At 42.4% G+C, this 71707-nt stretch overlaps 2 protein-coding genes across 3 annotated transcripts in view; both read left to right on the forward strand.

Annotated features, from left to right (window-relative positions):
• Positions 1–4593: 4593 nt before the first annotated feature.
• Stil (STIL centriolar assembly protein) lies at positions 4594–45148 on the forward strand. Its single transcript, XM_051188474.1, has 16 exons — positions 4594–4668; positions 6856–6963; positions 10951–11063; positions 11365–11552; positions 13882–14129; positions 16391–16474; positions 18036–18122; positions 20836–20986; positions 22591–22700; positions 24537–24651; positions 26562–27479; positions 31119–31284; positions 33543–33771; positions 38859–39048; positions 41008–41258; positions 44289–45148. The coding sequence occupies exons 1-16, from the start codon at positions 4658–4660 to the stop codon at positions 45073–45075; spliced, it is 3756 nt and encodes a 1251-aa protein (XP_051044431.1). The 5' UTR covers positions 4594–4657; the 3' UTR covers positions 45076–45148.
• Positions 45149–59995: 14847 nt separating this feature from the next.
• Positions 59996–71707, forward strand: part of Tal1 (TAL bHLH transcription factor 1, erythroid differentiation factor) — a 12513-nt gene continuing 801 nt past the window's right edge. The window contains exons 1-5 of one of the 2 annotated variants that reach the window (XM_051188481.1): positions 59996–60068; positions 61974–62122; positions 65376–65822; positions 66924–67018; positions 69027–71707. The exon at positions 69027–71707 is cut by the window's right edge and continues 801 nt beyond it. In XM_051188481.1, the coding sequence (XP_051044438.1) occupies positions 65377–65822; positions 66924–67018; positions 69027–69475 (990 nt within the window). In that variant the 5' untranslated portion in view covers positions 59996–60068; positions 61974–62122; position 65376 and the 3' untranslated portion in view covers positions 69476–71707. Of the gene's footprint in view, positions 60069–60292; positions 60391–61973; positions 62123–65375; positions 65823–66923; positions 67019–69026 lie in introns of those variants that run through there. The other variant, XM_051188482.1, reaches the window with a different exon arrangement.

Here is a 71707-nt window from a genome sequence, read left to right on the forward strand (position 1 = left end):
TTTCTTTGTGTGGCCTTGACTAGAACTAGTTTTGACTGGCCTTGACTCACAGAGATCCACCTGACTTTGCCTCCTGAGTGCTGGGATTAAAGGCTTGTGCCACCAACACCCAGCTTTTCTTTTTTTAAAGATCTATTCATGTACACGTGTGTGTGGCAGCCAGCGGTGGGGTGCCCACGGAGACCAGAAGAGGGCATTGGTCCACCTGGAGGTAAAGACAACTGTGATCCAACCAGCCAAGCTCAGGTCCTTTGCAAGAGCAGCAAGTGCGTTTAGCCACTGACCATCTCATAACCCCAGATTTACTTTTTTTTTTTTTTTTTTTAAAGATTTATTTATTACACATTTAGCATTCTACTTGCATGTATGCCTGCAGGCCAGAAGAGGGCATTAGATCTTACTACAGATGGTCATGAGCCACAATGCGAATTAAATTCAGGACCTCAGGAAGAGAATCCAGTGCTCTTAACCACTGAGCTATCTCTACAGCCCCAGATTTTACTTTTTAAAGTCTTTATTGTGTGGTGCTAGTGACTCGACCAAGGGACCCTGCATATGCTGAGCAGGTGCACTACTCAGATTTACAGGGGAAAAAAATGAGGACACAGCACCTCCCACCCACTTTCCCTTATTTTTAGCATCCTATATTAGTATGTACATTTGTTTCAATTAATCCAATATTGACACATTATTACCTACAGTCTTTGATGCATTTAGTTTTCACCTGCCTTTTAAAAAAATACACAAATCTAAGGTTTAACGTAACACGAACTAATCCTAAGCACAGGTTTGTTGCCTTCTCCTAAAATTATAGATGTACTTCCTTCCTTTTGATTTTATAAGTTTTATTACAATGCCTAATAATCTCTTAAAGGTACCCAGCACGGACTTGTAGCTTTCACGTCGAATGCAAAGGTATGCTCCCACAAATCACACGCCACAACTGTCTCCAATATTTGCTCTGGAAATAAGTATAAATGCCACAGGTTTTCTTGTTCAACGAAACTCCCAAAATTGCTAAGATCCTACTTAGGAAACAGATTGGAACAAACATAGCCTTCTGTATCTCTGTCCATTAAGCTAAAGGTTTTGAAAATATTTTTTTCCCCCTGAGACAACATCTTAAGTAAACCAGGTTTTTCTTGGATTTTCTACGTAGTTTAGAGGACTTAAACTGCAGATACTTCTGCCTCCACCCACTTCTTGAAGGCTGGGATAAAGGCGGTGCACTACTACACCCGACCCTAGTCTTTTTGAGACAGGGTCTCTAAACAACCCCAGTTTGTCTGGAACTCGTGGCGATCCTCCTGTCTCAGCATCTGCCTCGGGAGAGTACAAGGATTACAGGAGAGAACTACCAAATTTGGCTGGGAAGATCCTAGCTCAATCACTCCGTGCGGGGAGTACTTCCGACTAGCCAGCTGGGATTTTTTCTTTTTCTTCTTCTGCGCATGCGTTTGGCCAACCCATCCCGGAACTTAACCGTTGATAAAATGATGGTTTAAATCCTCCGAGTCGTGATCGGGAGCTTTCGTGGCGCCCTGGGTTCTCGAATAACCTTGGGATTGGGCGAGCTAATTCCAGGCCGGGATTCGATTGGTTGTCCCTGCAGTACGCCGCGGAGACGTTGCGTGACGCTTTAGGACCGCCCCCGTCGCGGGACTGGCCGGGCTTTTGGCCAATCAGCAGTCGCGGCGCGCCCTTCATTTTCCTCCTGACGGCATTTGCCGCCTGGGTTCCCGCGACCCCCAACGTCCTAGGGGCGGGGCCACAGTCATCCGGGACGCTTCTTGGAGCTGGCCTTTGGGTGCCCAACAAACAAACTCCAGCTTGGCGGCGGCCGTGAAGACAGCGACGGTGGGTCTTCGTGATTCTGGTTCCCCGAGGCTCCCTCTGGGCCCGGGAAGCTCAGTGAGTAACAAGCGGTCTGGGAGGGTCCGAGTTAGCGCCCTGGGACTGGTGACCACAGGGCCTCCAGGAGAGAAAGAAAGCGGACCCAAGAGCCTTGTCTGTTGCCTACTAAAGAGTTGTACTTTTGTGACGTGCCTCAGATTGCTTTTACTGTAAAAATTTCTTAGGGATAAAACCCTGATCCTCGCTCTTGCATTCTTTACGCTATCTGGCCCAGACTGTGTAAGGGATCAATCAGTGTTTATAGTCGATGGTCTACAGGAAGTAGACCTATGTCAAAAGCGAGATGTGAGATACTGTGTCTGAACACAGAATCAGTGATGTCACCACAAGAAATATAACAGTCGAGTTGGAGGTTGGATGATCGGGTTTAGTAGGAAATTCGAAGTAAATGGGAAGGACAATCTATGCAGTCCTGTCGGAAACTGCTGATGGAGGATGAATGACTAGGAGTTAAGGTTGCGATTGGGTAGGGCCTTAATTATGGTTTTTGGGTTTTGTTTTTTAAATTCTGTATACGAAGAAAAGCCATCAGCTTTCTAAGCAGGAGAAAAACTTGTTCCTAGACACATTTGTATCTGCACTGGAGGAACTTGTCAGTCAGTCCGGCAGGCTGATGTGCTCAGCTAAGGTGGGAGGATGGAAAGAATTTTCTATGGGCAAGAGGGAGAATTGAGGATGTGGGTCTCATTTGCTACACGATGATAACATTACCTGAGCGGAGTATATTTGCTAGATCTACATTTTGCACAGTTTTGGCCATTAGCTTTATGTAATGCTGTCAAGGTAAGCTAGTTTATCAAATCTCATTTAGTTGTTTTCAAGTGAGAAAGACCTAATGTATGAAAGAAGAGACAGATAAGGCATTTAAAAACATATCCATTTGTAAAGAAAAGTGGCACTTTATATACTTTGTGGAGGTAGAGTTATCAGTGTGATTACTGTTACCATGACAACCAAGTGCTAAAGAAAGGCATTTTTTTTAAGCCTGTATTTCAAGAAGTTCAGATATCTCCATGGGGGACTTTTAGTTGATCTTTAAAGGTCATATTCTTTAGAATTTTGTTTTCTCAGATATTTTCAGCCTTGAAAATTTTGGAAAAGGTCACTTCTGAATGACTTACACCTGTGTTAGTAATCTTTAGCAATTAAGTCAGATAATTCCTTTAAAAAATTTATTAGAGTTTTGATGGGTGATGGTGATGAACACCTTCAATCCCAGCACTTGGGAGGCAGAGGCAGTCAGAACTCTGAGTTCGGGGCCAGCCTGATCTACAAAAGCTAGTTCTAGGACATCTTCCAAAGCCACAGAGAAACCCTGTCTTGAAAAACCAAAACCAAAAACAACAACAAAAAATTATTAGAGTTTAAAATTTACTTGTGTGTGCACGTGCGTGTGCATACTACAATGCATATGTGGAGGTCTGAGGATGACTTGCAGGAGTTGTTTGTCTTCTTCCACTGTATCCACTGTATGTCCTAGGAATCAAACTCAAGTTGCTAGTTGTTTTTGGCAGCAAGCATCTTTATCCTCTGAGCCATCCTATTGGCCCTAGATTTTTATCTGTTATCATTACTGTTGTTCTGTGTGTATGATACATGTATGTGAGCGCATGTGGAGTACAGAGCACAACTTCCCTTAGTCTGTTCTTTGTTTCCATCTTGCATTCTGGGAATTGATCTCAGGTCATTAGCCTTGCACAGCAAGTGCTAAGCTGCCTCATTTGCCTCAGACAATATCTTTTTGCTAAAATTGAAACAATGCACAAAAGGTTAAAAAGTAAGGCTTTAAAAAATAAGTAAATGCCGGCAGCTTGGTGGTACATACCTGAACACCAGAACTTGAGAGGCAAGACTCATAATCCTCAGAAAACCATACACAAAAATATCAAACAGGAAAACCTAGGAATAAATTTTATAAGCAACTATAATGAACTCATCACAAACTTACTTCTGTGGTGATAAACAGGAATTCTCTACCCCCTCAAACTGACTTGTGAAATAATCTGTGTTAATGGTTTGAATCCATATTCACACTTGCTGGGTAGTCTCACTAATATTTTGTGCCCACTCATCCACACAGCACACCTTTAGTTTCCACCTCTCTTGAGTTTAAAATCCATATATCTAATTTCCCACTGGATTGTTTTATTCGATGCTAATGAAGCAAAATACAGACTGTATAGTCCTGTATAGGTCAACATTTACTATTTTTGTTTTTTTGAATAGCTTCGCTCTGCAGAACCCTCACTGTCCTGGAACTCACTATGTAGACCAGGATGGGTTCAACCTCACAGAGATCCATCTATGTCTGCCTCCTGAGTTCTGAGATTAAAGTCCTATGTCATGAGACCTTGTCTTAAAAAAAAGAAAGAAAAAGATTTTGGGGCAAAATATGTGTATCCTTTAATGAATGGGTATACTAAATTAAATTTTAAAGTTTATAGGCTGAATGACTCAAGTATGAAAGCAATCAAACCCTATTACTAACATTTAATCTTTTATTTTTCTGTGTATTGGACAATGAACATAGGACCTTGGCACTTGTAGGCAAGTACACTACAAATATTTAGATTTATTAATCTATGGTTACTTTTCATATAAGCTGTATAATTTTGTTATTGTGTGGTTAAATAATGTTTCTTCTATGTTTACAATATTCTTTTATTACTGTAGGGTACTGAGGACCAGAAATTGAGTAAATCACCAACTATAGAGCCTGTAGTTCCTCTAGAAAAAGTCCCAAATGAATACCAGGTACAGAGACTTTATTTTATTGATTATATATTTAAATATTCCTTTTTATTTATGTGTATGAGTGTTTTGTCTGTGTGTATGCATTTGCACCATATACATTCCTGGTACCCAAGGAGGCCAGAAGAAAGTATCTGATCCCTTGGAATTGGAGCTACAGAAAGGTGTAAGCTGCCATATGTGTGCTGAGAATAAATCTAGGTCCTCTACTGGAGAAGTACTCTTATCACTAAGCCATCTCTCCAGTTCCTATTTTTTTTTTTGATTCAAGGTCTAGTTATGTAGCCCCAACTGTCCTCACACTCACCCAGTTCTTTTCCCTCATCCTCACAGATACTAGGATTACAGGCATGTTCCACTGTGCCTGGCTGTTTAGTTATTTGAGATGGAAGTCTTGCTGTGTTGCTGAGGCTGATCTTGAAACACTGAACTCATTTAAATATTCTTTCCTTGGCCTTAAGCTTTGGGACCTCAAGCACATGCCACGAAGCCTGGTTTCAAAATATTTTTCAGTGTATTTTTGCAGCTGCCCACATTAACTTGAGACAGAATACTGGAAGAGAAAAAAAGAACAGTTTTAGGAATCAGGAATATCTGGCTCCCCATTTAATTGGGTGTATCCTTTGATCTAGTTATTCATTGTAAGATGAGGATTGTGATTGATTTTTAATCGATTACCAGGAAGGCATTAAATATGCTTATTAAACTTGAACAGGTATATAATAGGTACTTAGTAAATATTAGCTCCCTTTTCTCTCTCATCTATTAACATAGATGTCTTATTGATGAGAAATTACCTGAAATTACTTAGTTCCAATCTAGAGGAATGGAAAAATATTGGTGTTCTTTCTTTCTAAGCACTAGTCATCTCACCTTGCCTGTAATCATCTCACACTGGTCATCCCAAGACTTTCATATTTCCCTAAGCCATTCCTTTTATGTGGAGTTGGAAGGAGGAGCTGGCCATCTGTCCCTGCTTTTCTAAGTCTGTTATTACATGGAGGATCTGGCAAACTTAACTTGGGTGATTTAGTCCTTTGGATCATTTTATTGCCCCCTAGAGGAACAATTAATGCTGGCATATGGGTTTTCTTTCTCTTCTAAACTACAGATATGCCTATGGGAAGCTTTTATATTCTCTGTTGCTTACTTTGTGCCAGATGTTCTTGCTAAAGACAATAGGAAACATGACCTGGGACGCTATCGTAATCCTTTTACTTTAATCTTGACCCTTCTGTTGCATCACACTACTACAGTATTTTTTATTTTACCTATCCATCTATCCATCCATCCATCCATCCATCCATCCATCCATCCATCCATCCATCCATTTTGAGACAGGGTCTCCCTACATAGCCCTGGCTGTCCTGGAACTCACTATGTAGACAAAGTTGGCCTATTTTTTTTCTACCTCCCAAGTGCTGGGATTAAAGGTGGGTACCACCATGCCTGGCCTCATGCAGTATTATTTTTATATTTTTATTTATATATATATACATATACATGTATGTGTGTGTGTGTGTGTGTGTGTGTGTGTGTGTGTGTGTGTATAATAAAGTATAGCATAGAGGTATTGATTAATCTATTGTCATATAGTTAATAAGTGTTATAGTTAGGGTTTCAGTTGATATGACCCTTTATAGTGCTTGGAAAAGTGTTGTGTTAGATTGATTTTTAAAGGTACTATAGATTGGAAAATGAAAGAAGAAAAGACAACATTGAACACTTGACAATGAATTAGAAATTATTTTAAAGTATTTTACATATGTGTTCACCATTCATTATAACTCTTCAGGGAAGTACTGCTATTATTTTTGTTTGTTTACTCAAATCCTTAACATGGCTTCCCTCAACTGTTTTTTAGTCTGGCCTGGAAATCCTAGTCTTGGTTGCCTAAGGACTTGGACTGCCTGGTGACAAAGAGAACTGTTTCTAAAAAAATTTATACTGGGGGGGGGGCTAGAGAGATAACTGAGCAGTTAAGAGCACTGGCTGTTCTTCTAGAGGTCCTGAATTCAATTCCCAGAAACCACATGGTGGCTTCCAACCATTTGTAATAGTATCCATTGCCCTCCTCTGGTGAGCAAAGAAGCATATAGACAGAACACTCATATTAATAAATTTTTTAAAAAATCTTAAAATTTATACTGTTTGCTTTTCCTCATACTTTAATATTTTTTTTTTTTAAAGGTTTTCTTCAAGCAAGATGGTACCTTTCCACTTTCCCCCATCAAAATTGGCACTTTGGAACCCAATGCCAATTGGAGGTTTCATCTACTTGCATCTTAGTTACCACAGGTATGTTTCTCTTTTCAAATCAAACCAGTATAAGCATGAATTATAAAAGAATATGTAAGACAGACTTAATTGTTATTACTAATACAAATTGGACTGCCTAAATCCCAAAGTCCATTTTTTTTCCCTTTTGATTTGTGTGTATATGTGTGTCCATGTGTGGTAGCCAGGAGTTGATGTCCATTGTCTTCCTGTATTGCTCTCTACTTTATCCTTAGAAACAGGATTTCACTGAATCTGGAGCTTGCCTTTTCAGCCGGCATGCTGACCAGCTAGCTAACCCCCAACCCCACTCCACCAGACACTGGGGTTATACAGATGATGTCACTTTTCCCATCTTTTATGTGGATATTGAAAATCCAAACTCAGGTCCTTGTGCTTGCCTGGTAGGAACCATTTCTCTAGATTCTAAAATCTGAAGCTTGGACTGCCAAGGTAGCTGAGCAGGTAAAGGTCCTTTTCCTCAAAATGTGATCTTACGTACATACAAAGTACAGTTATATAAAAATTACCTTCAAGCTATAGGTGTTTGTAAATATAAATGAATTTCATATTTAGATTTGAGTTCTATCTCCAAGATTTTGTATTGCAAGTGTTTCCAAACTGGAGTTCTTGTGGTCTCAAGTATTTCAGGTAAACTATGCTCAATCTGTATTCATTTTTCTTTACTTTTTCACTAAAAGTTCCTGTCAAACAAAATCCCATCTGTTGGTTAAATCTTCCTTATGCTTTTGAGAAATAATCCTAATTTCATAGTTAAAATATTCTGCACATCTATAGTTCTGAATATTATAGGAATGTTTCTCATGCTTCAGCATGGCATCTGTGTGGAACTCTGAGAAGATAGAGCTGAGATGGAATGGATCAAGTTAGAAGGCATAAATGTAGTTCTCTATAGGACCTTTTGAAAGAAATTTAGACATAAAGTAATAGTAATCAATTGAACTGTTGTGTCTGAGGACATACTTGCTAAAAGTGTTCCACAGAGGATAGGTTATAGTCAGTCTAATTGTAGGTACTTGTCAGTAATCATAGATTTGTTTTGTTTAATTTTTTTTTCCCCCCCAAGACAGGGTTTTTCTGTGTCCAGGCTGTCCTGGAACTTGATAGGGAGATCAGGCTGGCCTCTGCCTCCAAAGTGCTGGGATTAAAGGCATGTGCCACCACCACTCAACTTAGATTTTTGCCTTGGTGAGTTAAGGTACTTTTAACTGGAGTCAGGCTGTCTAGACCCTCAATTCCTAATCCTACCAATTCTTTTTTTAAATTTATTTATTTAATTTATTATTTTACATGTCGATCCCAGTTCCCTCTCCCTCCCTCCCTTTTACCCTCTGCCCCCTCACATGCACCCTGACCACCCTCCCCTCTCATCCCCCCACCCCAATTCCACATGTAGGGCAATGCCGTCCAGGTAGGGTCATGTAGATCTGACAGGTCATTTGAAGTAGGGACTAGGACTTCTCTCCTGTCTCTAGGTTAAGGCAGTATCCCTCCATGGGGGATGTGTTCGCAAGGTCCTTTTGTGCACCAGGGATACATCCTGGTTCCACTGTCTGAGGTCCCTTAGACTGCTCAGTCCTTCTGGCTGAGACCCATATTCAGGGGGGCCTGAGTCAGTCCCATGCTGGCTTCCCAGCTATCAGTCTGGGGGCCTGTTAGCTCCTCCTTGTTAGGTCAGCTGTCTCTATATGTTTCTGCAACTTGGTCTTGTCCTCTCCGTCTGCATCTGGGTTCTAGTTCGACTCAGTGTTTAGGTATGGGTGTTGGCTTCTGTTTCCAACAGGTATTAGATGAGGGCTCCAAGGATATGTTAGTTGTTGATCTCACTATCCGGGAAGGGCATTTATGGTAGCCTTTTCACGGAAGCTCAAATTGTTAGTTGGCGGCAGTCTTGTAGGTCTCTAGACCTTTCTTTAGGTTCAATTTTCTCTTCAAACCAATATTGGCTCCCTTTTATGTTCTCGATCTCTCTCTCTCCCTCCCTCTCTCTCTCTCTTTGTCTTCTGTCTTCTATTCCTACCCTGACTCAATCTTCCTTGTCGCACATGTTTTCCTCTCTGCCCAATTCTTTTTTGTTTGTTTGTTTTTTCACGACAGGGTTGATCCTAACCAATTCTTATTTAAATGACTTCAATAAAGTAGTCAAAGGTCAGTTTATTTATTTATAAAATAAATTTAGAAGTACCAGGAAAGGATCATGTGTAGCCTCAGGAGTGTTTCATGTACTTGATCATGTTAAACACTCTACTATAGGGCAATACATGATCCTTTCCTGGTATTTCTAAATGTTTTCCAGACAAGATCTTACTACATAGCTCCAGGTGGCCTGGAACTCACTATGTGGACCAGGCTAGCCTTAATTATTAATTAAACTCACAGAGATCTGCCTGTCTCTGGGTGTGTGTCACCATCCTGTTTTTTGTTTGTTTTTATAAGACAGTATCTCACTGTTTAAGCTAGAGCTGAACTTTCTATGTAGCCCAGGCTGACCTTAAACTTTCCATCCTCTTGCCTTGGCCTCTTGAATGCTTGTATTATAACTTGCACCACCATTCTTAGCCTCACAGACTTTTTACAAAGATTAAATGAGAAAGGCTTTGTAAAATAGCATAGTACCTGGTGTTACAGGCAGTTTCCCACCAGCCTGGTCCCACAGCAGCGTCAGCCCCAAATAACACACAGAGATGCTGTATTAGATACAAAGCTTTGGCCTGTCAGTAGCATTTCTTACTGGCTAGCTGTCTTAAATATTAACCCATTTCTATCAATCTAAGTGTCTTATCTTACCAGAGAGAGGGTCAGACCTCTTCTCTCATGTCTTGACTCCTCTCTACATCTCCCAGAATACTCCTTGTCACCTAGTCCCACCTATCTTGCCTTTCTATTTGCCAACAGTGCTTTTTGTTGTTTTTTTTCAAGATAGGATTTCTCTGTGTAACAGCTCTGGCTGTCCTGGAACTCACTTTGTGTACCAGGCTGGCCTTGAAATGATAGAGATCCACCTGCATCTGCCCAGCAACCCTACCCCACGCCTCCCAATTTCTTAAACTTTTTTTGGTCAGCTTTCTTTGCTCATACATTTTGAATTTGTTTTTTAGTTCTACTGATTTTTCTCCTTAGCTGTGCTTATACATTTAGGGGTTTTGTCTTTTACTTTCTGTTTTGTTTTTGTTGGCATCTTGAGTATCCAACGCAGAGCCTGTGCAGGCTAAGCAAGTGTTCCACCATTTAGTTATGCCTGCCATCCATTTAGGTTGCTTTTTAAATATGGAAATAGATATGTATATATGAAAGAATGTTAATATAGATGTATAGTTTTCAGATAATATACCAGTTTGTCCTTTGAATTTTTAATTGATTTAATCTTTTTTTTTTCTGTAAGTTCTGAATGACTCTTTTTCAAGAGATGTATGAGCTCTTAACTACTGAGCCAACCTGCTACCTTTTTTTTTTTTTTTTTTTTTTTTTTTTTTTTTTAAGATAGGGAGGGACTCACTGTGTAGCTCTGGCTGTCCTGAACTCAAACTCACTATGTAGACCAGGTTGGCCTCAAATTCACAGAGATGTGCCTGCACTCCTGAACTCTGAGATTAAAGGTGCATGATATCATGACCAGCTTTTCGTTCTAATATATTTATGTTTTATAGTCAGGAATGTAGTCAGAAATGGACATAAATGATATATAAACAAGTGAATGTGACTATTTCTATTAGACTTTATTTACAGAATCATGTTGGCCTTCTAGTTTGTCAGTTTGTGCTCTGGTCCAGGTTAGAATCTGGGACATTTGTGCCTTTCCTGTCAGTATATGGCCACTATGATGTCCTGGTAGCCTTACAGGGTTACTTTTCAATAACTAGGAATCTCTTGATGTTAATCTTTGTGTACAGTTTTTATAAATTCTGTTATTTTAGTCAGTACGTTATAGAATTTTTTTCTTTTTAGGACATAAGGTATACCACATTCATAAAAGACTTTATTTTTCAGAAAGCCAAAGCTTGTGGTAACTGAAAAGGCTATCCGACTTGCTTATCGTCATGCTAAGCAGAATAAAAAAAATGTGCCGTGCTTCTTACTTGGTTCTCTCAGAGTGGATGAAGGTAATATGTTCTAAAAACATATAGTATGGCTATTATAGAATATATATGTTTCAGCCAGCTATTGTATGTGCTTTTGCTAATTTCTTTGCTTTACACCATGGATATGAAAATGCGTAAAACTACCCACTACAGAATTCATGGTGTAGTTATCTGTAGACTATAAACAAATCATTTTTTAAAATGTATTATTTTAGTATACTATCAGTATGATCAAAATACTTTGCTAAAATATACATTTTTTTGGTGGTTTTATCTTTTTTAATTATCATACTACATAATAGTTGATTTTTTTGTTCTGCAGATGAAGAAGGTGTGACATTGACAGTAGATCGATTTGATCCTGGTCGAGAAGTACCAGAATGCTTAGAAAGAACCCCTACTGCGTCTCTTCCTGGAGATTTTTTGATCCCCTGCAAAGTTCATATTCAAGGACTTTGTTCAAGAGATATGACAGTTCATAATGCAGATGACTTCACTTCAACTTTAAAGGTGAAATTCATTAATAATATTCTTTTTTATAATAATTTTTGTTTCTTGAAATTATAATGGCATCATCTCCCCTTTCCTCTGTCCCATGTAACCCCCTCTTGCTCTATCAAATTTATAGCTTTTTAAAAAATAATTGTTACAGATATACACACACACACCTATCTTCAACATGCTCTGTCTGCATGTTATCTCAGGGTCAACCACTTAATATTGGATAACCAATTAGTGTGCTATTCCCTAGAGAAGACTTTCTCCCACTCTTAACACTTTTCAGTTGCTTATGGTCTTTGTTTAAGGTTGAGGCCTCACTAGAGTTCCTCCCTTACATGCTAGCATGTTCATTGGTGGTGTTGTCATTCTTTGGGGCTTATTTAGGCAGCCATATTGATGAGACTTCATTTGTGTAGCCTCTGACATTCTTAATAGAGACAATCTCATAGCAAATGTCCTGTTTTCTGCTTCTTACAGTCCTCTTTAGCAAAGATACCAGGGCCTTAATTACAGGAGTTGTGTTACAGGTGTGCAAGTTGGAACTTAGTCTCTGCATTTTGATTGGTTGTGGTTTTCTGTAATGATCTTCTGTTACAAAGAGGAGTTCCTTTGATGAGGGGTGAGAACTACAACTTACCTGTGTGTACAAGGATAAATACTTGGATAGCACTTAGAAATTATGCAGTTCAGTAACCTTGCAGTTTAAGGTTTTTCCAGATCCAAGACTTTTCTAGCCCTGGGTAGCTGGCCAGGTTTCCAGTACCATACCAGACATGATTTCCCTCTTGGGTGAGTCTGAAGTCTAATTATAGCTGTTGGTTACCACCAAGGTATGTTTCCACTATTGCTCCCTGAGGGTTATTGTGCCATGTTGGTCCTTGTTGTAGTGCATAGGTGTCATGCCTGGGTAGGACTAACTGCTTGCCTCCCTTGGAAGTTTGCATGACACTTTCAAGAAGTGTGAAAGCTAGTCCTCAGGGAGGAGGCTTTGGGTCAGAGTTAATTCAGCTCCTAAGTCCTGTCTAAAGTACAGGTGACAATTTAAATTACGGATAAGAATCATACTGTGTGGTTTGTAATATTAGAATAAGCCGATATTTGAGACTTATTTGTAATGATCTATGAATAATTGTAGATGTAAAAATCCAAGGTAATGAGGTTTCTGATCTGAGGCTAGAGATTATAGGTGAGGACTATGGTAATATTCCAGAAGAGGAAGCAGTATGACCAAGACGAGAAAGTTCAGGAAGTGCTCAAGGTTGCTAGTGTTATATAAACTTTTGTTAAGAGCGGTTAGACTGGAATGTTAGTTTAGTCACATTATAGACAGCTTTATTAGGTAAAGAAATTTTTTTTGTGTGTTTAGTTATTAGAGGTTTTCTCAAATCTGATCAAGCAGACTGACTGAAGTCAGAGAGAATGGAGAATGGTCCACTAGGTTGGATGTGTATTAGGTGTGTGTGTGTGTGTGTGTGTGTGTATGGTAGCAGTAAGAATAGAAAGGGCATAGTAGAGCTTAGGGTAAATATGGAAGAAGAGTTACTCTTAACAATTTGGATAATGAAAAGGGAACCAAAAAGGAATGATTGAGATTCTCTAAGGCTGAGTCATAATTAATTTACATACTCCACCACCACCCATCCCAGTATAGTAAAGTTTTTAGGTGTGATAATTGCCCAGCAAGGATTTGAAGAGTATCAGGGCAGTGTTGATGCATGCCTTTCGTCTCAGAACTCGAGGTAGGGGCAGGTGGATCTCTGTGTGTTTGAGGCCAGCCTGGTCTACATAGTGAATTGCAGGACAGCTAGGACTACCAAAAGACAAAAACGAAACAACAAAAAAAAAACTCAACCAGTGTCTTGAAAATGCAAATAAAGGTAAAATGATTCTATTTTCTACTTATCAGATTGGTTCTAGTATTTTAAAAAACAGCAATGGCAGCCTGGTGTTGGTGGCACACATACTTAATCCCAGCACTTGGGAGGCAGATGCAGGCGGAGCTTTGTGAGTTCAAAGCCTGCCTGGTCTACAGGGCTAGTTCCAGGACATCCAGGGCTGTACAAGAAACCCTGTCTCAAAAACCAAAAAACGAAAAAGAATTTGAAGAGCTTCTAGGACATCCAAATTAGAAACTTATAGTGGAGTTTAGGACTGTTGATTAAATTATTCACATAATCTTTTGATCATTATGGAAGAAATGAGAACTGAAATGTTGTATATTAGAACTAATTCACTTTTATCATTGTAAGACACTATGGAGGTATCTGTAACAGTGTTAATTGAACTTTAAGCTGTAGATGCATTTCAAAGTTATAATTTTATAATATTGGTTTCTCAGGCTTTACAGTACCATGTGTGTTGCAAAGATTTCTTGGACTTCGGAAAGCTGCTTTCCCTACGAGTTCAAATCACCCCCAGGGAGAGTGTGGATGGTCTGGATTTTGACTTTCATTGGGCAGCAATAACTCTAGCAAATTCTTTCAAATGTGTACCTGTGAAGCCTATCCCTATTATTCCCACAGCTCTGGCAAGAAACTTAAGTAGTAATCTGAATATTTCTCAAGTTCAAGGAACCTATAAACATGGGTAAGTAAAAGATCCATTAGTCTAAACTCATAAGTATTGGTTGAATTAAAATATTTTTTCAAGATACCCATGTAGTACTAAATACTGTAGTCAGTTTCATGTCAAAGATCCAGCCATTTGATCGGTAATCAGGAGAGGTAAGGTGACTTATTTCTAAGGATTTGTTGCTGGGGTTTGAACCCATGGTCTTGCACATGCTAAGCATACATTCATCTGTTGCAGTATAACACAGCCTATTAATTTTTGTTGCAAAGTTGTGCTGATTCACCCTACGAAAGAGTTGGTGGTAAAAAATTAAATTAAAATAGATTTCAGGGCATGATGTCAGACACCTTTAATCTCAGCACTTAGGAGGCAGCAGCAGGCAGATTTCTGTGTTTGAGCTACATAGTGAGTTCCAGAAATAGCCAGGGCTGCATAGTGACCCCAATTAAGGATTTGCAATGCTCTGAATGGACTTTGGGAGCCCATTCCCTATAGAGGGATACTATCTCAGACTAGATACACAGGGGAGGGCCTAGGCCCTGCCCCAAATGATGTGACAGACTTTGATGATCCCCATGGGAGGCCTCACATTCCCTGGGGAGTAGATGAGAGGAGTGAGATGGGGAGTGGTAGGGCATGGGAGGGCAGGAGGGAGAGGGAACTGGGATGTAAAATGAGATTTTTTTTAAATTTAAATAAAAATTTATAATAAAAAATGCAAAGTAAAAAAAAAAAAAGATTTGCTGTGCTCTTGCTCATAAGGTTAACTGCTTAAGGGTGGACTTCCTTACAAAGCAGAAGCAGACTCCTCCCCAGCTCACTGTCCCTGAGTTTGTCGGGTGGAGATGCATGCTTTATGATCCTCAGCAGTACTGCTTCCCTGATTTGTCACTTTAAATCTACTGACAGGCTTCCACAGTGGAACTACCTGTGCTTGAAGGTTTGAGAAGTGGCTGTAAGCATTACGTCTGTGGCTTCTGATTCCACCCTAGTGCTTGTTAGGTCTCAAAAACGTTGGCCCTGGTAGGCTTTGCTCTAACGGAAGAAGAAAAAGGACATTTTTCCTTGGAGTAGCAAGAAGTCCCATTTTGAATTTCACAGTCTGACCAGAGTGTATATTAATTATGTTACAAATGATCAAAATCCACAGTGAAGAGAAACAACTATATGAATGAAGCCTTTATATCTTTTGGAATAATAAAGTGGTTTTTTTGTTTTGTTTTTCGAGACAGGGTTTCTCTGTGGTTTTGGAGGCTGTCCTGGAACTAGCTCTTGTAGACCAGGCTGGTTTTGAAGTCACAGAGATCCTCCTGCTTCTGCCTCTGCCTCCTGAGTGCTGGAATTAAAGGCCTGCACCACCACTGCCTGGCTTAATAAAGTGCTTCTTAATGTGAGATTTTTTTCTTTTAAAATTAATCAACAAGTGATTTTCTTTTTATTTGTGCTAATGCCCATGTGCTCACACAGAATGAATTGTCTTTGCATTATTTATCTGTGATCGCTTGGTTTCCTGGTGGCAAACAGGACACGGGGATATTTAGTTTTGGTTTGTTCACTTTTTTAAGATTGTGTATGTATGTGTATCTAAGAGTAGGTTTGTAAGTAAGTCAGTGTGGGTGCTTGAGGAAGGCAAAAGACACTGGATCCTCTGGAATTAGAGGTGGTTGTGAGCTGCCCTACATGGGTGCTGGGAACCAAACTTGGGATGTCTGCCAGAGAAGTATGGGCTTTTAGTCACTGAGCCATCTCATCAGCTCTTTGATTAGTGTTATATCCAGCACTGAGCCATCTCACAGCTCTTCGATTATTGTTATATCCAGCCCAGGGCTTTATAATATGCTTTTAGAGAAAGTGAGTTTTGAGTTTTGTTATCACACTCTTTGGTAGAGGTTGGAGGAATGTCTGTGGGGGATTAATTATACCTCCCTTAATGCAGTCTCTTTCAGTGAGAAGTCACATTTTTTTGATCTAGTTGCTTGGATACTTGCATACTTTCACTAACAGGAATTTCACTTTTCCCAGTAACTTAATTGGTTCTGAAATTGTCCTTTTTAATATTAACACTGTTTAAAAGTAGCATGTAAGTAAAGTTGAGGAGCAAATTATTTGAAGTATGTAATAATAAATGATTGTTTTAATAGATGAAATGTTTAACATATTGTCTCTGAAGTTTCCTTTTCATCCACTTACCTAAAATCTGTTTCAAGACTCATTTGCCTTTTTTGGATTAAAAGCACATACTTAAAATTATTCTTACCTAAGTCTCTTCTATTTAGATATATTACCATGGATGAAACACGAAAATTGTTACTTTTGTTGGAATCTGACCCCAAGGTTTATTCTCTGCCATTAGTGGGAATGTAAGTATTATTCTACTTAAGACATCCTTTCAGGCTACTGTATATCCACGTTATCTTAAGTGCATTGTGAGTATTGAGCTCAGCTTTTGTGTAGTTGTTTTTGTGTTTATTTGTTTGGGGTTTTCTTGTTGTTTTTTGTTTTGTTTTTTGAGGCAGGACCTTTCTATGTAGCTCTGGATGGCCTGGAACTCACAGTGATCTTCCTGCTTCTGCTTCCAGAGTGCTGTGACTAAAGGAATATGCCTCCATGCCTGGCTTGAGCTTATTTTATGAAACCACAAAAACTGGTGATTCTTTAGCTTCTGTATTTTACTGTTAGAATCAGCTAAAATACAGTATTATGAATCCTTGAATTTGAAGGTCTCCAACCTTTTCTCAGTACCTTTGGCTTTGTGATATCTTGAAGAATTCAGGGCTCAACATAATGGAATTTAAAATCTCTTGACATGCAGTTGTACAGAAGTTCCCTTTAGTGTTAATGGTTTTTTCTTTGCAGTAAGTGGGTCAATGACATTGAGAAAGTTGATTCAGAAACTCAATATTTCTATTATGTGCTTTCTAGGTGCATAGCTTGTTTAGTTCTGTGTTAGGGCTTAAAATCCCTTTTCAAGGAATTTACACTTAAACTGAAGTTCTAAGATATTTACAAATAGAAAAAAATAGCCAATAATGAAGTATACAATTTACCTATGAAATGAACACTATAAAAAATAAGCACAGTGTAAAAAAGTAATTGTAGCTGAATGATGGTGGCATATATCATTAATCCAATCAACTGAGAGACAGAAACAGGTGGATCTCTGTGAGTTCAAGGACAACCAAGGATACAAAGAAAAACCCTGCCTTTAATAATAATAATTATTATTATTATTATTTGTTTGTTTCTCAAGATAAGCTTTCTCTCTGTAATTCTGGCTGTTCTGGAACTGGTTCTGTAGATCAAGCTGGCCTTGAACTCAGAGGTCCATCTGCCTCTGCCTCTGTAGTGTTGAAATTAGAGGTGTGTGCCACCACCACCTGACAAATGTGGGGATTCTCTTACAAAGTATTTATATTTTGGGCTACCTCTATGTATATATTAGCAGTTGATATTCTTCACAATTCTAGTTTTAAGTCACAAACTTTAGTTTCCTCTAATTTATTTTCAGTCCAGGCTAATTTATTCTGACATCTTACTTTTACCTGCACAAACCAGTTTTCTGTCCTACATCCAAGTGAAAGAGAACAAAGAACATGTACTTACCCTCTTTCTTTATGTAGATGTGATAGATTTATGTTGCCATATATTTTGATGTAGTCTGCCTCTGAATTATCAAAGTGATTTCTTTTTTGTGAAGCTTTTAATGTACTGCTGTTGAGCACCAAGAATCAGTCTTGGAAAGGATGTGATCCAAAGCTTGATAATTTAAAAATAACCTGTATGGGTTTTTCCTTTTATTTTTTTTTTTATTTTGGGGTAAGATCTCCCTATGTGGTCCATGCTATCTGAGAATTTGCCACAGTTTCCAGGTATGTGCTACCATATTTGGCTGATTATTTACTTTCTGTCTTTTTCTTCTAGTTGGCTCTCTGGAATTATACATATCTATAGCCCTCAAGTATGGGCTTGCTGCTTGAGATACATATTCAGTTCTTCTATTCAGGAAAGGCAAGTGATATTTTATTCTGTAGTAATTTAGTGTGGTTGTTTTCCTGTCTATAGTATATTGGTTTATATTATAGAGAATTGTATAATACATATACTTTTTAAATCTTTTATAATACTTAATAAGTACATACTTTAAGAAGAATAATCCTTGGGCTGGAGAGATGGCTCAGAGGTTAAGAGCATTAACTGCTCTAAAGACCAGAAGTCCTGAGTTCGATTCCCAGCAGGCAAACATGGGGACAGAACACTGTATACATAATCAATACATAGATCTTTAAAAAAAAAAAGAAAAGTAAAAGAGTGCTTATATTAAATGAGACTAAAGTGTAAGCAGGTAAGCTATGAAGCTGTCACAGACTGTGTTAACTTCAGAGGCTCTGAGTGAAAGATCACACAGAAAGGATGCTAGTATGGCTATACTGAAAGGCTGAGAATAGGATGTGAGCTCAAAACAGGTGAGTGGAAAGCCTTTGTTTGCTTACCCTTCGGTCTTTTGAGACAGGGTCTTTATCTCTAACCAAAATGGCCTTGAACTCGCTGTGTATCCCAGAATGAATTTGAACCTGGGCAGTCTTGCTGCCCCAGCCTCTGAGTGTTAGAACTAGAGGTGTGAGCTGCTGTTTCTGGTTACAAAAGCCTTTGATAAACTTTGCTAATCTAATAGAAGCAGCATGGTCTTTTCCAGCATCTATGACCTCTTCTGAGTGCTGTCTTTGGCTATTTCTCTTGGACTGTGCTTCTTTCTCATATTTGTGAGACCATGCACTTCTCTCCTTTTTCTCTTTCCCTATTTCTCTCAGCACATACAATACATAATTACTTAGAACAAAACTTTCTTCCCTCAGATTGTTACTTCATTTAATTTTAGTTACAACATTTTTTCCACACTTCATTCTTCTTTGTGGTGCTGGGTCTCCAAGCCAAAGCTTTGTACATCTCTGACTTATACCCAGGTTAAAAAGTTATTTTGTTGTGTTGTATTGTTTGTTTTGTTCTAAGTGTGTTTTACCTGTATGCATGTCTATGTACTATTTGCATGCTTATTGCATGCAGAGGCCAGAAGAGAGCCTTGTAGCCCCGGAACTGGAGTTACAGGCGGCTGTAATCTACCCACTGGGTACTGAGAATCAAGCCCAAGTCCAGCGGGTGCCTCTTAGTATCTGAGCCATCTTTCGAGCCCCAAGATTTTTTAAAGTCAAATTTATCATTTTTGTTTCTTGCTTAGGCTTTTCCCACTCTGGGAGTATTACTAAAATAAAAGAATCCCTGTAATTTTTTTTTCAGATGCTTTTATAGTTAAATGTTTTGTTTACCTTTCCAAGTAGGTTTTTTTTTTTTTTTTTTTTTTTTTTAATACAAGCCAGATATAATGAGGCCTACCTTACCTGTAATACTAGCATTGGGAAGCCAAGGCAAGAGGATCAGTTTGAGGCCTGCCTGGGCTACATAGCAAGTTCCAAGCCAGCCTACATTATGTGAGTTCTTGTGCCAGACAAACAAACAAAAAGAGAGGAAGGGTGCTAAATGTTTTCTTTCTTTTTACAATTTTTATTATTATTTATGTGTATAGGTGTTTCATCTCCGTGTATGTCTATGCATTGCATGCATTCTGGTGTTTATGGCGACTAGAAGAGGACATCCAGTCCCATAGGACTGGAGTTAACAGTTGGTTGTGAGGCACCATGTGGGTGCTAGGAATTGGACCTGGTCCTCCAGAAGAGGCGTGAGGGCTCTTAATCACTGAGCCATCTCTTTAGTCCAGGGTACTAAATGTTCATTGTTGGTTCTTTTCTATGATTTAGTACAGTTAAGCTTTATTATCAGTTATTTGGTTCCCCCCACCCCCTCCGTGTTTTCAAGACAGGGTTTCTCTATGTAGCCCTGACTGTCCTGGAACTTACTCTGTAGATCAGGCTGGCCTGGAACTCAGAGATCTGACTGCCTCTGCCTCCCAAGTGCTGGGATTAAAGGTGTGTGCCACCACTGCTCAGCTATCAATTATTCGTCTTGTTTTAAGTTTCTGTAGACAGTGAATGAACATTCACTAAAAGCTCAGGTGGGTGTTGAACTCCTGGATTCAATGATCCTTTTTCATTCTTCCATGTAGCTACAGGTGTATACTATTGTTGAAATGGAAGTTTTCATTTTCCATTTTATACATTCCTGTTTTGATGTTTTATAAGGAGATTTTAAATATATTATTATAAAATGTATTTTTTTTATTGAAAATTAAGAACTTTGGGGACTGGAGAGATAGCTCAGTGGTTGAGCACTGACTGCACTGTTTGGTTTGATTCCCAGCACCCATATACTGACTCAGTGCTTCCAAGGGCACCAGGCATGCACGTCGTGCAAGTACATATGTGTAGACAAGCACTTATACACATATAAACAAAATTGAATCATTGGAGGCTGAAGAGATGGCTCATTGGTTAAAAGCACCAGCTGTCCTTCCAGAGAACTCAGGTTCAATTCCCAGCACTCACATGGAAGCTCATACCTGTCTGTCTCACAACTCCAGTTCCAGGGATCTGTCACCCTCATACCAATGTGCATAAAATTAAATAAATTATTAAATTAAAATGAACAGATCTTTAAAAAAGCATGTGTACTTTAAACAGTCTATTGACTAGATTGGGAAACTTCTCTGGGAGATCTTTCAGTTTAATCTTATTAGCATCAAATTTTAATTCAGTGCCATCTTTTTGTTCAGGGTTTTTTCAGAATCTGGAAATTTCATCATAGTTCTTTATTCAATGACACATAAGGAACCTGAATTTTATGAGTGCCTTCCTTGTGACAGTAGGACTCCTGGACTCCAGTTTCAGTTACTAACCAACAAGGAGACTTTACATCTTTTCAATGTAAGTGCTTAGACTCACCTGCATGCTTGTTACTTTGCTCATCACTCCTAACAAAGTATCTTGAGATAAACAAAGGAGAAATTTCTTAGGGCTCACAGTTCCATGGTAGGTTGGCCTCATGTACTAGAGCAGAACATGATGGTAGTAGGAGTGTGTGGGAGGAGAGAGTTACTTACTTCATGGCTAACCCCGGAAACAGAGCAGCAGGAATACAGACACTCCACTGTATTTTTACACCCCTTGCTTCATTCGGGGCTTCAGCACATGGGATGGTACCACCCACATTCTGGGTGTGTCTTCATCAGTTAGTTCTCTCTGGAAACACCTTCACCAATAATATGCAGAAATGCTTCATCCATGTAGGTGAATGAAAATCTAGTCAAGTTGATAGCCAAGATTTTTTTTGTTGTTGTTTTTCTAGTCATTTTGTCAGTAGCTTATACATTGTATTATTTTGTACTGTTGAAGATTAACTTTTGTTAGTGTTTTTCTTGTTACAACTTATTTTTAAAATATGTGGGTATAATTAATAATATATAAAAGATTTTCATGGGAGCTGGAGACATGACTTAGTGGTTATGAGCACTGGCTGCTTTTCCAGAGGACCTGTTCAGTTCCCAGCATCCCCATGGTGACTCACAACCATTTTTAACTCCAGTCCTAGGAGATCCAACAAAGTACATGAAAATGCATCTAGGAGCCAGGCCTAGTGGCACAAGCTTTTAATCTCAGTACTCAGTAGGCAGAAGTAAGTGGTTATCTGTGAGTTCAGAGGCTAGCCTGGCCTACACAGTGAGTTCCAGGAGAGCTGGGACTGCATTTTAAGACCTTGTCTCTAAACATAAATGATGCACCTAGGTGATCATTACCGACAAAATTGATCTTTGAAACTATTATGTCAGAGCTAAATTTAAAGGATAAGCCAAGTATGATGGCACATGCCTTCAGTCCCAGCACTTGGGAGGCAAAAGCAGAAGAATCTCTGTGAGTTAGAGACCAGCCTGATCTACATTGTGAGTTCAAGGGTATCTGGGGCTATGTAGAGGGTAGAGGGGCCCTGACTTTAAAAATAAACAAACAAACAAACAAACAAACAAATAAATAAATAAAAAGTAAAGGACACCCTCTCCTTTTTGCCCAGGCTGGCTTCAAACTCTTTGTCTTGAATAGTCTTCCTATCTCAGCCTCTTTGAGTTACCTAGGACTACATTTGTCTACCATTGTTTCTGGTTTAAACACTATTTTATTAATTTTTTTATTTTAGATAAGTAATAAAAATATATTTATTATTTTATTATAAGAATACAGAATAACTCCAAATAACCATGTTTTCTTTGAATTATTTATGGATTGTATCATTTCATAAATTTTTTTAATGTTTTTATGATTCTCATATACATTGAATCCCTAGTTACCTAGGGAGTTTCATAATACAGGGTTAGATTTTCATTTTCACATACAAAGCAGGAAACCAGGCATTCTACAGAAGCAGGTTATAGAAGTGGGAAGTGCTCCTTCCGGCAGTGATCCAGAGCTACTGTTCGGATAAATATGATTCTTGGTATTGTAAGTCAGATCTCAAAATATGACCTCCTTCATTTCAGAATGTTGAACCTTCTGACAAAAAGCCAATCCATTTCGAGCTAAGTGCTGAAAGTCAAGATGCAGAAGCAGAGTTTTTGAGCAAGATTTCCAAGAATCTGTCAGTTAAGAGGTAAAAGATAATCTTTATTACCATGTATATCTTTTTTATTCATTACTACCTTTTATTGAATAATTTAAATATTTTCAGGGCTAGTAATATTTACGCAGTGAATAAAGTCACTTGCTGTTGACCTGAGTTTGCTCTTTGGAACCCAAGTGTCTGTGGAAGGAGAGAAGCAAGGCCTCTACATGTGGAGCATACATCCCTCCCACCCCAAAGCCAATAGCATTTTTTTTTTTAAGACCTCCAATTATTTCTGGCAAACTTATTTGATAAAGCTGTCTTTGAATGCTTGGGGTTGGTTGGTTTTTTTGTTGCAATCTTGATTTGCCCATTGACTTGTTAGAAACTACTTTTATTTTTAAATCATCCTAGCAGCTGTCTTGTCTGTTTCTTGGGGATTTTTTTTTTTTATTCATTTGTTTAGTAGGAGTACAAGATAATGAGATTCACAATATTTCTCACACATGAATGTTGTACTTTGCTCATATTTATATTTCACTTTCTTCCTCCATGCCCTTTCCCTTAGTAGTTCCCACTTGGTTTTCAGGCACATACATATATAGCTAAATCTATATCCTAATATTAGAGAAAACATGTAACACTAAAGATTATTTAACTTTTTTCATTTATTTTACATACCAACCATAGTTTCCCCTCTCTTGTCTCCTCCGCCCCCCCCATGCCCCTCCCCATCCACTCCTCCATCTCCATTTAAGAAAGGGGCAGGCCTCCCTGGGCTTGAATAAAGTGTGGCACATCAAATTGAGATAGGACCGAACTCCTCCCTCTGCATCAAGGCTGGGAGAGGTAATCCAGTATGGGGAACAGGTTCCTCCACCTAAGTGCCAAGTTCTGATCTCACTGCTAACTTCTAACTATTGATCCAGAGTCTGTGAGCTCCCATGATCTCAGTTAGGCTGTATCTGTGGGTTTCCCCTGGCTTGTACAATCCCTCCTCCCTTTCTTCAGCTGGACTCCCAGAGCTCAGCCCAGTGCTTGGCTGTGGATCTCAGTACCTTCATCAGTTACTGGATAAAGGCTCTCTGATGACAATTAGGGTAGTCACCAATCTGATTACAGTAGGTGGAAAGTTTAGGCACCCTCTCCACTATTGCTAGGTGTCTTAGCTGGGGTCATCCTTGTGGATTCCTGGGAGTTTCTCTGGCACCAGTTTTCTCCCTAACCCTGAAATGCTGTTCTCCCCTCCCCTGCCCCCATCAAGACGACTCTTCTGTTATTCTCCCACTCTATCCAGTCCCAACCCACCTCCTGGGCCAAGTGCACATAACCTTCTCTCTCAAGTTCCCATCCTCCCCAATCCACCTCACCCCACACACCCCCAGTTTACCCAGGAGATCTCTTCTATTTCCCCTTCCCAGGGAAATCCATGCATCCCTCTTTGGGCCCTCTTTGTTATTTAGCCTCTCTGGGGCTGTGGATTGTAGATTGGTCATCCTATACTTTATTCCTAATATCCGCTTACGAGTGAACACATACCATATTTGTCTTTCTGGGTCTGGGTTACCTTACTCATAATCTTTTTTTTTTCTAGTTCCATTCATTAACCTGCAAATTTCATGAAGTCATTGTTTCTTACCACTGAGTAGTACTCCAATGTATAAATATACCACAATGTTCTTATTCATTCTTCTATTGAAGGACAAGCTTTAATAAATAATAAATAATATATCACCACAGAACACCTTTGCTGGTAAACTAACACTGACCTAAGAAAATCATCTGTAGCTGTTAGGTACTAAATTATATGTTTGAGCATTTACTAAATGAAAAAACAGTCCTGGTTTGCTGAAGGTTTTTCTCATCGTCTCTTCTACTCTTTAGATCCCCCCAAAAAGTATCTCCTGGGAAAATACCAATAAATAAGCATGATGCTGACTTTGAAGATGAGGATTTTTCTCCAAGACCGATTCCCAGTCCTCACCCAGTGAGTGAAAAGGTAGTGCTCTTAAACTGAACTCACCTTCAGCTAGAAATCTTACATAGTAAAGCACAAATACCAACTCATCTTTGTGTAAGGATCCTTCTAGCTGGTATAGCTCTATGTAGGAATATATGTATGTATCTCACAGGTGCATATAATTGATAGTATAAACATATGTTCACATATAGGTAAGAAAGTATACATAAGTTTAAGGAAACTGAGGTTTCAGTTGTTTATCTGTTCACAGTCACACAATTAGTAAGCAGTACAACTGGAATTCCAGTTCTGGGGCTTTAGCTTCAGAATTCGGTGCTTCCCGAATATACTCAGAGAAACATTGTGCTTGTATTTAGAGGTTAGTTGCCAATTACCCTTGCTTGTCATACTTTTTAATTGTTACCAGCTAGTGAGCTATTTTAGAAATGTTTACCTTAAGTAGACTTAATTTAATGGAAAAGATTTTTAAAAATTAATATGGTTGGTGACCCTCCCTTGAGAAGTCCACCACCCATACTGCTGGCTGTTTTAAATTTCTTCCAGAGCATCTCTTTCTCTCTTTTTAAAAAAAAAAGATTTATTTATTTAATATGCACTGGTATTTTGGCAGTTGTGAACTGCCATGTGACTGATGGGGATTGAACCCGTGTCCTCTGGAAGAGCAGCCAATGCTCTTTACCACTGAGCCATCTCTCCAGCCCTTCATCTCTTTCTCTTAACCCTCCAGCTTAAAATTTGTATTGAAATATCTAGCACTGCTTTAAAAAAATTGTAAGTATGAAAGATTTTATGTTCTTTCCCATTTCTTTTATTTAATAAAAGTAAAAGAAATAGCTGAGTAACTTTAGTGGAGAAATATCCTGAAGTATTTGTTAGAGTAGTCATTTGTTTGATTGGTTTTGGTTTTTCAATATGTATCCTGGCTTTCCTGGAACTTGCTTTGTAGACCATGTTGGCCTCGAACTCAGATCCACCTGCCTCTGCCTCCCAAGTGTTGGGATTAAAGGCATGTGCCACCACTGCCTGGCAGAGTGTTATTTCTTTAACAAACATAAACATGGGTTGCTGTATTTGTTGAAACATTCTACCTGGTAAACTTTTTGGCACAGTGAAGGTAAGAAACTATACACTTCTCTTTTTATTGTTGTTTTGTAATCTAGACAATGTCAATCAGTGTCAAAAGGAGTTCATTTTAAATAAGTCTTGGAGCTTAGGGTGAAGTGGCGGAGGTGGTAATGCCTTTAATTCCAGTGGGAGGCAGAAACAGGCAGATCTCTGAGTTAGAGGCCAGCCTGGTCTACAGAGTGTGTGCCAGGACAGCCAAGACTATGTAAAGAGATCTAGTTTCTTACTTAGGGTTTTTATTGCTGTGAAGAGACACCACGACCAAGGTAACTCTTATAAGGAAAACATTTAATTGGGGTGTCCCACTTATAGTTTTAGAGGTTCAGTTCATTATCACCATAGCAGGGGAGCATGCATGCAGGCTGGCTACATCTTGGCTCGCAGAGAACAGGAAGTCAACTATGACACTGAGTGATGTATCTTGAGCATAGGAAACCTCAAAGCTTACCTCCACAGTGACACACTTCCTCCAACAAGGCCATACATACTCCAACACAGCCACATCTCCTAATAGTGCCACTCCCTGTGACATTATGGGGGCCAAGTACATTCAAACTACCTTATCTAGTCTCAAAAAGATAATAAGTTAGAGGAATATTTACCTGTATTTGAAGGCAACATCTTTGTTTACTGTGCTCACAGTTGTATATCTACTGCCTGCCATGTACCCAGAAAATATTTGTTGATGGTCCAAATGATGAACCAATCTTAATATGTAATTGGATATTATTTGGGAAATACTTGTCTAAGGAAAACAGAGTAAATAAATTTGCTAAGAATTTCCACTTTACTTCCACTTTTAGATTTCTAAGATCCAGCCATCTGTCCCTGAACTTTCACTGGTGTTGGACAGCAACTTCACAGATTCAAGTAATCCATCTAACCTGTTGGAAATGGAGAATCCTATGTTGATGAAGCCATCAAAGCCTGATCTTTATGATGACAAACACAATGCAGAAGCTGATGTTGAGGAGCCTTCCGTGAAGGGGATACCAAATCAGTTAAGCCAGGACACTGCTTTGAGACAGTACAGAGGGAAGCAGTCACCTACCCATAAAAAAGAAAGGCCCCATTTCAGGAACACTAATGCTAAACTACTTCCTAACGCACCTTCTCCTGATGTGTCTGAGAAACTGCAAGCAGTTTCTACTGGGAGCATGCAAAAGGAAGACTACCCCATGAGACCTTCCGCATTGAATTCTAGGCAGCCCTCACTTGCTCCACAAGCACACCCACACAATTTTGTTTTTTCCCCCCATAATTCATCAAGACCAATGGAGTTTCAAGTACCTACTCCTTCACTACCACCTTACTATTCCACAAACATCTGCAACTGTTGTCAACATCATGGCAATATTCAGTATGGTACGATAAATTCTTGGCAGGGAAATACTGTAGGGTCCATTCAAGACCTCCGAAATGAAGCCCTTCCAAAACATGCATTATTTCACTCAAGTGGCTGTCCATCTCTGTGTCATAATGACTTCTACTCTTCAAGTAGTCCTGTGGCCATGAAACCTCAGGGAGGCAGGAGTGGCTACTCTCCCCGCAATAGTGGAGAGTTGTCCCCTTCACATATGGACTCATGTGTACCACAGACTTGTGCCATGTGCATGCACACACCCAGCACGATACCTGACAATGGCATGATGGGACTATCTCCTGATGCATATCGCTTTGTCACAGAGCAAGACAAGCAGCTGAGACTACTTCAGGCACAGGTTTGTGTGGAACTTTCTTGGTGCTCTTAAATTCTTAATGTATTTCCTTAATATCTGACAACTTTACAATGATTATGCTTTATAGCACTGTAGAATGCTAGAACCAGAAAGGGCTTAGAAGCTGAATTCTAGGGGCCCTTGTTTTACAGAAAAAGTGAGGATTAGAGAGAATAATTTTAACTCCACTCCGCTTTGCTGGGAGCAAGCCTGTGGATCCTAACCTATAACACAATTGCATTTCCTTGCAGTTTTCTCTAAACCTTTACATGTAGCCAAATACAAAGGCTGACATGTCTCTAGTCTTTATGTATACTCACCCTTAACCAGTGGGGTGTGTTTTGTTTTGTTTTATTTTTAAATTTTTCAAGTCAGGATTTCTCTGTATAGCTTTGGAGCCTATCCTGGAACTCACTCTGTAGACCAGGCTGGCCTTGAACTCACAGTGATCTGCCTGCCTCATGAGTGCTGGGACTAAAGGCATACACCACCACCACCCAGTTAAAAATAAATATTGTAAAATCTTTAATAAAATTGCTTTTTACAAAAAAGACGGGTTTTCAAATTGTGCTTTAAATTCTTTGGATAGGAACATGTGAGAAAACCTACTTTATTTTTAAATGACTTGTTAAGTGTATGTGTGTACATCTGCGTTAGTTTATGTGCACCATGTGCATGCCTGGGCCAGAGGCGGCAGAGGGCATGTGTCTCCTGGAACTAGAGTTATAGGTGTTTGTGTGCCACCTGATGCAGGTACTGGGAGCCATCTCCCCAGCCCCAGCTCTTCTGTTTTTTAAATAGAGGTAAATCATTTGAGATTTACATAAGTTTGGATTTTAACAAATCATTAAATACTAAACCAAAAATGTTAATATAGTTAAATAATTAATCATAGAAAAGAATCATTATTTTTCAGAGATACCCAGCCTTGGGCTAGGGCTGTAGCTCAGAGGTGGGGCACCTGTCTAGTATACAAAACAATATCCAAACTTTCTCCTCTTCTAGTATTCACAGTATTTTTTGGTATAATACTTAATGGAGTGGGAAAATGTATTGGACAGACAGATTCCTTAGATTGTAATTCAATTTCCAGCCAATATAGGTTGTGTAAGCATGGATATTGATAATTATATTAGTTCACTAAAATTTATTAGACTGGCTAATCATACTAGTACCATTTACAGGGAAATAGAAATCAAAATATTTAGGGAAAAAATAACAACAAAACAAATATATGGGGATGTTCCTCACTCTGTTATATATTCCAGAAAAATTAAAATCCCTGTACATATTCCACTGTGGTGGCACAGCCAGGAGATGCAGGGAGAGGAGAATCAAGCTGGGAGCCAGCCTGAGCATTATAGAGAGGCTTAGGTCAGCTGGGACTACTTGGCAAGACACCATTTTAAAACAAGAAGACAAAATCAAAATAAAACAAAAGCCTCTGTGTATAAATGCCCATCATTCACACTAGGCCAAATTACAAACAGCCTGATTTTCCATCAGCTTGATAGATGGATAAGCTCAGTGAGCAGCATAACCATACAGTGTAATCTTAGCAGTCAAAAGCATTGATAAATGCTGTAGTTAATCTTAAAAGCTTTATGTAAAGAGAAAGAAGCCAGACGCAAGGCTTAGTTCTGTCTGTGAAATAATATCCAGAACCAGCAAATGCAGAGAGCTGTGTGTGCTAGTGGGTACAAAGGACAGGAAAGGGGTAGCAAAGAATGACCATGAATGATATAGAGGCCTTAAAGGTTTGAAAATGTTCTGGAATTAATAGTGATTATTGCTTTGCATTTTGTGAATATACTATCACCTTCAGAACTGGTGAATTCTAAATTATGTCAATTACATATCTGTTTGAAAAGGAGGAGGGAAGGCTCTTACTGTTGAGTCTTCAGTTTTGCTGCTGGTCATACAATCTGTAACTGTAATACAATCAGGTAACTGTAATGTTGCAAGTTTCTCACCTGAGAAATGAATTTTATTAGTATACTCTTTGTGGAATTGTAAAATTCATACATAAAATCTGTGGCATAGGGCTGGAGAGATGGCTCAGTGGTTAAGAGCACTGGCTACTCCTCTGAAGGACCCAGGTTCAATTCTTAGTATCCACATGATGGCTCACAGCCATGTTAACAGCTTATAACTCAAGCCTCGGGGAATCCAGTGCTCTCTATTGGTCTCCATGGACACCAGGTGTGTAGATGGTGCAGACATACATATAGACACTCATACACCTAAAATAATAACTTGTGGTACAATGCCTTGCAGACAAAAATGAACCAGTTGTGTTAGCTTTTGTTTGCTACTATTTTGTTTCAATGTAGCCAAATATGAGCAATTTTTAACTAAACTTTATAAAAAGGATTATTGTTTGTTTTTATTAACTCTTTGGGGGTCCCTCCACCCAACTCTCAAGTAAATTACACACACATAGACTGAGGCTTATTTTTACTTATAAATGCCCAGCCTTAACTTGGCTGATTTCTAGCCAGCTTTTCTTCATTTTTTTTTTAATTTATTTTTTATTTTACATGTCGATCCCAGTTCCCCCTCCCTCTCCTCCCTCCTCCCTCTTACCCTCTCTGCCCCCTCAATGCACCCTGACCACCCTCCCCTCTCATCCCCCCACCCCAATTTCATATGTAGAGCAATGACATCCAGGTGGAGTCATGTAGATCTGACAAGTCATTTGAAGTAGGGACTAGGACTTCTCTCCTGTCTCTAGATTAAGGCAGTTACCCCTCCATGGGGGATGTGTCCGCAAGGTCCTTTTGTGCATCAGGAATACATCCTGGTTCCACTGTCTGAGGTCCCTTAGACTGCTCAGTTCTTCTGTCTAGCCAGCTTTTCTTAAATTATCCTGTCCACCTTTTGCCTCTGGGCTTTTTCCTTTTCTTCTGTGTGTCTTGCTTTTTCTCTTAATTTCATGGCTGCCTGGATGATTAGCCCCTGATGTCTCCTCTCCTTGTTCTGTTGCTGCTCTTTTCTATTTTTCTCGGATTTCTCCTCCTGTTTATTTTCTGTGCCTGCCAGCCCCTCCTCTCCTCTCTCCTGCATTGCTATTGGCTCTTCATTCAGCTCTTCATTAGACCATCAGGTGTTTTAGACAGGCAAAGAATCACAGATTCACAGAGTTATTAAACAAATGTAACATAAACAAAAGCAACAAATCTTTATATCATTAGATAGATGTAACACACATTAAGATAATTCTACAACAAAGAATCTTGTGTAAAGTGCTCAATATTTGGTACATGAAGCTCAAGGTATGCCTCTGTCTCCATTCTTGATTTATAAGTGAAGTAGGAATAAAATGCATTGATTTGAAGTATTTGAATAGAAAGTAGAACTTGAAGCCATTCAGACTTTTCTGCATATGTGCCAAATTATGATTACTAATCTAACCACCTGTATGTTTCACTTTTAAATTTATGCTTAATGAGAGTGGATCTTAGTAACTAAGGATAACGGCTTCCTGCACAAAGTAAGTCTTGTGGTATGATTTAATTGTATTGTAAGAAAACGTAGGTTAAAAGTCATCTCTGAAATAACTATAGTGTTTGTAATTTGTTACTAAACTCAGCTACCAGTATTGTTGATTGCATGTTTAATGTGTGCTTTTAATTGACACAGATTCAGCGCCTGTTGGAGGCACAGTCTCTAAATCCTGGCTCCCCTAAGACAACCACTGTGGAAGACACTGTGAAAGCGGCAAGACAAGTGGAGCTTGTTTCCATGGAAGCACAGTCTTCGCCTGGCTTGCACATGAGAAACAGTGTAAGCATTGCTGTGAGCACAGGTAACTTTTTCAATTGTAAGAAATTAGTTTTTAATGTTGCTCACATTTGCCTTTTGAAAGAAAGGAATGGAGGAGGGGATGAGGAGATGGCTTAGTACAGTGCCTGCCACACACAGTAAGGATCTGAGTTCAGATCTGCAGCACCTATGTAAAAAGCCAGCTTCAGTAATGTGCACCTGTAATCCTAGTCCTGGGAGGATTCCCAGGAGCTCTCCATCTATCGAGTCTTGCCCAGCCAGTGAGCTATAGGTTCAGTTCTCAAAATATAGGGTGGATAAGGACACCTGACAGTGACCTCTGCTATCTGTATGTATTTGCACATGTGTGTTCACACCTGCATACACATATGTACACACTCATACAGAACACACACCAAAGGGGGCAGGGGTGTAGTGTTTTTCTGTCTTATAAAATTCTGTATTTCCTATATTGTAGTTTTGTTTGTTTGGTTGCTTGGTTTGGTTTTGGTTTTCCAAAAACAAGATTTCTCTGTGTATCCCTGGCTGTCTACATTCTGTAAATCAGGCTGGCCTCAAACTCACGGAAATCCACCTGCCTCTGCCTCCCGCGTGCTGGGATTAAAGGCATGAGCCACCACTGCACAGTTCAAAAACAAATTATAGTCATTTGAACTAAGAGATTTTTAGAAGTATATTTATTTTATATGTACTTACTTAACTTTCTCTAAAGGTATAGAGTCAGCAGGACCTTTTGCAACTTTTTAAAATTATTTTTTCTAAAAAAATATGATTGCAAAGTTAAACCTTGATGTTATTGATTTATTCTCAATAAAGTCACTCCAAGTGGGAAATGTTTTCATGTGATGCATGCCTGTAGTCCCAGTGGCCAGGTTGAACTCTATACCTCATCTCAAAAACAAAATAAAAGGAAAGGAAGAAAGTAACCATTTCAACTTACCTTTTTTGCTTCTTCAAACCATTGCGTTGACATTGTTTCCCAGGTTAGAAAATGTACATAGGTCATGGTACAAGAGATTAGTTGAGGTACTGTATAGATGAGTGTCTTATTTTTGTAAATCTATTTTTCTTTTAGATTCATGTGTATGGGTTTTTATTTACCTGCATATATGTATGTATATTCATCAGCTATATGTCTGATGCTAGCAGAAGTCAGAAGAGCTCATTAGATCCTGTGAAACTGGAATTAAGGATGGTTGTGAATCACTATATGAATCCTGGGAACCAATCCCAGGTCTTTTGCAAGAACAGGTGCACTAAACCAGTGAGCCTTCTTTCCAGCTCCAATTAATTTTTCTTATGTGCAATGGAAAAAGTATGACTAACATATTAAACCTGTGACTTCACAGAAATGGTGAAGTGAGTTTATGTAACAGAAAGTATAAATCAATAGTATGTAGATTGGCTCTGAAAGCATGCACAAATTGCTTATTATGTTAGAGAAGCACTGGATTTTTGTTTTTGGTTCTTAAGGTGTGTATATGTTTTATATGCATGTGTGCACATGTGTGTACAGGTGTGCTGAACCTTGTAGGTGTGAATAGATGTCAGAAGTTGCCATCTGTCTGTTTTCTCTGCTTTATTTTTTGAGACAATCTTTCTTGCTGTTTCAGCTAGGCTGCTGGCCAGCAGGTAGCATTTGCATGGGTGCTAGGGATCCAAATTCAGGTCCTTTTGCAAGCAGTTCACACACTGAGATGTCTCTTATTCCCAAAGCCCTTGATTTTTTTTTTTAGATACCTGCCTGATAGTATGTGTGCCCTGTGTGCCTCTAACACAGTTTCTTAGAATACTCTACTTAAGGATCAAAACCAGAGAGCCTATACATTTACAGATCTTTGATTTGTTTTTTGTTTTGTTTTTTTCCATGTATACATTTTTTTTTCTCCTTGGGTATTTCCATTTTATTTTGAGGCAGACTCCCACTAAAGTAACCCAGATTGGCCTTGACTTGAACTCAATTCATATCCCAGGTGCCCTCCCATTCAAGATCCTCCTGCCCCACCTTCTTGAGTGCTGGAATTACAGGCATGCCGCTGTACCTTAATTTGAGAAGTAGATTCCTCTTGAGCAGACAGGACACAGGATGTCCCTTTTCCCCTTTTCACTGTTTTTCTCTCTTCCTGCCTTTCACCTATTTCTCTTTGTCCTTTTTTTTTTTTTTTTTTTTTTTTTTTTTTTAAGGTAATTTGAAACAGTATAACTTTGTTAAGATGATGTATGTTTATTCTCCTTATAATTGAGTCTTTGTTCTAGTATCTGAACTCATTTAACCTCTAGGTGCTAGCTTGTTTTGGAATGCAGCAGGTGATAATCAAGAGCCTGACTCACAGCTAAAGCAAGATGATACCAAGATTTCCAGTGAAGACATGAATTTTTCTGTTGATATTAATAATGAAGTGGCAAGTCCTCCAGGTAGCGCATCTTCTTTAAAAGCAGTTGACATTCCCAGTTTTGAAGAAAGCAACCTTGCTGTGGAAGAATTTAATCATCCACTTCCTGAATCCAAGTAAGAGCTTTCAGTCACTTTTTTTTTTTAAACATTTTCTTTCTTTGCAGTGCTAAGGATTGAATATATTTCATATTTGGGGACTTTGTTTTGTTTTGTTTTGGGGGTCTTGTTTGTGACTGGATTTCTATGTAGCCCTGGCTGTCCTGGATCTCACTATGTATAGACTGGCCTTGAACTCAAAGAGATCTGCCTGCCTCTGCCTCCTGGGTGCTGGGATTAAAGGTACATGCCCTTGCCCAGCTTAGAATGTGATTTTTATATCTATATACTTAGTATATAATAACTAAATCTAGCAATCAAAATTATGTCTTTGTATAATTTTGTGGTGGAAACATTTAAAATCTGCTCTGTGATTCTGAAATACAGCATATGTTATTGCTATTATTACAGTCACCCATAATGTACATTTTCTTACTGCATTTTCATTGATGTCTTCTCATAATGTCAGTATAATGAAGAATTCTCAACTTTCTTCAACTATACCTATAGGTCAGTTGTTGGATGTGTTAATCTGAATAAATCACAACATCTAAAAGAAAGCTTCAGCATTTCCTGTGCTCAGACCTCTCCTTAAAGATTCTGATAAGTCAGGGTTCCAAATGACAGTGCAGTTAGATTTGAAAGAGACAGTTATAATGCTTGCCTATAAAATAGCTTTTTATATGTTAGCTTCAAAATAGGAGATGAGCTGACTAAGTAGAGAAACAAGACAAAATTGACAAAATGGTAAATTTGAAACATTGCATATGGTGTTTTGCTAAACAATTTTCACACATGTTTGAAGTTTTTCCATTACAAAATTTTCTATTAATGGTTCCAATGTGATTTAAATCCTTAGTAAATATGGCAAAATTTAGCCATTGTTCTTTGAAATAGCATGGAACAAGCAGATTTTTTTTTTCAGATTAAAAGCTTTGTGATACTCATTGATATTTTAAATTATTGATTATATAATAGTTAAGACAATGTGCTAAGAGAAACACATTTATTTTATAATACTGTTTTAATCACAGATTCAATTAAATGTTCACATGGGTACCAGTTTATTTAAAAACCTTTTCCATACATATGTACATCTCCCCAGCAACTGAGTTCCTGGAACAGGGTGGTGATCATATTTATTTCTCTATCTTTGGCACTGTATCTCTCCACATTATCTCATTCATTTTTTCATTCATTCATTTATTCATTTCCTTTATTTAGACAGTCCAGCTGTCTTGAACTTGATATGTAGAACAAACTGGCTTTGAACTTGTGATCTTCCTGCATCAGCCTCCTGAGGGCCAGGATTATAGACGCTACTGTGTCCAGCTCATGTTAGTGTCTGTTTACTGACAGAAAGAGCCCCAAGTCTGTATACATTTTATTTAGAATAATGTCAGAAACTCAAAAAAGAATAAACCATGATTTTACCTTTTATCTTCCTTGAATTAATTTTCCTTTTAAATTAATTTTTGAGTGTGAATATTTTACCTGCATGTATATCTGTGCACCATGTGCTTGCAGAGGTCAGAAGAGGGCATTGGGTCTCCTGGAACTTAATTAAGTTATAGATGATTGTGAGCTGTCATGTGGGTGCTGGGAACCAAACCCAGGTCCCTTGAAAGAGCAGCCAGTGCCCTTAACCACTGAGCTATCTTTTCAGTCCCTTCCTTGACTTAATTATGTAAACTAAAACATACTTTCTAGAATTAAGGTTTTCAAATCTGTGAAAATCTCCAATCCTTTGGTGGTTTTTAACTTCAGAAAGGGACCCAATTTAACTGATAGAATGAAGTTAATTACTTTTTCAGAACAGTTAATCAGCTTTATTGATTGTAACACCTAACAAAACGTAGATCTAGTCCCCTTTTTTTCCCATCATATAATATATTGATTTAGAGTCAATACTATCTCTAGGCCACATGTGGTGACATTTAGAATATGGAGACAGGATAGTCAAGAGTATGAGGCCAGCCCCTGTCCTAAAAACCCTCATTTCCAGATATGTGCACAGTGAGTTTGGTGCTTCTCTGTACCCTGGCTGACTGCTGACTCATGCTTCGGCTTTCACTGGTGAATATTCATCATGGCACTTAGCTCCCCATGCTCTGGTCCTCTAGATGTCTGCTAGGTCAGTCTTTGTGTGTTGGAGCAGTCTCTGAAGATAAGTTTATTGGCTGTGCAGCTTAATTGGTTATTGATTACTCTTTCCCAATGGGAAGTGATGGTGTAAGGCATCTGTAGAGACACTGTTTAAAGCAGTTTTTAAGAAGCCATGCTTTGGATTTACTGACATGTTGGAATCATCCTTTACTTTTTTTCTTTTTGGGGGGAGGGATTTTCTTGACAGGGTTTCTCAGTATTGTGTTGGAGCCTTCCTGGAACTCGCTCTGTAGACAGGCTGGCTACGAACTCAAAGAAATCCGACTGCCTCTGCCTCCTGAGTGCTGAGATTAGAGGCATGCACCACCAACGCTTAGCTAACTTTACATTTTTTTTTTTTAATCTTACATTTTTTTTTGAGGTTTAAAATCGTTCATGTCATCTTTTCCCAGCTTTTGTTTTCATTTATTAGTTTAGACACCTAGATAAATCTTCTTAAATTCTTGAGCACAAGTGTAGCCCAGTGATTATGAGCACTCTCTGGATCAAGCTTCCAATTTGAGTCATGGCAATATAGCCATGAACTGCTCTCACAACCTCTAGTTGATTGTTTTCTCACATTTAAGATGGGAATAATAAAGGCACCTATTTCTGAAATTATTGTGAGAATTGAATGTGAGTATATGTAAAGTGGTCAGAGCAACGTCTGCAGCTCTCTAGCCAACGTTTAGTGGAAAGTGAATACTGGAAGCTGATAAATGAGAAGTTCTGTGGCTCACCGTTTCAGTCCTTGCAGCTGGCTTCATTGCTGTGGGCCTTTGGTGATTCTGACACATATGGCAGGGTCCAGCTGCTCACCACGTGGCAAGTGGGATGCAGTGGGACACAGAACCTGAGCTCATGAGTGGGCTTTGTCACCCTGAACTCCAGCTGATTGGAGGGTGATGCCTACATTCAGGGCAGGTCTTCTCTCAGCCGGTGTTCCTCTCTGAAAATGTCCTCACAGACACACCTAGAAATGTGCTTTAGGAATCTCTAATGGGTCACCCAGGCCACTTGGCAGGCAAGACTATTAATTATCACAGTATATACTCATGCTGGCCTTTAGGCTAAAAATGGAATAAGACAAGTGTGATAATTGGCATGGCCTCTCCCTTAGAATAAAAGTAGTATGGCCCCTGGTGCCTTAGAAAAGAGAGTATAAGCCAGGCCAATATAAGACAGGTGTGTGCCATCATGCCTGCCTTTTGGATGACAATGGTTTTGGGATTGGGGGGGGTTTAGTTTGGTTTTTTTGAGGCAGGGTTTCTTTGTGTAGCTCTGACTGTCCTGGAACTCTCTATGTAGACCAGGCTGACCTTGAATTTACAAAGATCCACCTACTTCCGCCTCCCAAGTGTTGGGATTAAAGGTGTGCACCACCACTGCCTGTCTAATTGACAATGTTTTAGAGAGACAAACAAACAAACCTTAAAGACTGCATTAGAGAGCTCTGTTACTTAAGTGTGATTGCACAGTTGGGGAGCAGGAGTAGATGAAGAAAACTCACAGTTATACACACCCACTATGTATATCTGATATTGCACTAACAAGGCCCTTTAAAACTTTGGACAAGCGACCCCTTTCACCTGAGATATTTTAACATGACTCTGGATATATGTATATAAAGTAGGTATACAAAACATTTAGTGATACATAAATACAAAAATATTTATAGCTATAACATGGGTGTTGTTTTATATAAAGAATTAAATCCTGGCTAAATAGTTAATACCATAGGAGACTGCTCCTTTAATTTTTTCTTTTTCTTTTTTTTTTTTTTTTTTTTTTGGACAGGGTTTCTCTGTATAGCCCTGGGTGTCCTGGAACTCAATAATAGACCAGACTGGCCTTGAACTCAGAGATCCACTGGGATTAAAGGCATATACTACCATGCCCTGCCTTATCTCCAATATTTTTAAGAGTTTAGTGTTTTAGCAGCGGCACAGCTTATCAGGAAAAAAAGGGGGGGGGGGGGGGGGGGCCGGGGGGGGGGGGGGGGGGGCCCCGGCCCCCCCCCCCCCACCCCCCCCCAAAATGTTCAATGCTGAGAACACCACTGAATACATGATACAAAATGATAAGTATATTTAGGGTCATTTCAAAATCAAATCTTCTAACACAATGCAATCCAAATATATACTAATTTAATACTTCCATGTTGAAGAAGGATAATAAATACTTTAAAAGTTTTTGTTTAAATCATTGTTTCTATAAGAAAACTCTGTATACATAATATAATCACTGTAGTTCATAGCATAGTGTCTTGAATCTAGCCACAGAATATTCAACAATTTCCGCTGAAGTATCAAGGTATGGTGAGTGTGCACAATGCAGAATGTGTGTGCTGTGTGTTCGGAACAAAAGCTTCAGTGAAGTCATGTGATGCAGTATGGACAAACACTGCCAGAAACAACTCGATTTTATCTTGGGATGGTTGTTGGCACTTGCTCTGTAGACCAGGCTGGCTATTTAATTCACATAGGTCTGCCTGCCCCTGACTTCTGCGTGCTAGGTGGGATTAAAGACATTCACCACTACCACCTGGTCCCCAAATTTTATATTTAAAATGTTTAAATAGCCTAAAAGGTTTTGCTGCACCAAATATAGATGATATTACCTTGTTTCTAGCCTTTGATAAAAGTCGTCTTAAATGGGACAATAGATAACTTAATAAATTAACAACAGATAGCTTAATAAAACAGTACTATGGTCTGGTTTATGAGCAGCCTGTCAAGATGGTATTTATTTACCTTGCTAACAGTTGAAAATACAGCCGGGCAGTGGTGGTACACACCTTTAATCTCACTGCTCAGGAGACTGGCAGGCAGCCTGATCTACAGAGTGAGTTCCAGGACACCCGGGTCTTATCTTACTACTTTCTTCCACAATTACTGCTTTCACAGATACATTCAAAGTGTTTCATTACTGATGCTAACCCTGCATGTCCTTTCAAGCAGCTCTGAAGAGCAGAGGAAAGACCCTGATGTGCCTGTCTTCTTCCCAAATGCTTTGCTGGCTGAGAGTGTGAGCATGTGCTTCCAAACTGATCCAACAGAGGGAGCCAATAACAGCACTGACTCACCAGGGGAGCCAAAAGTTGAGCCTAGTTGGCCTGCAGATAACCAGAAAATTTACCAGGACTTGCTGGTAAGTAAGTGTAGACCATGTTCTCTTTTGTGAGGTAGTTATTTAATATAGGAAATATTAGTTAAACTTTCCCTAGGTTTAAACTGATTGAGACCTTGAAATAAACTCTTTCTAGTATTTAACAATATATAACTTTTTAGCTTTTCATAAATTTTGATAAATTAAATTGTAAGCTTTCTAGTCATCAGATTCTTAGCCAGAATAAACAATATTTATTTTAAAAATACAAATGTTACCATTTTGCCAAATTCATTCTATAGTTGGAAGTATGGGGGAAAAAACAAGCAACTTGAATTTGTGAGGAATTTGAAAGTAGTAGAATATGTATGATATCATTAACTGGTTTCAGTTCAGGTAGGCAGATAATTAATAAACATTTATTTAGTTTAAGAAAGGAGGCTAGCCAGGTGGTGGTGGTACATGCCTTCATTCCCAGCACTCAGGAGGCAGAGGCAGGTAGACCTCTATGAGTTAAAGGCCAGCCTAGCCTACAAAGCTACACAGATAAATCTTGTCTGGAAAAATAAAAAATTAATTAATTAATTAAAGAAAGGAAGGAAGGAGACTAAGCTAAGTAGATAATCTAGCAATTACTGTGGCAGTCTGTGCCATTGCAAACAGAGGGGAAATTCTGACATGGACTCCAGTGACAAACATGACAGGTTGACAAGTGCAGTAAAGCAAAAAACAGAATGAATAGAATAGTTCTTCTTGGCTAACTTAGAATGTCAATGGGTTCTTAGGGTTCACTTCTATCTCACTGGAAGACTTGGAATGTCTTGTTTTCCTATTTGTAGCTGGTGCTTAGTTAAACATATATGAGTGGAGTTCTGTATATTCATCAGCAAACAATATTGGTTATTTGCCTCCTAGGTCCTAGACTAGTCCTGACATGTATACTCAGGAAGTGAAATATTGCTGAATGTCATGAATACAGAGTAGCTTAAGTCAATGGTATTTTATAATATGTGAAAAAGAGCCTAATTGCAAAAATAACAAGCTGAAGAAGCATATTGCCAACTTGAAAATGTGTGATTTAAGTATATTGGTACTTTATTTTTTGTTTTGTTTGTTTGTTTGCTTGCTTGTTTTATTGTAAGGTTTGAGGCCAGAGGACAGGTTTTTTACTATGTACTGCATGCTGGTCTTGAACTTAAGACTCTTATCTCAGCCTCCTGTTATTTGTTTAATAGTATTATTATTTTATTCTTTAAGAATTTCATACAGTATTTAAAAAAAAAAAAAGAATTTCATACAAACCAAGAGTGGTGGCACATGCCTTTAATCCTACCACTTGGGAGACAGACTCAAGTGGATCTCTGTAAGTTTGAGGCCAACCTGATCTATATAATGAGTTCCAGGACAGCCAGAGTTATACAGTTGTCATAAAAAACCAAAACAAATGGATAGATAAAGAACTTCATATAGGTTCATGTTGATCCCACACTCCCTTCTATACCTGTTGGCTTTGTAAGTAGGGTCTGATGAAATCCCTCATATGGGCTTCTATTTAGAAATAAGCCATAAGCCAGCTATGGTGACTCATTCCTCTAATTCTAGCACTCAGTGGGTAGAGAAAGGATGTATATGTGAGCTCAAGGTTGGCCTTGAATTTTTTTCTCCAGAGAGAGGAGGGTAGGAAAGAAAGGAAAAGACAAAGAAATCTGTATAATTGCAGCATACTAGATACTTTATAGAATTTGACAAGATAATATTTACCCTTCCTTGTAGCATTATCCTAAAATCTAGAAGTTGAGGGCTAGAAAGGGGACTCTGCAGTTCAGAAAGCTTGCTCTCTAAGTGCACCCAGGTCAGGTGGCTCACAGCCACTTACACTCCACCTCCCGAAGACACCCACATGCACAGACTTACATATAAATAAGTAATGAGTAAATCTTTTTTCAAAAGACCTTAAGATTGTTAGTGATTTTTTAAAATACATTCTTTTTCTTTCTATAGGGTAAAGTGAACCACCTACTAAATAATGCCTCCCAAGAGATTGATCAGTCACCTACCAAAGCAGTAGTTATCAACCATGAATGCACCAAAACCCAAAATATTCACCATGTAAGGGAAAAAAAGCACAATCCAGGACTGGTAGACAAAGATTGTGTACTCAGTGCAACTATTAAACAGCTGAGGAGCCTGGGAGTGAAAATTGATTCTCCCACTAAAGTGAAGAAAAATTCACAGAAAGTGGATCATGCCAGGTAATTTTACGTTTTGTTTTGAAAGATAAATAAATGGTAGGTATGTATGCTTTAGCACTCCTGGAAGGTGTGTGCTTGCACCTCAGATCCACTGATTTGTCATTTATTGAGAGCCTGCTGTGTGTGGAATGCAAATACCAGTTTTACATTTTCCAGTCTTCTAGGGAGATGAGGTGTAACATGAATAATAAAAATCCAGAGACAGCTTCAAGCTGAAGATCAGAAAAGCAAAGCAGCCAGCCAGTAGCTCTTACCTCTACTAAGTCCTGTCTTCCATGACTGGAAAATAAATCTCTTCCTGTCCTCAACATGGCTGGAGACTAATTGCCCCATGAGACTCTTGTTCTTTCTTCCTTTTATACCTCTCAAATCCTAGGATTGAAGGTGTGGGGCCCCAAGAGCTGAGATATCTATGTGAACTGTTTCTCTTTTAGACTGGATCAGTTTCGTGTAGCTCAGTGTGGCCTTGAACTAACAGCGCTCCATCTGCCTGTCTTCTGAGTCCTGGGACTAAAGGTGTGTGCCACCACTGTCTGACTTCTGTAACTAACTAGTGTGGCTGGCTTTGCTTTTCTGATCTTCAGGCATTCTTTATTAAATCATAAATTATATATCACCACAATGAGGTTACATAGAAAAGTCACCTGAGGATGGTTGCTCTATTGATTTATTCTTTTATTGGAATCTTTCCTAGATAAAGTTGCCAACAAAATACTGGAAAAGAGAAATTAGCAGTGTCAGAAAGTTTCTCTGGAGGTGGTGGAGATGTACCAGTTTCCAGTGTTCAGTCATATACTCTGCTGTTAGAAAGCATGGGTATTCCTTTTGGTAGTGTGTAGTCAACTATTAGATCCTTCTGCATAGATTACTCTTTACCAAAGACAGCCTCAGCATATACACCTATTAAAAAGAGGATATGGAGCAGGTTTTTTCTTGGGCCACCAACCAGCTCCTAAGTCATGACATGGAGACTTAACTAGTTATAAATGCTCAGCCTTATGCTTGTCCCACTCACTCTTTCTTATAAATCAAATTAACCTGTTTTTCTTCATTTTCCTTTTGCCTTGGAGCTTTTTACCTCATTATATATGTCTTACTATGTGTCTGACTGGCAGCTACCTGGCTGGCTGGCCCCAGGCACCTCCCTTTCTTTCTCCCTCATTCTCTCTCATTCTGTCCTCCTATTAATTCTCTCTACCTACCAGCCCCACCTATCTCTCTACTGCCTAGCTGTTTGCCATCCAGCTTTTTATTAGGCTAATCAGGTGCCTTAGATCTGCAAGGTGAAACAGCAACACATATTCACATAGTTAAACAAATGCAGCATAAACAAATGTAATACATCTTTGCTTAGTTAAAGTAATATTCTACAACAGGATAAAATCTAAAAATTACTGAGCTAGTAAGTTTTCTGATAATTGCTTTTGTTAATAGAAAACTAACAAGGTTTCCTAGTTTAAAAAATAGGCAACATAGGGCAATATAAGATAAAATATAAAAGCTCCCTGTTCCTTCAAAATCTTCAATCTGTCTCATGATTATTTCTATCGTTTCTTTTGTATTCTTCTAGAAAACTTATTTGGGTGGGGGCTGGGAACTGAACTGGGTCCCTAGAAGAACAGCAAATGCTCTTGTCCACTGAGCCATCTTCCCAGACCCTTTCTTATGCTTCTGATAGCTGTGTAGTATTCTGTTGTACCCATGCACTATAATAGATTGAACCCTCACCCTCTCTCACTGAACTTTTAAGCCAAATCTCTTACGTACTATTTAAATCAATACTAAGCAAATATTATGCAAGTACTTGTTCAAATTAAAGTTATATTAGGTGTTTTACCATTGTTTGCCAAATACTTATATTCATTTTTCATTCTCATCAGTATCACAGGAGAATGAGGCTAACATTTTCATTTAAAAAAAAAACAAAAAACAAAAAACATTTATTTACTCATTCTCTCTCCCTCACCCCCCAGTGTGTGTGTGGGGGTGTGTGGGGGGGTGTTGGTGTGTACATGATCAGGGAACATCTTGGAGTCAGTTCCCTTCTTCCACTGTGGGGTCATTAGGTTCACTAGGTAGTGCCTTTGCCAACAGAGCCATCTCAAAGGCCCTGACGGTTTTATTTCTGAACTGAAAGCGACCCTGTGACATCTGTGACCACGAGTTGGTTTCTCCAGTTCCAGGAGACCCACTGGTCTCTTCTGGCCTATGGGGACCAAGCACATATGTGATGCATATATATATATACACACACACACACACACACACACACACACACACACACACAAAGGCAAAACATTCATACACATACAAGTAAAATAAATCGTTAAGAAAAAAGCATGAGAAAGAACTACATATACCTGTTGTAATTCACAAGTTCCCCCATGCTTTCTGTGTAGAACCGTGTTTATTTGAGCAAATCCTATAGTCCAGGTTCATTGTTCTCTTGCCTCAGCCTCTTCCTGATTACAGGCATGATGAAGACTCCCATTGGGAAGTAACTATTAGATAATGTAATAATTATTTTCTCTTTCTATTTCACCCTTCCTCCCTTGCTTGTTTTCTTTCTTTTTTCTTTCCTTCCTTCCTTCCCTCCCTCCCCCCCTCCCTCCTTCCTTCCTTCCCTGTTTGCTTTCTGTTTTGTTAATGCTTTTTTGACAGGTTCTTGTGTAGCCCAAGTTGGTCTTGAACTGATTATCCTCCCTCAACCTCCCAAGGCTGCTGGGAGAGCAGGTCTGCAGCACCACACCTAGCTTGGTAATGTGTTTCTTCACAACAGCCAGTCTATGAGCATGCTGCCATTGTAAAAAACATTGAACCTGGCAAGTCAACCATCTGCATTTAGTCTGTGAATACAGGTTATCTTCCAGTTACAATGCATACCCTGAATGTGTATCTGCCCATGAGGACTTAAGTCTGATTAGTCAGTTAAAAAGTCCCAGAATGCTTAAAGCTGAAAGCTTTGTTACTTTTGAAGAATGAAACGTACTACTTAAAGTTAAAAGCTACCTTGCTTTTTGTTTCTTTCAGTGTTTTGGCATGCATCAGCCCAGAAGCAGTGATCTCTGGATTAAACTACATGTCGTTTGCTAATGTTGGCATGAGCGGCTTAAGTCCCACTGGTGTGGATTTGAGCATGGAGGCGAATGCTATAGCTCTGAAATACTTGAATGAAAATCAGTTGTCACAATTGTCCCGCGCTCGATCAAACCAAAATAACTGTGACTCTTCTTTTGGCCTTCTACATATTAATTCAGACAGAAGCACGGTGGGGCTTAGTTTAGTTTCACCAAGCAACATGTCATTTGCAACAAAAAAATATATGAAGAGATATGGGCTCTTAGAAAGCAATGACAATAGTGAGGATGAAGAGTCTCCTGGCCATGCAGATAGTGAGATCGGCTGTGAGTTGAGTAGAAACCCTGCATACAGACCTGGGCAATTTGCTCATCAGAAAGTGCCTTCTCACAAAGCCTGTGAAATAGATCAGTGTTCTAACTGTGGCTCTGAGGACATGCACACAGATATGCCAGTGTTGAGAACTATCACAAATGAAGCTGTCCAGCCAAGAGCAGCAAAGCAGTTGAATGAAGACCCTGCTTTTTCACTAAGAAATCTTAAACCCAATACTGCAGTGAGCCTCCGAACTGGAAAAGCAGAGTTCACTCAGCATCCTGAGAAGGAAAATGAGAGTGACACTGCAATTTTTCCTGGAACCCAGCAACCTCCTGAGACTTTAAAGCAAATGAACAGCATGAATTCTGTGGGTACCTTCTTAGATGTAAATCGGCTCAGACAGTTACCGAAGTTATTTTAACTCTACTACTGCTTTGTGATATGAGGATTAGGTGGGTACTGATGGCACTTAAGGAAGCCAGACCTTTGGGATCTCTTTTTGTTTGTTTGGTTTCTGAAACAGGGTTTCTCTGTGTAATCCTGGATGTCCTGGAACTCACTCTGTAGACCAGGTTGGCCTCTAACTCACAGAGATCTGTATGCTTTGCTTCCCCAGTGTTAGGTAGGATTAAAGGCGTGCATCAACATTGCCTGGCCACGACCTATAGAATTTCTAATAACTGTAAGAGTCTGTTTTCTATTAACATCTAATTCTAGCAACATCGGTCAGCAAGTGACCGATGGGAAATGGCTATTTAGTGGGGATGCTGGGTTTGTTCTGCATCACTGAGCTTAAAACAGAAGAAACTGAGGTGAGGGATTGCATCAAATCAAGTTCAGATGTACTCCCTGTACCCCAGGACCTCGAATGTACTAATGGGCACCATTACTGAGCCCCACCTCTGATCTACATTCTCAACAAGGCCTTTTGAGACAGGGTCTCAGTATGTAGCCTAAGCTGCCTTCAGATTTCTCCTATCTTCCGCATCTGGCTCAGGTATGCACTTTACCCAGTGTCTCCCAAAGACAACTTCTTACATGATCATAGTAAATTTCAAAAATAAGAAATTACATTAGGCACAATACTGAGTAAACCACAGAACTTTTCATTGCCTTTGGTTATTATTTGCTGGGAAGGGGCAGTGCTAAGGGTTGAACTCAGGACCTCACACCAAGTGCTCTAGCACTTAACTTTGTACTTCTGTCCATGAGGTATACCATTGGTTTGTATTTTTTTTCATATACATGAAATTATATCACATAGCTTCCATTAACCTAAAGCACATACTCCAGTCCCTACCTTTGGTAGTACATGATCTTCTTAACATCACCAGAATGTTTTATAGTCATTTAAAAAATGTTTCATAAACAGAACTGTACTTTTTAAATCTCTTTTTAATTTAGCATTATACCTTTTGAAATTTACTGCCTTTTTCCAAATAATGTCCTGAGATAGAAGTGTTGATTGTGTCAGTCATTCTTTACTTCCGCCATCTCCAAGTTGTTACTTCTAAACATAAAAGAAAATATCCTCATTCACCCGAAAGATGAAGGTTTCTGCCGAAATTAAAATGTGGTTGTCACCGGTGGAGGTCGAGCACACTTTAATCCCAGCATTCTGGAGTTCAAGGCTATCATGGTCTATTGAGCCAGTTCCAGATTAGCCAAAGTTATACAGAGAAACCCTGTCTCAAACTCCCTCCCCCCCAAAAAAAGTGGTTTTCTTATATTAAAGTTTGGCTTGTAAAGTGAAAGAAACATACTTTTCTTCTCTGAATGTTTTTCTAACCCAACTATAGCTTCCTAAGACAATACTAATATAGAACTATTGCTGGTTAACAGGGCCAGGGAGCCAGGGACCAGTTGGCACCTCGTTCTCTCCCTACATTTGTTGCAGTATGCATTGAGACATAAGTGACAATGGTGTTTCCTTCTATGTTTTTACTTGCAATTTCCAGTAAGTAGTAGAATTTTCAATGGTTTTTTTTAAATTGAGCCCTCTCTGAGTTTCACCCCAAAGTGAATGTGGGTGCCATTTTTATTGCATTTTGAAAGCAGAATATTAAGCCAGGTGTAGTGGCCCATGACTTTAATCCCAGCATTTGGGAGGCAAAGGCAAGCAGATCTCTATACATTCTAAGGCAGCCTTATCTTCAGAGCTACAAAGAGAGACCTTGTCTCAAGAAAAGAAAGAACATGTTAGTGGATTAACCGACAGCCTCAACAACTCTTACTGTGAATCTCTTGTTTTTTATGGGGACAATGCAAACAGATGAGGAAGAATTTAATTTCATCACCCGATTGAATGTTTCTGCTAAGATGTTTAAGCAGTTTTCAAAACAGAGGTAGACCACAGGTTAATTCAACAAAACAACTCTACTAAGTGCTTGCTAAGAAGGACCATCAATAAAGCCTATGCTGGAAAGTTCTAGAAGAAGTACTTTACTGTGGGAAGTTAGTTGCTGTTGGGTATCTTTGGCAGAAGCATTAGTATAGGAGAAACTGAAATAAAAGACTGGAGATGTTTGCCTGTCGAGTGACATTTCTCAAAATTTCTATTTCCTGGTCTCATGTTTATAAAATCATGGGTGGTATTTCAACTGGAATTTTTAAAAAATGGTAGAATTTAGATTTTCCAGCTTCTGGGAAATAGACTCATTAGTCTGAGTTCTGTCCTGTTGGCTAGTTGTCCCTCCCTCTTCAAATGTCCCTCCCTCAACCTCTTAAGAGCTGCTTGTTGATTATAAGTTGTTCTTTTCACTTGTCTTCATCACCTACCCAGTGCTCAGCCCATGGATGAAGGTGTAGACATGTTAAATACTACTTGTAAAAGTTGCAAAAATTATTTTTGTTTTTTCAAGACAGGGTTTCACTCTGTAGACCAGGCTGGCCTCAAAGTCAAGAGATCTGCCTGCCTCTGCTTTCCAAGGTCTGAGATTAAAGGAATGCACCACCACCACCAAGCAAAGCTGCAGATTCCATAGAAAAACAGCAGGCAGTGGTGGCACACGCTTTTAACCCCAGCACTCAGGAGGCAGAGGCAGGTTGATCTCTGAATTCAAGGCCATACTGGTCTACAGAGTAAGTTCCAGGACAGTCTCCGAAGATAAAGAGAAACCCTGTCTCAAAAAAATCAAAAAACAAAACGAAAGTTATAACAGAGTATGTGACGAAATGCCACTGTGACCGTATCTGTCTCTGTGTAATAGAAGATAAAATGTACCAATTAAAACTGAGCCAGTCAGCAGCCTCATGCCCATCCACAGCTGCTAGCCCAGTAGCAACTGCCCCCTCCCCTTCCTCCACACTAGCACTTTTCCCCACCCCAGTACTCAACAGGTATGTGGATCCTGCTAGGAGCTGACTTAATGATGAACAAGGCAACCATGCTTTGTCAGAGGTCAGTCTGATGGACTGATGCAGAATCAGGTAAGCACTTAAACAGTAAAAATAGGAAGATGTTAGCACAGTAGAGAAACAGGGAGGCTATTTTCAGAGTATTCTGGGAAAGTGACACTTTTCTGCAATCCATAAGAAAGAAAAGGAAATAGAATGTTTTTTGTACCAAATTGTGGGGAGATGAACAGACACTGTTTATGAGGGGCTTTAGAGTGGGAGCCAATCCAGGGAGTCAGCAGCCACTGGCTGCTTGTCATTCCCATGCCCTAAACAACAGTAGGTAGGCAACTTAGAGTTTTCAGTTCCCCAGTTTTGGAAATAATAGGGTAACTTCATACTGTGCATGAAATGCTGGTACAAAAATAATACATGAGCCAGACATGGTAGTGGACACCTTGAACCCCAGCACCTGGGAGGCAGAGGCAGGTGGATCTCTGAGTTTGAGACCAGCCTGATCTACATAAAGAATTCTGTCTCAAAAAATAACAAAGAATGAAAAAGAGTGCATGAACAGAGCTGTGAAGTACAGAGGGAGGAAAGACTGTTTTTGAGAGTGTGGTGTCAAGCCTGAACTTAAAAGATCCTGGAGGATTTCCACAGGTGTAGATAAGGAAAGATTTCCCTTTTTAAAAATAATGTTTAATATACTTCACAATAAAGAATTATTTCCCCCAACAAAGAAATTGCAGAGGAGTGCTGGCTGACAGAAGGATATTATTTTGTTTCCACATCTGATTTACACACTTCCCTCTTTGTAAGTGAAAGAAAGTCCCAGTAAAAGGTGCCTGGGTTATGCCCCCCCCCCCCCTGCATCCCCTATCCCCCCTAACCGGAGCCGTCTGGGTCAGGGGGAAGCATCCTCAGAGGAAATCCTGCTTTTCCATTTCCTGGCCAGAGGCTGAACTCCAGGAAAAGGATGGATTTGGGGAGAGCTGTGTCCTGCCTCTTCATGGGAGGTCTGGGGCCATCAAAAACAACGGGAGGGATGACATCAGGCATTCATGAGAGTCATGGTTGTGGTGTCCTAAAAAGTCACCCAGTCTCCATTGTACACCTGAGGACACAGCCAGAGGAGAGCCTGAACTTGGTCTGCATCACAGCACAGGGTGCACGGATTGAGACAGGAATTCAGGACAGCAGCCTCACAGCGTGCCTTCCTCTGTCTCAGGCTGAGCAAGTTAACAAATCAAGCAGTCAAACCCAGGCCTTCAACTGAAGCCTGGCAGAAAGGACTAAATGCTGTATACACTTTGCTTCCAAACCACATTTTTGGAGAATCCTTCAAAACCCAGCTTAAACGCTCCCCTTGCATCCTTCTCCATCCTACAGGAGTGCTGTTACTTTCCTTTATTGAAACTCCATAGCAATTTCTCTGATCTTCTTGTCCTCTTAAACCATCTTGCATGTATACCCACGGCTATGAGCACTCTGGTGTATGTCTCCCTTGCCCAGTGAAAAGCCACATGTAAAAACATCTTCCTCCTTCCTCAGGGCAGAGGGCTGAGGTAGGCGTGAACTTAGGGTCCCTAAAGCTCATGCCCTACCTTGATAAAGTGGCATCAGGTCTTAGCTGAGGTTGGGAGTGGACCACTCCTGATGGGTGACTTCAGATTTCCCACACGTGTCTTCTCCAGCACAAGACTGAATGACTCCCTGGAAACATGCATTTCCCCACTGCACCAGGTGGGGGCACCACTCAGGGTTGATGTGACCACAATTCAAGATGTGTTTCTCTGTCTTTCCAGGCCAGACAGTGTGCCCTTTCAGACAGCTCTGTGGCTGGTTTTAGAGCCAAGACAACTAGACATTTCCACTTCCTCTAAGTGAAGCCCATGTTCCTGCTGTTTACCCTCTCTGTTTCCCTCTGAGGTTCCATCCTCCTTTGATTTCTTCAGTATATAGTCTGTGATATGCTGAATAAAAAAGCAACCAGCACAATCCTATTTTCTTTTTTTTTTTCAAAACAGGGTTTCTCTGTATTGCTTTGGAGTCTGTCCTGGAACTCGTCCTGTAGGCCAGGCTGGCCTTGTACTCAAAGAAACCCGACTGCCTCTGCCTCCCCAGTGCTGGGATTAAAGGTGTGCACACCCCTAACGCCCAGCCTATGATCCTGTCTTTGGAGGGTCTTTGTGCCCAGCACCATGCTGGGGATGATCAAGGGACAGAGGGGTTTCTGCTCTGCAGGTAGTCCAGGACAACCTTGCTGCTGCTGTTCCTCCTCCTCTGTCCTAGGGAATTTGCTTGGTGCTTACCATCCCCTTCCTGCCCCCATGCCCAATTTAGTAGGCTTATTCCCTCACGGCCTGGGGAAAGAAAATAATGATGGGATAGCCTGGGAGAAGCAAAGTGCCCACTTTTACATCACAAATTCCCTTGAGCCTGTAGTAGGTGTAAACCATAACAGTTCCCGGAGAACAGCTCAGGTGGACTAGGTCCTCAAGCCCATACCACTCAAAACGAGCCCACACATAGAAGCTATACCACTGTGTAGATGCGGAGACGGTTCCAAGGCAGAGTCTGAGGTTGCCCTACTCCATTTAGATTGGTTCTATATCAAAGGCTGACCTGAAATTTACATTTGGCTGAGGATGACCTTGAGCTTCTGATGGCCTTGCCTTCACCTTTCTGGTGTTCTTCATTTATGCGTTGCTGGGGACCAAACCCAGGGATTCAGCAGGCCAAGTAATCTACCAACTGAGTTATTCCCCAGCCCCAACCACGGATTTACCTTCCTACATAAGCCTGCTACCCAAGAAAGGGGAGTTTTCACCTCTGATATCCAGGCATCCAGGATATCGTCTGGCACAAACTAGGCCTGTAGTAAATGGGATAAATGGATGGCCAGAGCCACAATTTCACTGACTTTCTTTTGGGGGGGAGGATTTTTTTTTTTTTTTTTTTTTTTTTTTTTTTTTTTTTTTTTTTTTTTTGAGACAGGGTTTCTCTACATAGCTTTGGCTGTCCTGAAACTCACTCTGTAGACCAGGATGTCCTTGAACTCAGAGCTCCGCCTGCCTCTGCCTCCTGAGTGCTGGGATTAAAGGTGTGCACCACCACTGCCCAGCCTCACTGGTTTCTTACCACCCTTGGGTGCGCCTTCTGACCCCTACTGCTGTGCCTTTTCACTTGTCCCTGGCTTTCCTTCTGTCCCTATTTCAGTCCAAAGCAAAGGGTCCCAGTGTGAGTCCTCTCCTGCATTCTCGGTGCTCTTAATACCCCCCTCTCTAGCAGAACACGTTAGGCTGTGTGATAACTGCTTATGTTTCCTCTGTGGAAGTGTATCTATGCCTCAATACAGGATCTGAACGAAGTAAGGCTCATTAAAAAAAAAAAAAAAACCACCAATCTGTTCCTTAAATGCCCTAGACATGGTGCTTTTTACACAACTACCTACCAATCAGTCTTTTCAGCAACCCTGTGAATAGTGGTGTTCTTAGAAATGAAAAAACTGAGGCACAGAGAAGTTGAGGAAGTCTCTAACTCAGGGTGCCCTGACAATCAGTTATCACCCATAAGTATGCTAGGAGGTTATGTCCTAGGGTATGGGTTCAGGGCCAGGTACTATGTACTGTGCTGTGTAGAGGAGATAGATGCCTTCTGCCACAGCTTCTAGTGATCCAAAACTGCCTGGCAAAGTCCAGTCTGCCGGACACCTATGGGGTCTACTTAAAGATACTTTCAAAAACCCTACCATTCCTCCTCCACACCTTTTCATTTCCTCTTCTTCCCTCCCCATCCAGCTGATGGCTGTCTCAGTGTGTGAGGAATGTGAAGAGAGGATATGGATGTTTGCTTTCACAGGTGCCTCTGCAGAACAGGAGTGTTCTCACTGAGAGCCCAAGCAGAGCTACAGAGGAAGTAAGCAGAGATGACAGATTAAGACAGATGAAGAGACAAGGACTTTATACAGGAAAGAGGGGCAGATTCAGAGTTTGCCTGAGCCTGAGATAGAGACTGGAGAAATGAAAAGCAGAGTGAACAAGATAAGAGATGAAAGGAATGAACCCTGGGGTCCCCCCCCCCCTGCATCCTTGTTATGGACAGAAGACAGAAGGTCAGAGGAAGAAGTGGCCCCGCTTCCTACGGATGTGCACGCCACTCTCCCAAACACCATCAGTTCAGGTCCTCTCTTATCTCCAGAGCTTTTCCTCTTGTCCTTGTGCACTAGGACTGAGCAACACATGTGACACTGGGTGGAAGACTCCTGGACACGTCAACCAGGAAGAGGGAGAGGAGGGACAACACAGTGTAGGTAGACAGAGGAGCTGGGTAAGCTTGAAGAGCACAAAGAGTGTTTGTAACAACTGTGTTAAGACATGATTTATGTGCAATAACATGCACCGTTTCGGTGTCCAGTTGACTGAGGAGTGACAAACACATACACATGTATAGTCATTACTGCAATCAACATAGAGAATATGTCTTTGATGGGATGTGCTTTTGTGTTTCTTTGAAGTTGTACCCCTCCACTATTGTTTGACCCCTTTCACTGAGCATGAATGAGGAGGGGAGGTTTTATGTTTTTACATACATCTGAAGTTATTTTATTGCTCAGCCATATTGTTTCACGCTTGTACATATTTATGTACCCATCTGCTGACACATTTTTTAATTATTTCTACTTTTTTGAGACGGGGTCTCACTATGTAGCTCTGACAGTCCTGGAACTCACATTATAAGCCAGGCTGTCCTTGAACTCACAAAGATCCACCTGCTTCTGCCTCCCAAGCACTGGGATTAAAGCTGTGAGCCAGTATTCCCAGTGTATTTCTTTTTTTTTTGTTACTGTGAATAATGCTTCATGTTCATATATATGCTCTTGTGGATATGTTTTCACTTCTCATAGTATGTATTAACCATGTGTTTATAAGGGGCTACCAAAGTCTTCTCCAAGATGGCTGAATAATTTTTGCACTCTCTCAATGTACAAGAGGGGCTAGAGAGATAGCTCAGCAGTTAAGAGCACTGGCTGCTCTTCCAGAGGACCCAGGTTCAATTCCCAGCACCTACATAACAGCTCACAACTGTAACTCCATTCTGGGATATCTCACATACATGAAGGTGAGATACTAATACACATAAAAATAAAATAAATATAAAGAAAAAGAGTACAATATTTAAAAAAAAAAATCCCACTTGACTTCCATCCCGATCAACGCTTGGTGTTGTCTTTTACATCTTAGCCATTTTAACAGTTGTGTTGTGGTAACTCCTTGTAGCTTTAATTTCTTTTTCTCTGGTGTAACTTTGTCTTCTAAATTCACAAGAAATTTAAACTGGGACATATTACAATCATACACAGTGCTCAGCTAAAGATATTAAAGTAGCTCTCACACAGGAAGAAATGTTCTTACTCCAACAGGAGAGGAGGGAACAATAGGCCATGCTGTCCTAGGAACATACCAGCTAAGTGGCCAAGGATGAGCCTGTTTTTTGGTTTTTATTTTTGTTTTTTTTTTGTTTTTTTTTTTTTTTTTTTTTTTGTTTTGTTTTGTTTTTTCTTTTCCTCCAAAGTAGCATCACCCCAGCAGCATAGCAAGGTCATTATTCACAGTCATATGACAGGTACACACATTGGAGGTGCTCAGTGCATGCATGCTCAGGACCTGGGATCACATCTACTGTCTTTATGTGGGTCATCAGCCTAGGCACTGTCTTGGTGACTATGAGCATCTATTTGCTACAGAGAGTTGGTGGTTGTTCATGCCTTATCCCTCTTAATGGCTTGAGAATGGAAACCATTGCTGATAGATGTGCTATCCTGGATGTCTCATGCTGATGACAGACAAGATTAGATCCATAAACTGGGGGCACACACCTTTAGACCTCTGTATACTTTTAGAAGAAGCATGGGTTGAGCAGGGACTAGGGGGCCAGAAACACTGGAGAGTACACTGCCTTCTGCACCCACTCATTCATTTTGCTTTGAACTTTATTACAAATAGTGGAAGATTGGTCTGGTTCTTAAGCTGTGTGCTGCAGACATCACCCCAGAGGAGGCTGTTTCAAACCTCCTGGCCTTGCTTCCAGAGGAACCAAACTCCCCCCACAACCAATTTTTTATTTGTTTGTTTGGTTGGTTGGTTGGTTTTGTTTTTTCAAGACAGGGCTTCTCTGTATGCTTTGGAGGTTGTCCTGGAACTTGCTGTGTATGCCAGACTGGCCTTGAACTCACAGAGATCCACCTGCCTCTGCCTCCCTGAGTGCTGGGATTAAAGGTGTGAGCCAGAACCAACCTCTCCTCTGAAATGCATATATTAGACAAAGCCTTTTCCACACCTGCAAGCACTGGTGGTGAGGTTGGGGTATGGCAGGGTAAATGATTTCACAGGTGGGGTTCTGGGCTCAGGCCTGCAAACTGGCTCGGCAGGGGTTCTTACTCAGCAAGGAACAAAGACAAAAATAGAGAATAGCTACATGGAAATGAAGGGGTGGGTTAGGACATGTCCTTGAGTGGACATTTTTACCATCAACAATAATCCTTATAAAAGCCCAGTGTCAGGTTTGGACAATTACCATCTCCTCTCATCAGAGGAGGAAAATGGAAGAGGCTATCTTGCCTAGACTCATGCAGCCCATTAATGAAAAAACAAGAATGAGGGAACAGGTATGCTGTGTAGTGATCCTGCCTAGCATGCTGCCTGGAGGCTCCAGGCTGTCCCAGATGGGAATTCTGCCCCCACCACTTACCAGGTGGGCATTCTTGGCAAGTTGCTCAGAATGTCTGTGCCATTTACCAAATTGAAGTCTCGGATCTCTCTAACTCTTTAAGCTGTTGTCAAATTAACAGGCCTGGCACCCACAACACAAATTTGTTGGAGATAAACCCAGCTGCCAATCAGAATCCGCACACCGAATCCATCTAGGGGTGGGAGCTCAGAGATGGTCCAGCACCCAGATACAGGGTAGTAGAAACACCTGAAAACATTGCAACCCCTGGGCTTTGGAGTGCAGACAACCCAGGAGAATTCTGCTCTTGCCTACCCAAGCTCTAGACTCACTCCCTGGGTCCAGACCTCCCCACACCAGCGCCACCCCCACCGAGGAACTCAGAGTTTCCTGCCCGACCGACCGAGGCCCAGCTCGGGGTGGGGGGCGGGTGGAGGAGGGCTGGCATTTCCTGGCCGCCACGTCACTGGCTCATGGGCGCTCGGACAAAGCGCTGACCGACAGGCACCAGAAGCTATTTCGGGCGGCGCCCGGCTTAGCTCACAGTTTCCGTTTTTCCATCGTCGGAAACAAGGAACGCGGAGCCTGTACACGTCACGAGCCCCCAGCCTCAGGCTGGGGTCCCGGGCACAGAAGGAACAAGGCTGCTGAGAGGTCCGTGTGTTAGAATGGGCAGACGCTGCATCTGCACCTTCCATCCAACCTTATTCCTTAATCCACACTGGAGAAGGCCATTTCACACCCTGGAAAAGGATCCAGTGGTCATCGGTCATCGAGTTCAAGACAAAATACATAACTTTTCCAAGTCCCTAGGCCTCTAGACATTCCCGCCCTACCCCATCTCCTGAAGTAACCAAACTGCTCCAGACATCCAGAAACCCAAGGTTGTCTAGATTTTTCGTTTTACTTTACTCTCCAACATAGTTCTTCCAAACTAGGTCTTACACATTATGTACAAAACACCCACACTCACACTCTCTCTTCCACTCCCTTCCCCTAAGAAAGATTAGAAGAGCTTTACTCCCTTCCCTGGTCTCTGTATTGGCCCCAAAACACCCAGCCTTCACTCCCCCCACCTCCCACAACCACGGCAGCCTTTTCAACACAAGGGTTTCCTAAAAATGAAAATCTGGTCTTACAGAGGACACCAAGCCCTTATGTAAACAAACAAAGCAGTAAAAACAAAACCTTCAGATCCTCCACTCATACTATACCGTTTCTTACATGAACTTTCCGGCTTCAGCCTTTGGTCCAGGCCTGGCTTTCTTTTTCTTGGGAAACATACCCATCTAAACTCACATTCAGTACAGGAATAGATGTCCTCTTTGTGCAGGGATTAGGACAATGGTTCTCAACCTTACTAATGCTGCGACCATTTAATACAGTTCCTCATGTTGTGTTGGCTCCCAACCCTAACATTCTTTTCGTTGTTACTTCATAATTGAAATGTTGCTACTGTTATGAATTGCAATGTAAATATCTGTGTTTCCTGATGGTCTTAGGTAACCCCACAAGTTGAGGACCACTGGGTTAGGAGCTGTTGAGTGACTTGCTCCATAGCACAGGCTGAATGGGTTCAATCTCATAGCCACAATCCTTTCACTCTTTCTAAACAAGCAGTGAGGTAAAGACAAGGAAGGGTTTTGTGGGTAGCGGCCAGGAAGAAATGGATATTTTTCTCAGGACACGGGCCTTACTAGGAGATTCCATGGAAGCTGCCTGTACATACATAGCAGCTGCTTTCATCACAGGACGCAGGAACAGGCAGCACAGTCAGGCATACTGAACTAAACCATATAGTGGTCTTGAAATCTAGGAGGGACAGAATTCAGACAGGGGCCACACCTGGGATGGGCCCTTGACTGGGTCTCAGTCTATGACTAGACAAGGGACTTTAGCATTCAAAGCTACTGGAAGGTCAATGCAGTCTGGTATGCTGAGTGGAGCTGTGGATTGGAAATTGGACAATAGATGTTGACTTTTCACTAGCTGTAAGTTTGATCAAGTCACATCTCTCTGCCCCTTAATTTCCTTTAATGTCCTTAATTTCTTTATGACAACCAGATGAATGCATATGATCCCAACCACCGGCTTTTAAAATTATTTTTGTTATGATATATATCACATATATGTATAACTGTAATTTCAAAAATACATTTTTATTATTTATTCTGTTAGGCTTCCGTCTACCTCCCATGGAGACAGGGTTTTTCTGTGTAGCTTTAGCATCCTGGTACTTTCTCTATAGACCAGACTGGCTGTAAATTCTCAGAGATTTGCCTGCCCTCTGCCACCACCACCTGGTTTTGCTTAGGTTTATTTGAGAAAGGGTCTCCCTATGTAGTTTTGGCTGTCCAGAGATCCGCCTACCTCTGTGAATGCTGAGGTTAAAGATGTGGCCTTTTATTCTTTGAGAATTTCAGAAAATATATTTTGGTCATATTAATACCCCTCCACTACTCCTCTACCTCCTCCCATCCTAGTGTCTTTTTCTTAAAACCTCACTCACAGATTAGAGAGATGGTTCCTTGGTCAAGAGCATTGGCTGCCCTTCCAGAGGGCCTGGATTTGATTCCCAGTGCCTACATGTTGGGCTCAGTCCTGTTCTAGGGAAGCCTCTGGACACAGTACACAGACATTCATACAGGCAAAACACTACAACACATAATTTTTCTATAAAAAAAATCAGAGACCAACTTATGATTCCCATTAAGTCATGGGTGTGGAGCTATCCACAAGAGGATGGTGTATGTACTAGGGGCCACACTCTTAAAAATTGACTCCCCACTTCCAGAAGTCATCTGCTATCAATAGCTCTTCGGTTAGGGGTGGGGCCTCCTGAGCCCCTTGCCTGTCCACTCTAGCATCTGGCTTGATCTTGAGCAGGCAACCAAGCTGGGAGATCATCAATGCAGTGGTCCTATTGGGACCAGAAGATAGTGTTTCACTTTCATCCTCCCTAAATGCTGCTTGTTTTCCTTTCTTTCACCTCCACCTCTTCAAGGCAGGGTCTCACTATGTAGCTGCAGCTGATCTAGAACTCTAAATGTAGGCTTAGCTATCCTTGAAATCATCTACACTCACTCACTTGCCTCTGCCTCCCAACTGCTGGGATTAAAACTATACACCACCACAGCCTGCATTAGTCTCTCTTATTTTTTGAGGCAGGGTCTCATGTAGCCCATACTGTCCATAAATTGTTGAAAACAACCTTTAACTTCAGATTCTTTTGTCTTTACCTCTGGTGTACTAGGATTCCAGCAGCCAGTTTCCACCATTATGAAAAGATTAGTCCAGGTACTCTTCAAAGCCCATTGGGGTCCTACAATGAGCTGAGCATATTGGCTTTAGTGCCAAACTCCCTTTAAATCAGGCTTCCTTCTTTCTGACACTCACTAGAAATTTAACATCGAGATACTGCCACCAGCTCCCCCAACTCAGTACCCTCACTTATAAATTGGGAATAATAAAAGCACCAATTTAAAATTTGAGCTAGCTCAGAGGTGTCATGCTAATATCTAATAGTATGCTAATTAAAAAAATGAAAGCCAGGCACCGGTGGTGCACACCTTTAATCCCAGCACTTTGGAGGCAGAGGCAGGTGGATCCCTGAGTTGGAAGACAGCCTGGTCTACAGAATGAATTCCAGGACAGCCAGGTCTACACAGAATAACACTATTTCATAAAACCAAAACCAAAAGAAAAAGAAAAGAGGCAATTTAGAGTTCACTAATTTATGTACTTGATTATTTTTTATTTTTGCAGCGCTGGGAATCGAATCATTGGCCTTGCACAGGATAGGCAAGACCTCAACCTCCGATGTATTTCCTGTCCTTATGGATGTTTAATAAAAAGTAAATAGTATCTGTAGAATGTTTGAAACAATGCTTCAGTACTAAGATTAAAATATGTGTTAAGCAACGGGGCAGCGGGGGAGGGGGGTTGAGGGGGGTAGTTCAGTGGGTTCTGTTTCATCCTGAAACCAAATGTTTAGACTTTCTATTGGTATCTCTTCTGTTCGCCCATAGAGCCCCTTGAATTTGAGCAACTCCAGTTTAGAGTGGTCAGGGGCCAAGGCTGACTATTAGCGAGGAACTGGTGGTCGGGTATGGGAATAAGAGTGTCAAGAGAAAAGGCGGTGGCTGTTTGGTTTTGAAGACACCAAAAAATGAATGAAGAAGCAAAGGTTGGAGGTGATGGCTCAGGAGTCACGGTGGCCTTAAGAGGCTAAAGCTTCCGCCAAAGGAGCATCTGGAAGGCGGAGAACCGAGTGCGGTTGTTTGTGGAGGAGTGGGAATCCCGAGAGGCCGGGGTGGGAAGTGGGGCTGGACCCACCAAGTCCCAGAGTGCACGCTCAGCCCTCTCCGCTGCGCATTCCTAGGCCAGCCCAGCGCCGCAACCCGTTCCCCGCTGCCTCCAGAGAAATTGCCAAATTAAAATGAATCATTTGGCCCATAATGGCCAAGGCGCTTATCGGGGGCGGGCGGGCCCGCGGCGGCGCCTTATCTCGGCGGCGCACACGGCCCGTGCTAACGAAGCTGCGGGCGGGAGCCGGATTAGAGCGCGCGGCTGGGAGCGGGAGGGGGCGGCCCAACACGGCCAAGCGCGCACCCCAGGGCGCAAAAACGAGAGCATCCCTTCCTTTTTCCCGGGGACAGGCGACAGCCGCCTCCCGCAGAATTGCCCATGGGTTTCTACAGTTCTTTCCCGTGCGCGCCGAAGCCTGGGCTCCCTCTCCCCTGGCTCTTCCCGGGGGGCACTTTCCACGCCGCCCCTCCCGCCGGGGGAGACTCTCTTCCTTCCTTCCCCCTTTCCCCTTGCGCAACAGACAGAAAAGTGCAAGGCGCTGGTGGCTTCCATTGCTTCTGGGCTGTGTGTGCGGGCGGCCGGGTTGAGAGTGTGTGTGTGAGCCGCAGGCCGCGGTGGCTGCTCCCCGCCCGGGCTTTTGGCGACAGGTCGTGTGTGGGAGTGAGAAGCCTGTACTGTTTAGGTGTGGGGACTTCGACCCTCCTGGCCCTTCTGCTTTTTATTCGTTGTATGTAAATTACCCCGTTTCTTTTCTCAACAAGGTCGGTCCTTGTGTCGCAGTGTGTGGCCTTGGACAAAGTGTTCGGCTGGCTTGGTTATGCCGGGCGGGTGTGATCTCCACCCTATGAGGTTGTATGTCTGTGAGCGATTGCGTGGGACTGATGTCGCTGGGTCTTGTTGGACAGTGTGCCGGTCTGCCTGGTACCGGCTTGTGGGACAGAGCTGGTTTATGTTCATCTGCTTTCCAACTCTGGGGCTGGACCATGTGCGGTCCTGTCCACGGAGAGTCCTGTGCCTGTGTGCCTGTGTCCTTTAGAGGTGCGTTTGCAGATCGCTGGGGGCGGGAATGGGGGGGAGGGCGTGCGAGAGATCGCGGCGCTGGTGGGGGCGTCGGCATGGGGGCGGGGAGCGGGATTTCACATTTTATTCCAAATTATGATGTATTCGGAAGCCAGTGTTGGCTCAGGTGGGAGTACAGAGCCCAGTGAGCAGCAGCTCGGGCAGAAGGCAGACTGTGCCTTCATGTTGGGGAGGTTCGCTGTTTGAGGGGAGGGGGGCGGTTTTGCACTCTGGAATCTGAACATAGCTCGCCGAGTCCAGCGTCTTCCCGTCCGCAGCTCCCAGGTTTCGTCCATTTCTGGTCAGTTTCGAGGGTGCTTCCGTGGCGGTTGGGGGAGAGGCCGGGAAGGACAATGGGTGTACTTTCCAGGTCTGGTGCCACGGGTGGGGGGTCCTCGGGATCACCTTGGGGGATATTTTCTCAGTCCTTGCCCCATCCTGGAAGGGTCAGATCCGTGGCATACAGACGGCTGCCCTCAGAATCCGCTTTCGTTGGAGGGACCGCGTAGTGCAGTCCTAGCTGGACAAGAAAGGATTGCGTTTTCCTCTTTACTGTGATAATACCTTCGTCATCACCACCATCACCATTAACACCCCCTTCTAATTAAAACAATTGAACAAAAAGCTTGCCAGCTCGTCCCCTCAGCTGCTTTGGAGGATGAACAAAGCAGCCCCGTCGTCGCCCCTCCCTATCTCTGTTTTCCAAGTTGTCATGTTTGGGGTAGGAAAAGAAAATGGAGAGGTACTTGGGATGGAGATTCAGCCATAAAGCAAACATTAACCTCAAGTAACACCGGGAATGGGGTACTCCCCGCTTTCCCCTCCCTCCTTCCTTTGGATTAGAAAGGAGAAAGAAAACCTCCCGCACCTAACTGATACCCAGGGAGGAGGTAGCCTTGCACTTCCGCCAAAGCCACAGAAGAGAGAAGGAGCCTTCACGATTAAGCCAAGTCTTCGATGTGCCATTGGAAGGTGGAAGACTTAGGCTAAATAAATTTAAAAACCTGCGGGGGTGGGAGATAAAAGCAAACCAAATCTTCACTTAGAAGCAGAGTCGGGTTTCTTTTGACCCGCTTCCCTACTGCCTTGATTATCGCTACAAAACATCATAAGCGTTATTCCCACCTTCTGCCAATCAAAACCCCGAAGAAAATCGAAAATCGTTTTGTAAAGGTGGTGGAGGAAACGGTGTAGAAATCCCTTCCTTTATATCATCCCCCTCCCCAGTAGGAAGAAAACAAGGGAGGCCCAACTATAATAGATAAAAACCTCTCCCCTCCAACCCTAAGAGGGGAAATAGGGTTTTTGGAAGCGGGTTCTGCCTTCGTTCTGAACAGAAGGTTGGCAGATGGGGGTCATGAAGAGAATGGCTGGGGGCTCCCAGGTTCTGACCCGGTGGGTGACCAGGGCCCGAAGAGTCTTTTCTCCAACATGTCCTCTCTACCCGCTTCAGAAAGGGAATTACACCTTCGCGATGTGGCGATAGCCGAAGCCGGGTACAGGTTGTCGAGCAAGCTGCATAGCCTAGCGGAATCCATGCTTAGAAAACATATTCGGCCATTCTGAATCAGACAGATCCGTTAGAGGGTTCGAAAATGTTCTGGGCAGCCTGCCGGGAGAGGCTGTTGTTGTTGGACTAAGTAGCTATTCCTGATTGGTCAGGTGTAGGGTTCATTTTTTTTTTTTTTTTTTTTTAAATCGGGACGTGTTTGGGGGATGGGGGCTCCAAACACCTGCAAGTTGGAGGCGGAAAGACATTTGCTATTCTTCGGGCTGGCGGGGCACACGAGGTAATTCCCAACTATTGAACCCCCATTTTCTCTCTCGCCCTCCCTCCTTCTCTCCACCCCCATCTTTCCTGGAAACTCTCTCTGGGCGCGGCAGACCGCCCAGGACCTCACCGCTAGCTAAGTGACTGCTGGCCTCTGAACAAGAGCCGGGAAAACACAGATCCGGGTTCCTACCTCGACCCCTCTCCAGCCTAGGAGTGGAGGTCCTAACCAGAAGGGCCAGTCTCTCTAAATATGCCCCAGGTGAGTTTCGGGCCACTGTCTTGTGGAGGGGGTAATAATGTCTGTGGAAACAGTGTTCAGGGTTGCAGACTGGGATGGGGGAGGCTCAGAACTGAGAAGATTGGCGGCAGCAGGGTGTGTGTGTGTGTGTGTGGGGGGGGGTGACAACCTAAGCTAAGAACCCGGGATCTGACTGCCACTAGCTGCCTCAGGTCTCCAGCAGGGCCCTTTCCTTTTTCCGGCCTCGGATAAAACCAGCTGGTTGGATTATGTCCTCCAGGCCGCTCCCATGGTCCCGGTTCCGTGCACATTTTCACAAGACCCGTAACTTTGTTGTGGCTACATCCGGGTGGCTCAGGCTGTGCTTGGAGCTCAGGCAGGAAAAAGGCCAAGGCCATCCTGGCTAAGGCCTGACTGAGGCCTAGGAAGCTGTGCGGAACACATCTCCACTTTCGTGGTAGCAGAGATAGTGCGTTGATCACTGGCATGTTTGGTTGCAGTGCAGGCTTTGTGTTTCACCATGGTGTCTAGCGTATGCCTGCCAATGGAGGGATGGGAGGCCAAGTCCAAGGAGATGGCTATTTCTTTAAAAAAAGGAAATAAAAAATCCCGAGCTAGGATTTGGGGTATTACAAATTGCTGGAGAAGATGCAGTGTGGGTGCCAAAAAGGTGCTGTCCCTTTCCCTTGTTCAGGCATTCATTGTCACATGCTGGCTGGAATTGGGGCGACTGGGAGGTGAAGATCAGGGTTGAGGCTGCAGCCTGGTCTCTGTAGTACAAAGAGCTGAAATGGTCGAATGCTGCAGTCTAGTGTTGGTCTAGTCCTGAGCCTCCTCCATTTCCATCCTCCCTTAATAAAAACAAGTGCATAAAAGCCATTTGGGTTTAACTTGGGGCTGTTGGGGGTGATCCTGGTCGTAGAAGTGGGCTAGGTTTACTTAAGGTTCCAGAGCTGAGCATGGATCCTTCTACTGGAAACTGATGAGGCATTGGGGGCCAGGGTCAACTCATCTGGACTATGTGTTCCCTTTGGCCCTTGGGAAGCAGCTTCTATCACTGCTGCAGAATTATTCAGGGAGTATAACTGTGCCAGAGGGAAGCTGGGGCTCAGTACAGTGCATAATGTTTGTCCTTAGAAGCAAGGACTAAAGTATGGTCATTAAAAGCACACAGATGGTGGTAGCAGTGAGCTAGGCACCTCTGGCTTATATATTTCACCAGGGGCTGGTTTATTTCTGGTGCACTTCACCAGTAGGGAGGGAAGCCAGGGTGGCTACTATACTTCTGGTTCATTTCCGGTGGTTGTGGTATTCTCTGTATATAGACCTTTTGTCTCCACTATAATTGTGAACTCAATTTCAGTGAAGCATCACAGGGCCATACTGGCTTTGCAACTTGTGTGTGACAAGACTTGGGGAATTTTGTTGTTTCCAGACTGGACTAAACCAGAATAGCTTGTATAGCCTGAATTGCAGTTGCTTGAGTTTTGCAGGAGGTTGAAGAAGGTTCAATTTCCTTTCCTTAATAGGAAGCATGAGTTCCCATGATAACTCTAGTTCAGGACATTGTGGTGGTCAAATGGGAGCTCCATGTCTGCCACCAGTGATTAGATGGATTCTTGTATGGAACTGACTTGAATATTTTTGTATTTCTGTCTTAAAATACCCCAGTTTGGGCCAGTAAGATGATTCAGTGGGTTAGGGCATAGCTGTCAAGCCAAACAATTTGTGATCTCCAGGACTCACTCAGTGAAAGGAGAGAACAGGCTCTTGAAAATTGCCCTCTTGAGTTTTAAATTAGTGGCTGTGGCATGTGCAGCCTCATACACAAATAAGTAAATGTAACAAAAATTAAAACAAAATAAAGTAGCCAATTATTTAATTCTGGGAGCAGAAATCTTAGTTTGAACAATTTATAAATCTTGCCAAAGTAGTGTCTGTATATGTATATATGCATATATATCCATAAATGTACATATTAGGGATATGGGGTCATGTATAGCCTAGGTTAACCTCAACTTGTGGATTCTTTAGTGTGCTTCTCAGCCTGGGGCTAAAAGCATGTGTCACCATACTTGGTGATTTCGTTGCATTTTTATTTTTAAAATTAGAGCAACTCACAAGTACCCTCCAACTTTGGATCCTGGAGTCTTACAGCAACAGTCTGGCCTGTTGCTGGGCCAGGTGCCATCTGAATAAAGCTAGGTGATGCAAGATCCCTCACACTGTTGGGAAATAGAGTGTCTGTGCTCATCATGGAGGTATGGTTTAAGCTTCTGGCCTCCAGGATCTATATGACAAGGCAATGTACAGTGAGATCTGAGTTTTATGTTATAGACAACACTACTGCCTGTAGTGCTTCATTAGAAGAATTCAAGGGCCTTCTTGGTATTTTTCTCCTTCATCAGGAGAGGAGCCCAGATTCTACTGGCTTCAAGAGTACTTTCCAGTGTCTGGGTCCCTGGTGTCTCAATCAGGTTTCCCACCCAGACCTATGCTCATTTTTTAGTCCAGCTGAGCAGAATGGGGTGGAGTGTGCAGGAGAGTAGGGCCAGAATCCAGGATCAGCTCCTTTCCTTGACTTCTTTTCTCATGGTAAGGTAGTTGTGTGCAGAATACAGTGTGAGTTTGCTTAGTAGACACCCTCCCTCTTGGCAGGGAGAGTATTGGGGGGAAGGTGGCTGGCTTTTCTGGAATACTTCTGAGGTGTAGCAGAACAGAGCTCAGTTCTTGAAGCCTACACACCCTATTCCACTACCATAATGTTTTTGGGTGTATTTATGTGTGGTGCATGTGTGTGGCGGTAAATCGGGAAAGGTTCCTAAAGCACCTTGCTCAGGCGGGAGAGATTCCCCGCCAAAACCAAAAGGGGGGCGGGAAGGATATGCTTGCTTGCTCAGGGGATTTGTTCCCTCCCCTTCCCCTGTGGCCTAAAGAGGGACTGGGTGATCTGTCTTTCTCTTCTCCGTGCATTTCCTTCCTCCTTTTCCCCTAGATTTTGTTTCGCTGGTTGTATTCCTTTTCTTCCAATGTTTCTGCTGTCTTTCTCCAGTTGTTCTTACCCTTGGACCCTGTGCCCCCACTCCCCACCCCCACCCCCGGGCTCTCCCAACACTTCCCTCTTCTAATCTAGAGACACCACCACCTCGCTCCAGCCCCAGGCCCGCAGGCCCTTCACACGCCCGGGTAGGGGTGTGTGTCCACGTGGCGCTGAATTTGTCTGCTTTTCACATCTCAGTGAGTGATCGCCTCTCTGTCCCTTATCCTGTTACAGGATGACGGAGCGGCCGCCGAGCGAGGCGGCCCGCAGTGACCCGCAGCTAGAGGGACAGGACGCGGCCGAGGCCCGCATGGCCCCCCCGCACCTAGTCCTGCTCAACGGCGTCGCCAAGGAGACGAGCCGCGCAGCCCCTGCGGAGCCCCCAGTCATCGAGCTAGGCGCGCGTAGCGGCGCGGGGGGCGGCCCCGCCAGTGGGGGCGGTGCCGTAAGGGATTTAAAGAGCCGCGACGCGGTGGCAGCAGAAGCTCGCCATCGAGTGCCCACCACCGAGCTGTGCAGACCTCCCGGACCCGCCCCAGCTCCCGCTCCCGCCTCGGCTCCCCCAGAACTGCCTGCAGACGGCCGCATGGTGCAGCTGAGCCCACCCGCGCTGGCAGCCCCCGGTGGCCCTGGCCGAGCGCTGCTCTACAGCCTCAGCCAGCCACTGGCCTCTCTAGGCAGGTGAGAGCCCTGGTCCCTTGCTGCGTTATGGGTCCTTGATGGGCTCAAGGAGAAAGGAGGTGGCTAAAGACTCAGGATGAAAGGGCGAAAGGGAGTAGTGGCTAGAGTTCCTCAACCCCTTGCACTAGTGGGAAAGGGGGCCTCAGTGAGACAGACTGGCAGGCAGGACCAAAGAGACTTAGGGAGCACACAGTTTCTGTCGAAAACCCTGGTGCCCGCCTGCTTATTTAAGGGTGCAGGCGTGTGGGTGGGTGTGAGAAGCAGCGGAGGTTACTAAGAACCGTGTTAGGCAGGAGGGATTCTTATATCGAGTATGAGTTCCAGGCCAGTGTGTCAATGCGCCTCTGTTGCAGAGGTGATCTTTGCTGCAAAGGGCGACTTCTGGACGCTGCAGCGAAACCTCTCTTCTCAACCTCTGCTAGGATGCGGTGAGCAACACCTTCATCCGCGCCTAGCCCTTCTTCCCCTTACCTGCGGATGTTGGGGCCACCCGGGTATAGCTGGTGTGAGAACACTGGCTTCCTTGCTGGGCCCCCCCGTGGTGAGGGCAGATGAGAGGTGGGCAGAGGGAAGAAATTCTAGGAGAAGATGTGATGGCAGAGCCGCAGGGGAGCGCTGTGGCGAGCTACTGAGCCATCTTTGAATCTGTGTTCCCTCCAGAAGGGATGAGGGAATGATGATGGAGGGAAGGTGGCTGCAGGAGACACTGAGATCTGTGTGGTATTAGAGTTGCCTGTCATCACTCCGCCTGTGACCTCCGGTGTAGGTACTTGTCTCTGAGCAAAGGTGTCTGACAGGATTGGATGACTTTGGGCACCGAGGGAGCGTGGGATGGGGGAGGATGAGGCAAGTGTGTGTTTGTGGTGTGGGTGTGTGTGTGCACGCGTGTGGGTGTGTGTGCTCGCGCTCGAGCACACACACACACATTCATGTTTTGTTCTGTATGCTCACCTGCTGCTTCACTTCTTCTGTGTATGTGCGTAAAGTGTGCAGGGAGCAGAGTTGCCTTAGGGGGAGGGTAACTCAAGACATTTAGGGAAAATACATCTAAGAAGCCTTTTTGTCTTCAACCTCCTTGTCATCCACCTGCTTTTTCCCCAGTGGGTTCTTCGGGGAGCCAGATGCCTTCCCCATGTTTACCAACAACAACCGGGTGAAGAGGAGGCCCTCCCCATATGAGATGGAGATTACTGATGGTGAGTCTGTACTCATCCCTTACCCTGGTTAGAGCCATCTGCAATGGGGAGCATGGGGACAATGCAGATATCTCACGGAGGTGAGAAGGCCACCCCAGAATCCCAAATTGCTAGAACTCTGTACCCTGGAGCTGAGTTGGACTGGCACTTAAATCAAATCTGTACTGTCAGCTACATGTAGTTTCTACTCTAAGCTTGGTCCCTATACTTTGACAAGGATCCAGGGTGGGTAGAAACACTCCAGGTTCCTCAACTCCAATTCCTAACCTGCAGGAAGACCCTGAATTGCAATCCACTTTGGGATCCCTGGCTGGAGCTGTGCCTTTTAAGAGTTTCTTGTCAGTTCTGTCTATTGTGGGACCCCTCTGTCCCTCTTCTACATTCTGGACTGAGACCAAGAATGGTTTATTGTGCCATGGAATATGTACAACCAGGAGAACTCAGCACTCTTTGGCTTAGATGAATGAAGATTTGGAGCTCTGCCCACTCCTCCCAATGTTGACCTGATGGTACCAGGGCAGAAAAGTGGTTTCTCAGCAGGCTAAGGGACTCAAACCAGTGCTGCTGTCTGTCTGGGGCCCCTGCTGGAAGTGTGTTGAGGCTGGAGGAGAGCTGGCTCTCACTGTGATGACAGTTATAATACCCCCTGTTCACCTAGGAGCTTCCACTAGCTCATGAAATTAGCCATGATGCAAAGGGTTGGACCTATGTCACAGCTGAGAGACCCCCCTCTTTGGTCTAGAGGTCTGAGGGCATCACATTGCTTTTCTGAGACAGTTCAGTGCAGGTCTGCCTTCCAGGTTTGTGGTCTTTTCTCTGGTCTGTTTCTAACCCTTAAAAAGCTTCTGGGAACTGTAAGTAAGGCAAGGGCTGAGGAAACTTCTTGGGGAAAACACAGAGTGTGGATATAGGCACATGCAAATGAGAAAAAAGGGACCATCTAGAAGTAGGCATCTACTTGGTCAAGTAAGTCCCAGACTGAACACTGCCTCCACACCTAGCCATAAAGTAACCAGTGGATTCAGATGTTCTTGTCCCTTACTTCCCCCCTCCCCAAGTTTCTAATCTGAGCCCTGGACCTAGTGGTTACTGGAAGAGGATAAGTAGGACCCTCAGGCTGGGCTGCCCCTTCTGTACACCAAACTACTTAAAGGTCCACAGGGCCTATGGCTTTGTGGTAGCAGGGAAGACTGCTACCACACAGGGGAGGGGGGACCTCTTGTGTTTTCCCTGCCCTGAGAATTCCAGGTCATGCTTGAATACTTGACACAGTGCCCTGCACACCTTAGGTGTTGCACACAAGTGCATTGGTATGGGCTGCTATCCGGCAGTCCTAGCATCAGTGTGGTAATGATTATTGGGTCCTGAGGCAGTCCTAAGAACCATGGCTGTGCTTGGTTGTCTTCTACTCCTTTCCTGGGGTTGGGGACCTTGAAGTCTTTCCTTTCCCTTCTGCTCTTCATCCTCCCCTCTATTCTCCTACCCGCCTCTGTGAAAGTCCACTTAGGAAATATATGCCATGCTCGCACTCTGTGCTGTTACACTTGGAACTGAATTTATGCCTTTCTTACTATAGGGACTTATGAGATATGAACCCTCTTCTCTTATGCCTACTACTCCAGCCAGGCATGCACCAGTCATATTTCTACCCCAGTGTCTTTGCATGTGTCACTCTGTCTGCTCAGGGATTCTTCTTCCGTTCCTGTGTCTGGATGACTTTGCTTCAACCTGAAGTTTTGTTTTGTTTTTAATAAATGCTTTGCTAGCCACCTTAACTAAGTACAGTAGCTTCTTTACACCTTTTACTTGTCAGTCTGCTCTTTTGTTGTGTTGTTTGTTCCTTGTCCTTCTCCCATCTTCATTAAAATGTGAACACCACAAGGGTGGAGGCCCTGCTTGTCTTACTCCTCCTTACTTCATGCCTAGGTGCTTTTGGGTCTTGAGTGTCTCAGTAGAAGAGCCCTTTGAAGGTCTCTACCTGCTTTTGACACATTCCTTCCACCTTCAGGTCCTCACACCAAAGTGGTGCGGCGAATCTTCACCAACAGCCGAGAGCGATGGCGGCAGCAGAATGTGAATGGGGCATTTGCTGAGCTTCGAAAGCTGATCCCCACCCACCCACCAGACAAGAAGCTAAGCAAGAATGAGATCCTTCGCCTCGCCATGAAGTACATAAATTTCCTGGCCAAGTTGCTCAATGACCAGGAGGAGGAAGGCACCCAGCGTGCCAAGCCTGGCAAGGACCCTGTGGTGGGAGCTGGTGGGGGTGGGGCAGGAGGTGGCATGCCCCCTGAAGACCTTCTACAGGACGTGCTTTCCCCCAACTCCAGCTGTGGTAGCTCTCTGGATGGAGCAGCCAGTCCGGACAGTTACACAGAGGAGCCAACGCCCAAGCACACTGCCCGCAGCCTCCACCCTGCCCTGCTGCCTGCCACTGATGGGGCTGGCCCCCGGTGATGCGTTTGGGGCTGCCCAGGGCCAGCAGGTAGGGGCCCATAGGCCCCTGGGTTGCTGGGCTTCGGGGCAGGTAGGAAGAGAAGCAGGGCAATGGATTTGATGAGCTTCCCTTATAGTCTGAACTTTGGGAAGTCCCAAGGAACCCTGGGCTGGTGTTTCTGTTTCCTACCTGGAAACAGAAAAGGAAAATGGAGTGAAGTAGTAGGTACTTTATCTGAAGATGGCACAGTCTTCTTCCTTTCCCAACTCCCAAGACTTCTCAGTTAGTGGCTCAAGTGTCACCATTTTTGGTCTAGAGTTTGTGAGCCTTGTTTTGGACAAGATCTGGGGTTGTCACCCATTACCTGAGGCATCCAGCAGCCTCTGCCTTGCCTTTAGCCCATCCCGAGCTGGCTGGGGTGGCTTTTGTGGCAGCTTCTGTTCAAATATATAGGTACCCAAGAGCTGCCCATTTCTTGAGTCCCATCTTCACCCAGGTCCGAGTTGATCCATCTAGCTTGCCAGCTACTCCAGAGAGTCAAGCCTCGAGGTGCCTTCTTCAGGGCTTGGTTGGAAAAGATGGCCAGTGAACAGACAGTCTGCTCTCAACTAGCTGGGCCAGAAAACCCAACAGCCCTTCTTGCTCCGGGGAATCGGAGCTCTGCTTTCTCCCCACTGAGACTTGCCTTCCTATCCTGCAGCTGTGAGGACTGAGTCAGCAGCTTGGAGCATGCTCTGTTGGGCTATGTGCAGGCTCAGAAAGAGAAAGTGACATTAGAGTGAAACAAAGCAAGAGTGTTTGGGGCATTGGATTTCACCTCCTACACATCACTGTCCATGCAGGGGAGCAAATGATAGTGGTTGATGCATTGCATGTTGGTGCTGGAGTAATGCAGCCCATAGGCTTTCCCCGGGGAAGCTTCCTGTTGCAAGATGTCTGTTGGCTGATGGTCTGTACTTCCAAATGGAGTACAGACTGTCCTGTAAATACTCTATTTGGGATTCTGCCTAACCAGTTGTTGGTGGAAACTCTGGGCCATGATACAACCCAAGATGCAATCTGCTGCTAGGGCAAGGGGTCCAGTCAGAGGTGAGACCCTGGCTTGAGATATAAGCATGCAGATTTGCTCAGCCCAACTTTAAGTATGCTCCTGTCACACAACTGCAGGCCCCATGTTTGCTCATGGTAGGTTGGTTTAATGCAACGTGAGTGCCCCCTCTAAAAGCTGTACATGAAATTTTTGTAAAGCAAATCCTTCTCCTTTACCCCTGCAAGTCATTTTGTAAAGTGGAGAATCCTTTTGTAGTATGGACAACTGCTCCATTGTTTCTTTCCTGTGTTAATCCTGGTGGTGGGACCGAGTTTTCTTAAAGAAAGGTCTGCATATAATGAAGTTCAAGCCCATGGAACAAACTGCACAGAAGTCCTGTGTATCTGTCATTGTATCAGAGTCACCTAGAGTGCTCTCTCTCTCTCTCTCTCTCTTTCTTTCTCTCTCTCTGTCTCTCTCTCTGTCTTTCCCTCTCCCCTGTCTCCCTAGGTTTTGCCTTTGAGCCAAAGACTCCACCATGTGACATAAGAGCCCATCACTTTTCTGTTTGTGTTTCAGTACCATGATGGGGCCAGCCTGAGTATACATAGACTTATGCAGACAAAGATGGATCCTGCTCCCCTCCCCTTCCTATTAAGCACTGAGGTCCCCAACCATAGGGACAATATGGTCAGCTACTAAGGCACTGGGATTCTTTGTCTTGTATCACACTGTGTGTCACATATATTGCCGTGAACATTAAGGTTGGCTTCTTCCCATTGCTTGGGAGTTAGTACAAGGAGTCTGACCCATGTGAAAATGGAACAATTGTCCTGAGCTCCAAGGCTGCTTTTTATTCTCAGTGGAACGATGGCTTGGGAATGAAGAAATGTTGATCTGCAGGTGGATTTTCTGAGAGAGACCACTCGTTTGTTGGGAGCTTACATTACAGTTCCTATTCTCAGCTTTGCAGTGTCGCTGGGATGGATACACTAGGCAATGGGGAGGACTTGTTAATGAGTCTGTAAAGAATTCTGTTGTACACTAAGGATGAAGTGCAGTGGAGATCAGCACACAGGAGGTTCTGCATTCAATACCCAGCACAGACACAAAGGCTTCATTATCTTTAGTGATGACCCTGCAGTGAGGTTCCAGCCAAAGTTCAGATCCTGGACAGTTGCTATTTGTATAACTTAGGTTCCCTTGAGCTATCCAGATCCTC

The sequence above is a fragment of the Phodopus roborovskii genome, unplaced genomic scaffold, assembly GCF_943737965.1.
Source record: "Phodopus roborovskii unplaced genomic scaffold, PHOROB, whole genome shotgun sequence".
In the NCBI taxonomy this organism is placed as follows: domain Eukaryota; kingdom Metazoa; phylum Chordata; class Mammalia; order Rodentia; family Cricetidae; genus Phodopus; species Phodopus roborovskii.

Excerpts from the sequence above, each read along its gene's own strand:
- Stil (XM_051188474.1), top strand. Across the intron at positions 27,480-31,118 it reads TGAGACTACTTCAGGCACAG|ATTCAGCGCCTGTTGGAGGC; the intron begins GTTTGTGTGGAA and ends TAATTGACACAG. Across the intron at positions 41,259-44,288 it reads CAGAAAGTGGATCATGCCAG|TGTTTTGGCATGCATCAGCC; the intron begins GTAATTTTACGT and ends TGTTTCTTTCAG.